General features: G+C 32.0%; 4 protein-coding genes and 2 pseudogenes across 4 annotated transcripts; 2 read left to right on the top strand and 4 right to left on the bottom strand.

The window, feature by feature from the left end:
- Positions 1-10,573: 10,573 nt before the first annotated feature.
- LOC114180736 (uncharacterized) lies at positions 10,574-18,358 on the top strand. Its single transcript, XM_028067033.2, has 4 exons — positions 10,574-10,953; positions 16,827-17,058; positions 17,790-17,914; positions 18,090-18,358. The coding sequence occupies exons 1-4, from the start codon at positions 10,648-10,650 to the stop codon at positions 18,156-18,158; spliced, it is 732 nt and encodes a 243-aa protein (XP_027922834.1). The 5' UTR covers positions 10,574-10,647; the 3' UTR covers positions 18,159-18,358.
- A 2,535-nt stretch (positions 18,359-20,893) lies between these two features.
- On the bottom strand, positions 20,894-22,911 carry LOC146887120 (uncharacterized; annotated as a pseudogene).
- A 272-nt stretch (positions 22,912-23,183) lies between these two features.
- LOC146887121 (uncharacterized) lies at positions 23,184-24,626 on the bottom strand (annotated as a pseudogene).
- A 6,744-nt stretch (positions 24,627-31,370) lies between these two features.
- On the bottom strand, positions 31,371-39,197 carry LOC114181631 (laccase-15-like). Its single transcript, XM_028068136.2, has 6 exons — positions 38,973-39,197; positions 38,592-38,743; positions 38,016-38,260; positions 37,812-37,940; positions 36,315-37,259; positions 31,371-31,645 (listed from the first exon to the last, which is right to left on the bottom strand). The coding sequence occupies exons 1-6, from the start codon at positions 39,066-39,068 to the stop codon at positions 31,518-31,520; spliced, it is 1,695 nt and encodes a 564-aa protein (XP_027923937.1). The 5' UTR covers positions 39,069-39,197; the 3' UTR covers positions 31,371-31,517.
- A 9,116-nt stretch (positions 39,198-48,313) lies between these two features.
- LOC114182497 (uncharacterized) lies at positions 48,314-50,213 on the top strand. The gene has a single exon (XM_085671837.1). It carries the CDS (start codon positions 48,634-48,636, stop codon positions 49,714-49,716), a length of 1,083 nt encoding a protein of 360 aa, XP_085527963.1. The 5' UTR covers positions 48,314-48,633; the 3' UTR covers positions 49,717-50,213.
- Positions 50,214-63,152: 12,939 nt separating this feature from the next.
- LOC114181019 (putative oxidoreductase At4g09670) lies at positions 63,153-64,958 on the bottom strand. The gene is made up of 2 exons (XM_028067333.2): positions 64,374-64,958; positions 63,153-63,972 (listed from the first exon to the last, which is right to left on the bottom strand). The coding sequence occupies exons 1-2, from the start codon at positions 64,836-64,838 to the stop codon at positions 63,352-63,354; spliced, it is 1,086 nt and encodes a 361-aa protein (XP_027923134.1). The 5' UTR covers positions 64,839-64,958; the 3' UTR covers positions 63,153-63,351.
- Between the last annotated feature and the right edge of the window lie 7,131 nt (positions 64,959-72,089).

The raw sequence follows: 72,089 nt of genomic DNA on the forward strand, positions 1-72,089 counted from the left end.
GACTTGTTAGGTTTATAAGGACTTCCTAGTGTAGTCGTGGACGTAGGCATACACATTATACGCCGAACCACGTTAAATTCTCTGTGTCTATTTTTCTCTCCTTTATTCTTTCTTTTATTGCCTTGTTCCTAACAATTGGTATCAGAGCCGATGGTTAATACCGGCTTAGACGAGTGTAGTATATTCCTAGTATCGAAAGTCTTCCTGGCAAGGGTCTCAGGTAAGGGTTCCAGGTAAAGCGTGTCCCGTTAAGAATAACGGCGGTACAAAAAAGGGCAGAAAATGAGTACTCGTGGTTGGGCAGCTTCTGCTGGAGGGGGAGTGTACCAATGTGGTTGAAGGGACTCACCCTTGAGGGGGAGATTGTTAGGAATCCAAGTGTGCGTCTAAGTCCCACATTGACCAGAAATGAGAAAGTAGAGCACCATATAAGGATCAAGACCCATAAACCCATTGCCTTAAGGTTTTGGGTTGAGAGTGGTGTTAGTGTCTTATGTGGTTAGGCTCAGATCTCATTGGTGTTGTTCTCCCCAATGAAACCCCCTCTGTAAAACCTGACAAGTGGTATCAGAGCCGATGGTTAAAACCGGCTCAGACGAGTGCAGTATAGTCCTAGTATCGAAAGTCTTCCTGGCAAGGGTCCTAGGTAAGGGTTCCAGGTAAGCGTGTCCCGTTAAGAATAACAGCGGTACAGAAAAAGGGCAGAAAAGGAGTACTCGTGGTTGGGAATGCTTTCGCTAGAGGGGGAGTGTACCAGTGTACCAATGTGGTTGAAGGGACTCACCCTTGAGGGGCAGGTAAGAATGTCCCGTTAAGAAAACAACGGCGGTACAAAAAAGGGCAGAAAAGGAGTACTCATGGTTGGGAATGCTTCTGCTGGAGGGGGAGTGTACCAATGTGGTTGAAGGGACTCACCCTTGAGGGGGAGATTGTTAGGAATCCAAGTGTGAGTCTAAGTCCCACATTGACCAGAAATGAGAAAGTAGAGCACCATATAAGGATCAAGACCCATAAACCCATTGCCTTAAAGTTTTGGGTTGAGAGTGGTGTCAGTGCCTTATATGGTTGGGCTCAAGTCTCATTGGTGTGTTGTATCTCCCGAGTGATACCCCCTCCTTATAAACCTAACAGGACTCACTCCCTAAAGATATCCAAGAGTTATAAAAGGTAATCCTGGGGCACACCATGATGCCAAACAAGACAAAGTACAAGGTCTAAAGTAACCAGAAACACAACACAAATCAAAATAATACATGGGCCATAGCCCTAGCAAAAGACATAAAAAGAAGAGCCCAAGTCCAGTCGACTAAGCAGCGGAACCATCACCTCCTTGTTGGCCACGGGTGTTCCTCGCATCTGCTCACATCAACAAGTTGATGATCATCGCAAAAGAGAGAACCACACAACAGAACACACAACAAATAACAGAAGGGTAAGCTAGAGCCAAAAGTAGTTTTATCATGCAATCAGATATATCTTCACAGTCAAATATACATACACCATCCAAGCATTTTATGACCTTCCAATCAATACATTAAGACTCGACTCGACTCATCCGAATTACATATAATCTGGTCAGATTCAGCGAATACTTACACTTGTGGTGGATACCTCTGCTCACACCCGAGCTATGTGTTACAAGTGTTGCAATGAATCAATCCCCCACACACAAGGTTAGCCCTTAATGAGTTTCAGGCCTCCTGCTACTCTCACCACAAGAGTTAATCCGCTCTAAGTGAGACTAACTGACTCCTTAGAGTGTCAGGATGCAACCTTACCTTGAATCCTTACCAAATTATATAGATGGGGCACCACCATGAACACCCACTAACAGGGGTCATGAAATTACGTCTCGACCACTGAAGCACGACCCTGAAATCCCACCTAGGGATTTCCAAGGAATTACGTACTGACCATAGACCGAACATATTCAAACAACCAAGTAGTACTTATCATGCATATATATATATATATATATATATATATATATATATATATATATTATGTTAACCTTCATAACCAACATCTTTCATATTCCAGGTCAAACTCATACCAACGCATCATACTCCATCCATGAATATAGGATTTCAACTCATCTCATTACCATGCCACTTTCATAACCAACCATCTCATGTTCATTACATGCCAAGAATTATTCAAGTTCGTCATTCACGACTCATACACCCTTCCACTCATGCATATTCATTCCCCTCATGCCTTTATATAATAAGCCAACTAAACACATGCCAAACACCTAAGAACAGAGAAAATACCAAATCAGAATGCATTCTCGCCCAGCTCTTTGCTCAGGCTGGAGGGTCTCGCTCAAGCGAGAGGGACTCTCACTCAGGCGAGCTCCATTCGCCTAGGCGAGAGCTCAACAATGAGAACAGTAACCTTCTGCGCAGTCTTGCTTAGGCGAGACTCCCTTCGCCTAAGTGAGACATCTGCTCGCTCAAAACAAGGGTTTGGCCGCCTAAGCGACAACTCGCGTGGAAAGTCCTGGGCGAGCCGCTGCTCATCTCGCCTAGGCGAGGCAAGCTCGCTTGGGCGAGATTATCAGTACTCGCCAATGTTCGCGCCTGCATCACACATACACATATACCAAACAGAAGAATCCATATAGTCCAAGCATCCACGACAACACACAAACTCGAGAATCATGAAACCAAAAATGGCACAAGTCACAATCACACCAGACAATGAGGTTCTAGCTTCCCTTACCTGGAAATAAGCTAGCACAAGACTCCTAACCCAAGACTAGTGAGCACAACAGCTCCGAGGTTGGCACAGAGAACTGGGATTCGCGGAACAGAGGTGAAACTGGTTCAATAAGGAAAAACTTCAGTTGAAACTTAGACGACAAGGCTAGAATAGGGGAAGACAATTTGATGAAGGATTGACCCCAACCAAGGATGGATGCACATGCTTAAGAAGACTAAACATGTTTAGAAAGAAAGTTCACTAATCCTTCATCCCTTTCATTTGTGTTCTTTATTTTTGATTCCCAAAGTTAACTTAGTTGAATCAACTTTAGTTGACTTGTTGACCTTTGACTAGGTTTAACTTGTTGACTATAGTTGACTTGACTTAAGCCAACATGCTAATCTATGTTTATTGTCTTTGTAGGTTAATTAGAAGTAAGAAAGCAATGCTAGGTGGCACATGATGATTGGGGAGCATAAAGGATGTGGAGGAGAGAGTAAAGCAAGGGCATAAAGCATAAAGTAAAAGGCATGAAGCAAGTATACCTATGTACCTATGGTCTCCTTTGTTTTTAGCACACTTTGGCCACTTTTTGGAGACATATGAGACACATTCTTAGTCTCCATTTGTGCTAGAACGAAATTAGCCTTGCACACACCATAGTTAGCTCTTTTGTCTCTCATTTTTGTAACCTTATTTGACCTAGTTTCTAGAAGCTAGGGTAAGGTTTTTTGTAGAGACATCCTTAGGTATCTTTTATTTGCTTAGAGGCCCCTAAACTCTTCTATATAAGGGGTGCTCCTAGACATGTAAAAGGGTTGAAGATTTTGAAGTAAAAACACTCTTGTGTCTCAACCATTTGTGAGAGTTTCCTCCCTTGGGAGTGAATACTTTTAAGCCTTATCTTGCATAGCAAGTGGCGACACACATCCACTCATCTTTAAGGTTGTCATGGCTTCTAGCCTAGCCTTGTAGTGTCATGCTTCTCACATTTTTACCATTTCTTTCCTCTCCATTTTATGTTTTCTTCTTCCTTTAATTGTTCTTGGTTTTCTATGGTTTATGTGTTTTCCATTTCTTTTTCATTTTGAATCAATCCATCATCTTCTTCTCTTGAGCTTTGTGAAAGGAACCTTCACATCTAGATAGCATGCTATCTTAATGTCTAGTGGGGATTTCACTTAGCTTTCTTAATCAACTCACACCATATTCAATAATCTTAAAAAGGAACAAGATAATCCTTAAAAAGTAAGTTGGAAGGTTAACTTACTTGAGTCAATGGAGTCCTTATAGCACAACGTAAGAGGGGATGCGAAAACCTTAGTAGAGGTTTGCGGCTGCTCTAAAAGGGGTAGGAGATCTGTTTCTGCCAAGTGAGTGGAATGCAAGCGTTAGGGCAGATTAGGTCAGAATTCGTTTTGGGTCAACCCTTAGGCCCATAGGATTGGAGCAGCCCTTTATAGTTTAGGGTATAATAATAGTAAGAAAAATTTGTGGGCCTTACACACTGACTCTAATACGTGACACATAGTTAACACCGTTAGTAATTTACTAACAGAAATAACCTAATTGCAACGAATTTTCTAAAATAAAAACCTAGTTGAGTCAAATAAAAAGAAGAGGACCTACTTGAAATCTTGTGACCTCCGAAAGGATTTAACCATTAATTGTTTTAGTTTAATACAACATTTAAATATAATTTTTTTATTCATTTTAAATTTAATTTAGTGTTATGTTAAAGTCGCCTATTTACTCTAAATTTAATTTAATGTTATCTCAATCAAAACTTTATTTAAATTTATTTTTTTATTTCAATAAATATTAACATTCAATTAAAGTTGGTTTAGTTCACTCTAAATTTAAAAACTATTTTAATATTATGTTAGAGTCTGTCTAACCAGCATAGAATCATTATATTTTGGCAGCTAATTGTGTCTATATTATTATAATGTCTAATGTATCTCCCTACAATAAAATTAAACATTCTATTTGCTAAGTCTTTTTATGTGCAAGTGAAATGTTTTTAAAAGTAATAGAAAATATTGAGGTATGTTAATGGAGCGTGTTTCACATTCCTAAAAATCAAATTTATACTAGAAATCTTATTTACATTAGAAATTAGGAGTGACAATATAGGATTGATCCGACAAGTTAGTTTGCAAACAAAAAAAAGTAAAATGGATTGAGATATTAAGTTTGTTTGTTAACAAAAATTTGGTCTGCATAACTTGTAAGTTGAGTAAATTGATCCGCGATTCATATAAAAAAGAATTTGTATTTATATATGTTAATTACTTTATTCCTGAATTTTTATATAAATATTTTAAAATTTTTGTATGAGTGAAAAAGATAAATATTATATTTTTTTAATATGTTAAAATTTGAAGAATTCAGTATACATGTATGAATATACAAATATAAACATGATCTGAATTTGTTAGATTTGAAATTTTTTGATTTTTTCAAAATATTTTAATTTATTAGAACATTCAGAATTTTATCATAAAAAATTAAAATAAAAAAATAAACAGACTTGCAAATCCGGAAACAAGAACTTACGCGGGCGACCCGCGTTGCCGCACTTAATAGAAATTTTAATGCAGCGTGTTTCACATCCCTTAGAAGGTTAATCAGGATTGTTAACGTTCTCATGCAAGCATTCATTTGTAAGTCGAGTTGCAATTTGAGTGCGCCAGGATGAAGAAAAAAAAAATGCCTTTCTTACTCAATCTTCCCAGAAAATACATCATCCATTTAGATTAAGTCTAATTATAATTTATTTATTTTGATCAATTTGATTGCTCTATTAATAAATACCAATCAAGTCTCTTAATTTTAAAAATATAATAAATTTTATTATCCTCAAGATTTAGTCAAAGTACTCAATATGATTATTGCTTGAAATTAACACAATCCTGAAAAATCATGTTACGGTAGCTATAAATTGTATTGTGTTATGAATTAATGATTGTCCATTGATTTACTCATATGATTAATTACTCTTTATGTCTTTATGGTAAATATTTGTATTAATTAAGTTGATTTGTTTCCTTTATGGATTACATATTGTATCTATAAATAGGACTTTTCCTATCAATAATAATACACAAATGAGTTGTTCCTTATTCTCTCATTTTCTATTCTATGTTGTTTCTTCTCTGTTATTCGCTTTATTTCATAACACGTTATCAGCACGATGCTTCAACCAATTGAAGACTAGTGGAAGCTTTTTCTCTATAACGACAGTGCTCTACGTGTCTCAATCCAGGCTCTTTCTAATCCTTTCTCAAATTATAATTTTAACTTATATTCTTCCTCTTGCGATAAAAATTGTTTAACTGTATCAATTTTCATCTCCGTCTTATTATTTTTATTTTTATTATGAAGGTGATTATTATGATTATTTTGATGATGATTATTATTATTATTATTATTATTATTATTATTATTATTATTTTATGTGTTAATTCTAAACACGCGAAAAGTTGCAAAATTTGGATTTGTGACCTTTGATACTACAAGGAAGAATTCATAATATTGGATTTTAAATGTTGAAATATATTTAGATGCAATGGATATTGGGATACCATTAAATAAAGAAATAAAGCATCTAAGCAACTAATTTGCTCATAACAAAAATATTGTGAAAAGAGATTTCACAAATATTGTGAATTTATTTCATGCCTATGTATGGCTGGCTGGACAAAACAATAAAGTTTTTGATAAAAAATCATGAGATCCGCCTAATCTGCTCCATTCCCAGAAGTGAATGCAGCAATCAATATTATGAATTTATTTCATGCCTTTGTATGGCTGAACAAAACAATGAGCTTTTGATAAAAAATCATGAAACCTGTCCAAATTGGTTCTGCTCCATTCCCAGAAGTGAATGCATCAATATTTGATTTATATTTTCATGATCGATCATGATCTTGATTTTGGACATGGTTATAAAGAAAATTTCAAAGACACATTTTGTCACCAGAAGTGGCACGATAATGTGAAAAAAGGAAAAGGAAAATGTGAAAATATTGACAAAAAGATGAAGGTATATATTATCATTACGATGGTAAAGGCCATTTGAGTTGTACTTGTTGTACACCAGAGCATCTTACAAATAATGAGAAGAACATAGAAACACACTTTGCTTATGAAGATAGTGATTCTGATTATGGCCATATGGATGCTACTCATCTTGATATTGTTATTTTCTTTGTTAAAGCAAATGAAAGCATTGATCACCTAATTGATTATGAGAGTGTTGAAAAAAAATCTCATATTGATATTTACGTTTATATGAAAAACGAATGTTTTGCACTAGTACCAAAAGATATGTGTCTTACTGATTGTGCAACAACTTATACAATTCTCAAGAGTAATAAATTTTTCTCTTGTTTGATAATGTGAGACATCGATGTTAGTATTATTTATAGTACTACAAATATGTTTGAAGACTCTAGAAGAGCTATTATACTTCTACCAAGAAGTTGAATAGAAACTTATTAAGTTTCAATGATATTTGTCTAAATGGATATTATATTGACACAAACATTGAAAAAGATATGAAATATCTTTATATCTCTATGATTGAGTTGAAAAAGAAAGTGTATTGGAGAAATTATCAACATTCTCTTATAGTTTGTACTACAAGTTTATTAGTACAATTTAAATGCATGTCATGGTAAACCAGAAGTTTACAAATCAAAATGATTGCCTTTGTTTGACATGATCAGTTATTATGATGCGAAAAAAAAGGGTTGAAAAACTCATGTGAACACGTTTGAAGCGTGGTAGACATATTGGTTCCAAAGATAAAAACTCTTGAATGAGAAAGGGGGCTAAGATGCAAAATAACCTAATCGAAAAGGTTGAAATCCCAAAAGATTCATTTGACATAATTAATGGTTCGGTTCCAGAAGAACCTCATGTACCTGAAATGGTTGAAAATGATGAGATCTCAATAAATTATGTCAGGAATCATATAATATGGAACCAAAATAAAGTTAACATTGACGAAACTTTTACTTATAACGTAGCGATGAATGCTATGAATGACAATGAGGATCAATAAGCAATGATCATTGAAGATTATCGGCAAAGAAAAGATTGGCCAAAATGAAAATATGCAAAGAAGCATAAGTATATTTGTTTGCTAAACGAAAGGTTTTTGAACATATAGTTCGCACAACTGAAGTTATGAAACTCGTTTGGTACATATGGATTTTTGCGCAAAAATCAAATTAAAAATGATGAAATTGTTAGATACAAAGCATAATTGGTTGCTCAAGGTTGTTCACAAAACCTTGTATTGATTAGTGAAAAAACATGTTCACTAGTATTGGATGCAACAACATTGCAATATTCAATTATTCTAGTTGCACAACAAGGTTTGCATTTACATCTAATGGATTATGTTACAACCTATTCGTACGGTTCTTTTGAGAATCATATTTATATGAAAATCCCTGAAGGATTTTATTTGCCCAACCAGACAAATTCTAAAGAGGGTTATTCAATAAAATTGAACATGCTCTTTTATTGATTAAAGAGATCAAGACGTGTGTGGCATAACCGTCTTTTTGAATACTTATTAAAAGAAGGATATAAAAATGATCCTATTTGTTCTTGTATTTATATGAAAATATCCAAATAATGAATTTGCCATAATTATTGTTTATGTAGATGACATAAACATCGTTGGAATTCCTAATGAGCTCACAAAGGTAATTGATTACTCAAAGAAATCATTTGAGATGAATGATCTTTGAAGGGCAAAGTCTTATTTGAAATTAGAAATTGAGTATTTAAATAAAGGTGTTTTTATACGTCAAGAAGCTTATATAATTAAGGTGCTTAAAATGTTCTAAATGGACAAGTCATGTCCATTATGCACTCCAATAGTTGTGAGGTCGTTAGATGTTGATAAAGACTCTTTTTAGACCTCAAGAAAATGATGAAGATCTTCTTGGTCTAGAAGCACCATATCTTAGTGTCATAGAAACACTAATGTATCTTGCTAATTATACTCGATCTAATATTGCATTTGCTGTAAATTTATTAAGAAAGATGTAGTTCTTCAACTACAAGAAGAAAATGGTTTGGAGTAAAACATATACTTCGTTACTTTAAGGGTACTACGAATATGAGCTCATTCCATCCAAATGATTCAGATTCAGACCAATGGATTATGGATATGCATGTTATTTTACATATTCTTACAATGTCACAATGGTTGATCAGAAACAAGATGTTTGTTCACATGTGGTAGCACAATGGTTTCATGATGGTATATGAAACAAACCATAGTAGCAATATCGTCTAATCATACAAAATTACGAGAAAAGTTGCGAATATGTTTGGTTAAGGCCTATAATGCAACATGTGCAAGAAACTTGTGACTATTCCAACAAAGATGGAATCAACAACCATATATGAACATAATAGTGTATTGTTCAATTGAAAGGATGATATAGACATCCAAAAATTCATTCATCTGAAAATATGACAAGTCTATTTGGAAAGTTTTTGCCAAGAAGAACTTTTGAGCAAATGACTCACAAATTCGGATTCGGTCTCCTTAATGATGTAAGTTTACATGAGGGGGAGAAATAGAATATGTGATGAACAATATTGTATTAAAGAATACAAAATGTTGTACTCTTTTTCCTTCACTACGTTTTTTTTATCCCAAAGGATTTTTACTAGTAAGGTTTTAACGAGACACATTCTTTATCAATGGATACTCAAGGGGGAGTATTATGAATTAATGATTGTATTAACTAAGTTGATTTGTTTCCTTTATGGATTACATATTATATCTATAAATAGGATTCTTCCTATCAATAATAATACACAGATGAGTTTTCCCTATTCTCTCATTTTCTATTCTTTGTTATTTCTTCTCTATTATCTTCTCTGTTATTCGCTTTTTTTCATAACATATTGTATATAAATTAAGATTTTTAAAATTGGTTTTGACAATAGTATACGTTACGTTTATAAAACTACGTGAATTGATTAAACATTTTACTCAAAGTAAGATCAATTTATTATATTTATTTGTTTAGGTCATGTTAAATAACATTTCTATTTCTCTTAAAATTTTAAAATATACATTATTTTCATTAAGTTTTTAACAAAATAATAGTTATACTTCCTCTAATTTTTAAACTATAATAACCTCCTTATATGGTTTTAACAAAATGATATTTGTTTTCTTTTATTAAGTGTCACTCACTTCTATTATTTATTTAAAATGCAAAGGATACTATTAAATTAAAAACTTAAAATATAAAGAATTAAATATTTCTCATAAATACAAAATTGAATTATTTAATTATGAGAAAATTGCATCCATCCTCTTAAAACTGTTTTAAACAAAATTAATTTATTTTCTAGTTTAAAAATAGACATTTACATGTTTTATATTATTAATGATAAAAAACTTATACCCCATAGTTTATTTATAATTATACTTGTATGTTTGTAGGAACATATTATATTATATTATATCAAAGCTATGTTTAAGTATAACAATATAAGGTAAGAATCTAGTCATGAATTTATAACTATTTATTTTATATTAAAACAACATTTTTCGAAAAAAAATATAGTTTTTATACTTTGGTAAGACAATATACAATCGAGGGAAAATATCTATTTACATATTTCTAATATATAATAATTAAACGTTAAATTTCTTTATAACTTTTTAAACATTGATGTATTGAAAGAGTAATGTTAGGGTATCACTACTAGAAGTACTTTCTACCAATACGCAGCTGACGAATCCAAACGACACGTCGTTTCTCGCAAATATTAAACGACTTCACGTCCCTTTCCACTCGCTTCGGATCTCGACAAAAGAAACAACTAACTATCACGCTTCACACCCTTCACGCCATCAACCTTCACTTTCTTTTTCACGTTCCGCGCGCCACCATGACCAACGCCATTTCCAACCGCTTCTTCACCTCTCTCTCCACTCCCTCAAACCGCCTCCTCGTCCCTCCGCTCTCACATTTTCGCCGCTGCCACCAACCGCATCTCCACCGCAAACCACCGCTGCACCAACGCGCTTCTCGCTCCGTGACGCGCTTTTCCTCCGTCTCCTCCTCCTCCTCCTCTTCTTATTCTGGCAAGCCGGGGTTCGTGGGATGGTATCTGCGCATGCTCGAAACTTACCCTCTCATCACCAAAAGCGTAACCTCGTCGCTTGTGTTCGCCGCGTCTGACATCACTTCTCAGGTACATTGTTTCAGAAACTCTTCTCTTCGTTCTTAATGTATGTGTGAAGTGATGATGAAAGTGAAACTGAATGTAGATGTGAATCTTTTGGAGTTTAATTTTTGAATTAGTTGAACGCCTTTTGATGCTTTTTTTTTTTTATGGTTGCGTTGGATCATATGGTAAGGGTTTGAACAATTTAATAACCAGACTGTTAAAGTAACGAAATAGTTTTTTTCTTAATAATGTGATGATTTAGTCATTAGTTAAAAAATGTTACATTGATAGTCATTTCCTTGATGCAGTTTGGCTTACATTTTCATAGCATGTTAAGTTGGAGTAAAAATCTCTTTCAGATTTTTCGTTATACCTTTAGTATCTCTAGCATGTTTAGTTGGAGAGGTGAGGAGAAAATGAAACGGGAAACAAAATTAGAGTAAAAATAAAATAAAATAAACATTATTGATTAAATATTATATTTGGTGTAATAAGTATTGATATATTTTTGTTTTTAGTATAATAGATTAAGAGAATTATTATTTTAGCATAAAATGTTTAATTTGGGTGAGTTTGTTTTAATTAATTGAACACATATTAAAGAATTCATTGATATTAACATATAGTTACTATTATGAAATTACTAAGAATTTTAAATTTACGTAATATAAATTAAAGTATTTCTTACTAATGATTGCGTATTAACCTTAATTCTTCGTTTTATAAAATATATGTCAATCCTTATAAAACAATTTTAAAAAATTATTTAATTGAAGTGAAATAAAGTAAAAAGAAATGAGTAATATTGAGAAGGGTATTTGGTTAGAAAAAAAAACAAATCTTTTATAAATTTTACTTACTTATATTTGGACTATTTCTTTTATACTTAACATTTTTCAGTTATATAAAACAATTTTGATATTTTATGCAAATTTATTCATTTTTCATACATTGTTTCACAAATCAGAAAAGAAAAAAAAAACTATTACAATGTAACACCCTCATAAAATTGTATAACCTTTCAAAATGTAAATTAAATATATACAAAATTTATATATATTTATAAATTATTAAAAGAAAAAGCGCCACATATAACACTACACTTCCCTTTAGACATTGCTCACGAGTCACGGCGTACCCATATTTGTTCATGTATATGGTAGAGTCCTTACAAGTCACAAAACAAACAACACATGTAAAAGGTAAATTTTTAAAATAAATTTTCCACATAAGAAATTGTTTATAAAAAATGAACTTAAGTATGTTCCACTGGAAACTAATACACAATCCAAATTAATACTTCAATCTATAAGTGAACTTAAGAATAACGGACCATGGTATATTATAACCCAAGTCCACACAATTACACATCTCACACTACGTAAGCATTTTTCCTTTAACTTTTCACCGTCATATATCTTAGTTTTTGTTACTTGGATCATTAGTATGATTCACATAATGATTGTTAATACTTTCACAAACCAAATAGTGGTTTACATGTCTTCTCATATTTGTGACCTAAAATTCATACAATGTTTATCTGTCTCAACAACAAATTTCATCAATATACTTAATTTAAACAACAATCATAACTTAATTAAATATAAAATTTTGATATTTATTTTACATTTCTAATAAACATTCACATACAATCCATTAAAAAGAAAAAAAGTAAGAAAAAAAAATAGCTTGGAAAAAAAATACTTTTTCTTGAGTAAAGTTTCCTTGCTTGAGCAAAATTTAAGACGAATAGGAGATTAAATTGCAATGATATTTTCACTTCAACAAAAATATGGTTATAAGTAATAATGTTTATTTCTCTAATCTATTTTTGCTTGAGAAAATAAATTAACCTTTTCAACGAGCAAAATATAAGAAACTCAACCACATGAAGCAAAAAAAAAAAAACTATTTTCAAAGTTTCATCCTAAACCAGTTTCCGAAATATGACTCTCAAATACATTCACAATGACCAATATATATCAAGATTTGTTTAAAAATCATCTTTCACTCATTTAAATTCAATCTTAATCTTTCCATCTCAAAATATATTTGATTCACATCGAACTCATAAACCAATATATGAGAAAACTATAGGAATTAACTATACTCATCCAAACTATATTTAAAACTCAATTTAATAAAATATATATCTTAACATACATAATCTAGCCATCACATTAGTTTCTCAATAAGAATATTAAATTCAAATTTTAAAATAATCATCTATAAACCCAAAACTCAAATGACAATCAAATTCAAACATAAGTGGGAGCAATGACTGAAGAGAAAGGAAAGGTGAAAATTGAAAAGTTCAATGGTGTAGACTTTGCTTTTGCAAGATGCAAATTGATGATTATTTGTATTAGAAAAAGTTGTATAAACCACTCTCTCAAGAAACAAACCAGAGGACATGAAAGATGAAGATTGTACTCTTCTTGATAGGAAAACCCTCAAATTTATTCCTTTGGCATTATCTCACAATGTTGCCTTCAGTATTGTAAATGAAACAACAACAATAGATCTTATGGTGTCTCTTTCTAAAATGTATGAAAAACCTTTATTCTTAAACAAAGTTCATTTGAGAAGATGATTGTTCAATTTACGGATGACAGAAGATGCATTAGCAGCAGAAGATTTCAATGAACTCAATTATAATAACAACCCAATGAGTTGTGTTGGAATATAATTTTATGAAGAAGTATGAGCATTGATGCTTTTGTCTTCCCTACAAGAAAGTTGGTAAACTTTACCAAAGATTCTAGTGACATAATTCTTGAAGAATTTTCTTCCTTGTTCTTTAAATAACATATCAATGCATCATCTTCTCTTGATGCAAAAGCAAGATTTTCCTCTACCTCCGTATTTTTATTCTTTGGTGCATTATTTCATTGATTTTTGTAGTGTTTAGCCTTTCCACAATTTCAACATTCAATTGTCTTTGATATGGAAGCTACAAGGGATTTTGGACCTAGACTTCATTTCCTTGGATTTACCACGTTCATATCCTTCAGTTAAATTTATATATATTTTTATTTTATATGCACAACTAAAGAGGTTGACGATTAACTTAACTTTCTTTTTCGGATTTCTTCAATGAGATCCAAATAACAAACATCATCAAATTTAAACTTATTACTTCCCGATTGACTACTCACAATTGTGAGAGTAAAATTCCAAATTTCTAGAAGGGAAGACAAAAGTATCAATGTTCATACTTCTTCATCAAATTCTATTCCAACAAAACTCATTGGGTTGTTACTATACTAAGTTCATTAAGATGGTGTCTTGCTGATGCAACCTCTGTCATTCGTAAATTGAACAATTATCTTATCAAATGAATTTTGTTTTAGAATGAAGGCTTTTCATACAAATTAGAAAGAGACACCATAAAATATGTTCTTGTTGTTTCATTTACAATATTGAATGCAACATTGTGAGATAATGCCAAATGAATAAGTTAGGAGGTTTGCCTATCAATAAGATCTTTCATGTCCTCTGGTTTGTTTCCTGAGAAAAGATTGATACAACATTTTCTAATATAAATAATCTTCAATTTGCATCTTCCAAAAGCAAAATCCGCAACATCGAACTTTTCATTTTTCACTTTTCCTTTCTCTTGAACCATTGCTCCTAGTCAATTTTGATTCACTCTAGATCGTTTATAACAATACACAATAGTAACGATTTGGTTTTGATACCGGTTGTTAGAAAATAATGTACATTTTCTATAATCAGATTTATGAGAAACAAAATAAATGTGGAATAATTATACACAAAAATTATAAAACGGATGTTTACAAAACATTCAACTCACAACCCAAATAAAGCAAGAAAAATAATTGTTTTATTCTCTCTTTTTCATTGTTGTTGGAATGAATGATAAATTCTTGCATGATGGTATTTATACAGTGTAATGTATATAATTCTCATATTTTATTTCCTATATTTAGGCATTCATAAAATTTGGTGGCTTTTATCTACTTTGAAAAAAGGAATACACTTCCTACAATATCTTCTTTGCTAACACTCACCTCACTTTTTCTCTCATCTTCACAAACTTCTCTTTATCTCTCTCTAACTTCTTTCTACTCTTATTACCCTATATCTAATCTCTTGTAAAATCTTATTACACCTAGCGGTAGTTAGAGAATTAAAGATCATGTTTTAAGTCATAATAATGTTTTATTTACTCTATATATCTTTTATTGTCTTTCCTTCCTTACCACTTTGTCATCAATCTCGGTTTTGGTTGAGAAAAGTTATTCACTCAATTTGGTTAAGGTCACACCGAAAATTTATTATGTTTAAATACTTTGTTTTAACTCTAGATTTTGAGTGATTTTCTTGACAAAAACATTATTTGGAATAAGAAATTACAAGTAAGGATGATTTGGATGTGAAGGTGACTTGGTCATATGATTTTGGTATTTATGTACAAATGATATTTTGTTTGAAATTGATTGTTATTTGAGTTTTGGAGTAATAGATGATTATTTTAAAATATTTTGAATTGAATATTCTTGTTGATAAATTGATTTGATGGCTAGGTTATGCATGTTAAGATATATAGTTTGTTAAATTGAGTTTTAAATATAGTTTTGATGAGTAGAGTTAGTTCCTATAATTTTCTCATATATATTTTTTGAGTTCAATGTAAATAAATATTAATTGAAATTAAATAACTAAGATCGAATTGAAATGAGTGAAATATTATGTCTGAACAAATCGTAACCTATATTGGTCATTGTGAATGTATTTGAAAGTTGTATTTCATGAAAGTGGTTTAGGATAAAACATTGAAAACAGTTTTTTTTTTCTTGTTTCATGAGGTTGATTTTCTTATACTTTTGCTCAAACGGAAGACTTTTGCTTTAAGTGGTATTTTTTTTTTTCAAACGAAAACAGAACATAGATCAAAACATTAATCTCAACAACCAAATGAATTTACTATAACTCGAGATACTTCTCAGGCACGTCCTCAAATGTGCTATTGAAATATACCAATGTCCTATTGATCTCAACAACCAAATATATACAATGTCATTTATAATCTATTCAAATCCTAGTACATGACCCATCTTCAACGGATAATGTTTGATCCTTTCCTTAACATTGTATTCTAAATGAGATTCGATCTCCTTTAAAAATAATTAGCCTATTTCTATTTGAAAAGATCTACATTTTCTCTTTAACCCTTCTCCCCACTTTACAAACCTTTGTTATCACCAGTTTCCTACCATACGTTATACTTATTATTTGACATCGTTATCTTCTATTTTCATTCTTAAGTTTCTGGGGTGAAGCTTTATCTAATCCACAGTGGCGACAAATGATTATTTGAAATGTGTTTAAAGTTGTAGTACTTGAAATTGGTTCCTCTTTAGGTTGGCAAATTGGTTGGTTACCAAAAGATACACCCAAAATTAGGACTTGGATTATATTGACATTTTCTCTCTTGGTCAAAATAACAACCATTCCACTTCTCTTTTTCATTGCATATATTCATCATCGAACTTTTTCTCAATTTGACACAGAAAAAAAAATGCACTTTTACATGGTGACTCTTAAAATTCTATTTTAGTCTAAACCTAGTTTAAATCTTATTCAAACATTTGACAGACTTATATATGTAGTTCTACTTGTCATTTTTAAATATTGTGGGTGTGTCAATATTCCTCCTCTTCTAGTTAAATATGCTTGGTCAATGTATACGGTGAAGAATGAAGGAAATACTTTCTAAGCGTATTCTTTATAATGAATTTTTATTTCATCAAACTACTTGTCTATTTTTAGTCAAGGTCTAGGACCATGTGACCACATTTCTTTTATTTTTACTTTCTTTATAACTTTTATTGGGTTTTTGTCACTAATATGTTGTTTTACACATTTTTTAGATGATTACACTACCCAGTTTTTGTGCTTCATTTGATCTAATAAGGACACTGCGTCTGGCAATATATGGACTGTTAGTCTTGGGGCCAACACAGCACATGTGGTTTGGTTTTCTGTCTAAAATTTTACCCAAGACAGATTTGGCATCAACCTTGAAGAAAATTTTAATGGGGCAATTTATATTAGGTCCTATCATCAATACTGTCTTCTTCTCCTATAATGGTGCTTTCCAAGGTGAATTTTGTCTTTTTTATTAAGATAAGATGCTTAATTTGAAATATGATTTTTTAACAATTAAATCTTGACAACTCTCTTATAACCTGAGCTGACATTTTTTAAGTGATTTTTTATTTTTTTATTTACTTATTTTTCTATATTTCAAAATCATTTAAAATATGTCAACTCAGATTATAAGAGAAAGTTGTTAAAATTTAACTGTCAATATATCATTCTCTGCTTTATTTATACCCTATACCTTTTCTATTATTTTTGCATAGTTACAAATTCAGGTGTATAGAAAACTTGAAATGTGCCATGACTGACTATTTGATCCTCTCCTGATCTAAAATGTGCATGATTGTTTTGTTTTTATTGTAAGAAGAAGGTTTGACACCATTTAATTATTATTTGATAAGTTTTATAAGAATAAAATGATGTTAATAAAAGTTAAATTTTGCATGTTAAAAAAAATGAAAGAGTAAAGGACATTGAGGAACAATGTTGTTAAAAATATTTTGGTGTCAAAATATGATTGTGCTTGATATTTGACATTGTAACATAAATTACGTTTGTTAAAATCTATGGCCGTATTTGGCATAAGTTAATTTATAGATATTTCCATTTAACTGTCTTGAATTTATTTTCTCTTCTTGTTTTCTTTTGCCTACAAGGGTTTATGAAGTTTTATACAATTATGTTTTAGAAAAGTTGTGGAGTTTCTGAATTTGCCACTTTGCCATGAATAGGTGAAGGTGTAACTCAAATTATTGCGAGGTTGAAGAGAGATCTACTTCCTACATTGTTAAGTGGTGCTCTGTATTGGCCTGCATGTGATTTTGTCACCTTGAGATACCTTCCAGTTCGTTTGCAGGTTTGTCATTATAGAGACAAAATAATTAATAATTTAATTTAAAAATAAAACAATTTATTTAAAATGAATATTTAACTTTTAAATTTAATCTAATGAAACTTTCAAAAAGTTATCATTTATTTGTTTTTTAGTTGTGCTAACTTTTCATTTTGAATCTCCCATGTAACTTGTGCAGCCACTGCTGAATAGCACCTTCACATATGTATGGACAATATTTTTAACATACATGGCAAACCGAGGGTGAGGCATGCCTAGTGCTTGGTTTGTAATACGAACATAAACGATTTTCAAGCAATTTTCCGTTGCTTGCCAAATCTCACCAGATGCAACAATCTTGGTATTCACAACTTTCTAAATTTCATTTCAATTTGCTATTTAATTTTTTTTAATTCTTTATGTATATAAATATCTTCATATATCATTAGTTTTCACATAAATTTGAAGGTGAATGACTTATTTTCTTGGAAGACATGGTATATTTATGCTTTTAAATTATTTTTTATTTGTCTGATGTTGAAGGATTATACTCTGAGTTCGACCCTTTATTTTCTGGTGAAAAATAAATTGAAGAACTAAAAAAAAACTTAAAACAATAAAGGCAATTAGTTAAAAGAGTAAACATAATAAGAGAGGGTATTGTTGATAAAAATAAAGGTCTTGATAATGTTAGAATAAGTTGTTATGATAAAAAAATAAATTGAAGGACTAAAAGAAAAACTTAAAAGTAATTTAAGTATTAGTTAAAAGTGTCAACACAATAATAAAAAAAATAAAAATAAAAATTATATAATATATTAAATATTTATTTTGAAGAAGCAAATTGTTGATCACTCAAAACAAAAGTGATGATACCTGAGGACCTAAAATTTATTTGAAACATTCAAAATAAATCAAATACATTTTTTTACCGTAATAAGCAAAAATTATAAAAATACATATTTTTTTTCAATTTTCTTTTACACATTTCTTTTAGGAAATACTTAAAAATTTTGTTATGAATAATGGTTTGTAAGAATTTGTTACCAATATTTTTTTAAAATATTTTGTACAAAACATTTTTTGCAGAAATTTTTGTAACAAATACTTGCGGATTTATAATGTTGTAAGAAATAATTATTCACAAAGAAATTACCTGTCAATTAAGATTCGTAGGAAAACTGGCAAAAAAAATTCTTTTCTTACAAAATTTTATAATAAATTTACAAAAAAATCTCATAAAATATTAAAAATTCTAATAAAGCTTTTACCTAAATATTAAGACACAAATTTCGTAAAAAGTGAGATGGAAGTTCAAAATTGATTCAAATAAATATGAGTACTTTCTACGCAGAGGAACATGAAAATGTTATGCCCTCTAGTTTTTTTTCTTTTTTGTCATTTTAGTCTTTATAACATAAAACTTTACATTTGTTTCATTTCATTAAGGTTTCCTTGATAAGAGATAATATGACACATGAAACGTATGCACTAGTGCAGGAAGGCCTTTTGGCAGCGGTTATTTCTCATATTCTGCACCGGTTCCCGGACTGAAGCATATTGGGGCGAGGCCAAAGGAGGATAGCCTTTGGCCTCGGTTGTGAACCGAAGCCATAGAGCCCCTCTTCTGCCTCGGTTCCCGCGTACCCGAGGCCATAGAGCACGTCTTCTGCCTCGGTTGTCAAGCCTAACCGAAACCATATGTACTCACGTTTTGAATTTTTTAAAAAATTCGCTCACATTTTGGCCTCGGTTTTAGTATGATCCGAGGCCATATGCTCACCTTTTGGCCTCGGTTTTGGTTTACCCGAGGCCATATGTCACGTTTTGGCTTCGGTTTGGGTAGTATCCGAGGCCATATGTCACCTTTTTGCCTCGGTTCACAGAATCGAGGCCTAATATGGTGTTTTTTTTAATGCAGTTTCTGTTTTGGTGTTATTCCCACATTTAAACCTGCAAATTTTGTTCAGCACCCAGCACAAACCAGAATAGACCAGAACAGAATATTTTATAACACATCCACAATTCAAATTCATTTAAAAGACAATTACAAATCATTTACAATCAAGATACATGTTCTAATCAATAGTATTGTACATTTCAATTATATATTTGGCACATGCTATCCTACCAAACTTGATGGACTTTGCGGGAATTGCTGCAGGACTCTTGAATGTCTACAAAATAATAGATTAAGTTAAGTTAGTATATAAAAAGGAAATATTGCAAAGTATTCGTTTTAATTCAAATATATATTACCGTTTCCCAATTTGTTGTAATACGAGCACGCACAGTGGTTATCATCCATTGCATTATATAGTAACTGCACTCATATGAGCCGGTTTGTCTATTACACTACATTATATCAACAACGTTACAATTAATTAAGGAAGAAAGTCAAGCAAACAATTATAAAGATATGTATAAAAATATCAAACCTGGAGAGAACACCATACAAGACCTTTTGCCTTAGCCGTTGATCTCCCTAACAACATGTTATGTGTAGCAATTGAACTATGATATAGGGAATAAGTTAGGATAGTTTTATATAACATGTCATATTCATAAGATTGATATTGAGGTTCTTACCAATCTATCACTTGTCTAAGATGGTTGGGGGGAGGGCGATGCAAAAAGCAAAACCACACAGTAAGGTTCTCCCTTAGGGAAACTACAAGTAACTGCCAATGACGCTTGATAAGAAAATAAATTCATTGTTATGCATTAAAATGACTGATTATATTCATAAGTTAACAAAAATGACTTACCCAACAACATAAGGGACAAAATAAATTTCTTTTCCACATTGAAAGCATTTGGTCACATATGCTTGGATGTCATCAAACTTGTTGCCTTCATGGGTGAGTTGGGGGTCTATAAACCCATATAGATCATTCAGCCGCATAGTTTCAGTGACACCAGACAGATACCTAAACCAAAAATTGATTTGATATAAGTAAATAGATAAATATATCAAATAACTATATATAATGACTAAAAGACTTACATCATCCATAACTGAATAATGGTAATATTGAGTTCCTCTTGTTCCCGTGCAAGCTCCAAGACATCTTAGGAATGCAAGTAAAGTGGGATGTCAAGATCTCTCCCAAAAATGTTAGCATCCCAAGGAACCTGCATCGGCTTATCAGCTATGATTTCTGCAAGTTGGAGCAATGCACCAAGAGGATCGTCCAAAGAAAGAAGTATCTTCTTTGATTGAGGTTTTTCCTATATTGATGCAATTTCAGTTAAAATGGAATATAATTTAAGTTTGAATATAATAAACATGTAAACTTAAAAATGTAGTATATTTATGGGTTTAAGAGTCTGTACCGGGGGGTCAGTAACAACCAAATCTCTAGGCCAGGCAAGGAAACACTGGAATGCCTGTGCCACAGTATACACCTCATTTGTTAGCACAGGAACTAAAGCAAACGGCATGAGAACCTCCTCTACCGTGACCTTAACCTTATCCTCTGATAACTCCATGCCATGAAGAACTGTGGCTGCCTCAAATACTTTTCCACGAGCCACTAGTGTCTTCTCTGTACCATCCCAAATATATAGCTGACATGGATGAGTGTCATCCATGTCATCCCTGGGTGGAGCTGAACAACTCCCCTTTCCGCTTCTACCTGTTAGAGTCAACGATTTATTAATGTTATTCAATTACTTTATTAAATATCATTTATTTAATTCATAACTTATAGAAAACAAATTTACCCGTGGGAGGCACAAATGGGTCTAGTTCTAGCGGATGATCCACTAGCGAACGAATGCCATAATGCTCAAATTGGCGCATTAGTTCTTCTCTCACCTGCGCCGTGATCATTTGCTTTAGTCTTTGTTCATAATCAGCACCATGACTGCATGAAGACTGACGAGAGGACGAACCAAAAAATTGGTGTATGCCGACTCTTGATCCAGCACCACGCACACATCCAGGGTGCTCAGGTCGTCCAATTGCAGCAGCAAGTATGTCATGACGACCTTCTGGAATGAATCCTCCTTGGGAGGTCTGCTCAACCAATGAATCCTACAATGTAACAAAAAAATTTATAAAAAAAAATACAATATAAAACATGAGCGAGCTATTTAGATAAGAATTGTATCTTACAATTTTCTCAGAGATTTCTCGTGCAGATTCAGAAGTGTAGTTGCCCGATGAGCGTAAACGGGTTAACTTCCACTTCTGATGACGTGATGGTGGTGAAAGAGGCTCAGTATCTTCACCCTCAGAAGGTGGAGGCCTAGATTTTTTCTTTTCTGTAATTATCTTCTCTTCAAGTTTTCTATACCCACCACGAGATAAAAAGTGCGGGTTTTTATTTTGAGCACTTATGCTTTGAGCCTTTTTCCTCTTTACCTGTAACATATAAAACCCACTTTATGAATTAGTTAAAATTTTGCATAATTATCAATTGTGCTATTGATGATTTCAAATAAATATACCTGACATCCCTCAGATGTCCTAAGCTCAAGAAACTGACGCCATGTGTCTTCATCAATTCAAGTGTATTTCAACAATGGATTTTCATTCTTTTTATGTCCAAAGACATACCTAGACGTCAACTTGGTCTTAAAACTACAAAATTTCTCAGCCACCGATGACAAACATTTTTGTTTAAGCGTCGACACATTTGGAATATCAATTGTTAGCTGCAATATAGAAAATGTCATCAACAATATTTATCATATTATCAACAAAATCAAAGTATAACGTTAATAACATTAATATTAGTTACCAATAAATCTTGCCATATCATTTCCCGATCAGCTTCAATGACATGATCAAAAGATGGCGTAAGGATTGATATTCTCTCTCGTGCCAACATTCCTAAATAGCTTTTGAAGACGTCCCCATAACGACCACTAGGCTCACCAGTGTCGACGTTAATATCAACATGTGTTTTCTGACTTTTAGCTCTTCTAATTAAGAGCTCTCTCAACCCAGTGGCTCCTTTGGAGGGTCTCTTAGTAGGTGCTTCATCCTCTAATGAAGTATAATGTTCAGCCATCTATCTGTGAAATGAAAACATAAAAAAACATTAATAAGCAACATATAAAATAATATATAAAACATTATTTAAAAAAACACCTAAATTTTAACAAGAATATGGAATTCATACATACAGTTATTGATTGGTCATATGTATATTCCTTCATCGTGATCTTTTCGAATTGCATGTACATCATCAACTAGATGGATTTCATCAACATTTATCGTTCTTCTAAATGGGTGGGTGACAGCAATATTAAGATCACTCATATTCTCTTCATTAGGATCAATCTATTTTTTTCCATGAAGAGCGACAAACCAATGTTCAGACATAGGATCTTTAACATAGAAAACCTGAGATGCTTGTTGTGCCATGATAAATGGCTCGTCTCGATAACCCACCTTTCGAAAATCCACTAGAGTCATTCCTGATTCATCTATTTTGACACCACTCTTATTGTCAATCCACTTACATTTGAACAGTGGAATAGTAAACATGGTATAATCAACCTCCCATATCTCTTGTATTACACCATAGTATGTCATTGATCCTACTACGGGATTTTGATCTTTAGATGTAGAAAATTGTAGCGACTCAGCTTCAAGACTGACTCCACTATTTTGTACTGTGCTTTTATCATCAAGAGACTTTGTATAGAATGTGCAATTATTGATTTCATAACCTGTACAACAAATGACATCAAATTTCAACCCATTTGCTAACCACATCAAAGTCTCAGAGCATTGCGAATCTTTCAAAACCTCAGATTTAAACCAAGGCATGAATGTTCTATTATGCTCGATCAAATGCCATTTCTCTTATTGTCTTGGATTGTTCTCTTTCACAATGACTTTGTGTGCAGATAAGTAAGGCATTACCTTATTTGTGTTGTTCAATATGTATAGGTGTGCTTGCATCAACTCTTCGCGATTTTTGGTAACCACACTCACACCTCGGATGCTGTTACTTATAGAACACCTGTTCAACCATGATCTGTGAGGAACTCCTATCGGTTTTGCTTTTGCCATGTAATCTGAACAAAACTCGACACTTTTTTCAGCAATATATCTTTCGATCATTGAAGCTTCTGGACGATATTGATTTTTCACATACCCTTTCAAAATCTTCATGTAACGTTCAATGGGATACATCCATCTTAAGTATACTGGTCCACAAAACTTGATTTCTCTCACCACATGAACAAGTAAATGTACCATGATGTCAAAAAATGATGGAGGGAAAAACATCTCTAGCTGACACAAGATGATAACAATTTCGGCTTGAAGTTCATCTAACTTTAAAGGATCAATGACTTTGCTACAAATTGAAGAGAAAAATGCACACAAACGCGTTATAGTTTGTCTAACATTTTTGGGTAAAATTCCACGAATAGCTACAGGTAACAATTGTTGTATTAAGATGTGGCAATCGTGAGACTTTAGGCCAACAAGCTTCAAGTCTTGCATGGACACTAAACTCTGAATATTTGAAGAGTATCCTTGAGGTACCTTGACACTCTTTAAACATAAGCAAAAACTTATCTTCTCTTGTCTGGACATAATGTAACATGCAGGGGGCAAATAAGTGCGCCTACCAACCTCCCTTGGTGCCAAGTCTTCTCGGATCTTCATTTCAACCAAATCCAAACGAGCATTTACTCCATCTTTTGTCTTTCCCTGAATGTTGAGTAGTGTACCAATCAAGTTATCACACACATTCTTCTCTACATGCATGATATATATGCAATGCCTAACTTCTAACTTCGACCAATATGGAAGGTCAAAGAATATTGATTTTTTCTTCCAAGGGCTCGATACAGATGACTTCTTGGACGTTTTACCAACTACATGATGTACTTTATTTACTTCATGAATTTGAATGCCAGTTAATGGAGTTGGTGCTTTGTCATTCTCTTGATGTCCATTGAATGCTTTCTTTAACCTTTGATAAGGATGATTAACTTGTAAAAACCTTCGATGGCGCAGATACACGGTCTTCCTTCCGTTTTTCAATTGATGAGATGTAGTGTTTTCTTCACATATAGGACATGCTTTATGACCCTTGACACTGTACCCTGGCAAATTACCATAAGCTGGAAAGTCATTAATGGTGCAAAATAACATTGCATGCATCATGAAAGTTTCAAAAGCAACAACATCAAATACTTCAACACCATCAATCCACAATAACTTCAAGTCTTCAACTAGAGGATTGAGATATACATCTATGTCATTTTCAGGCTGCTTTGGATCAAATATCATCATAGACAACATCATGTATTTTCTCTTCATGCAGAGTCCAGGAGATAAGTTGTAAATGAATAATATAACAGGCCAACAATTGCGGTTTGTATTTAAATTACCAAATGGATTCATTCCATTGGTAGCTAAGCCAAAACAAATATTTCTACATTCTTCACTAAACTTGGGAAATTCATGATCAATATTTTTCCATTGCATTGAATCAGCTGGATGACGAAGGAGTCCGTCACATCTTCTCTCAGTTGCATGCCATCTAAGGTTTTTAGCGTCTTTAGGATTTGCAAACAAACGCTTAAGTCTGGGCACGATTGGAAGGTACCAGACTACTTTCAAAGCAGATCCTTCCTTCTCTATTTGACCATTATCTTCACTATTTCTTTTCTGCTTGTACCGTGATGACTCACACTTTGGACATTTTTTCAAATCTTCAAATTCTTTTCTGTATAATATGCAATCATTAGGACATGCATATATCCTTTTATACTCCATACCCATCGGACAAAGAATTTTCTTGGCGTCATAGTTTCGAGTGGGTAGAGTATTTCCTTCGGGAAGCATTTCATTCAAGAGCACGAGCAATTATGTGAAGCTTTTATCTGTCCAACCATTGGTCGCTTTCAAATTCATAAGTCTTAAAATCGTAATAATCGCGTGAACTTAGTTGAACCAACATACAACGGAGTTTCCGCATTAGCAGACATCGTCTCATACACATGCGCTTGTGCAAAAGCTTCTACGCCAACATCCCGTATCATGTCCTCCATATTGTCTTTTTCTACGCGCTCTTCAAATTGCTCTTCCCGTCGCTCTTTCATGGAGGAATTAACAAGATATTCAGTCCGAGAAACAGTTGGAATGTGTATTAATTCGTCGTGCCATGTCCATATTTTATAACTTCTAAGGAAACCATCACAAATAAGATGTTCCCTAACTTGAGTTGCATTCAATTTTCTTCCATTCAAACAGTTGACACAAGGACATCTGAACTTCACCTCATCATCACTTCTCCCCTCATAACGTTGCGCAAATTTTATAAATTCCTCTACTCCATTCTCATACTCAGCGCTAATACGTGGTAAATTAATCCAATCTCGATCCATACTGAAATTGCGTGAACAAATTTAGTAATCAAGATGTGACCCTATCCCATTTAAGAAGATTCACTTTCTTTATTTTATTGGTACATATTACTCTTAAAATACATATCTTAAAATTCACGAAATTTTGCCAGCATTTCGCATTGGCCTTCAGGATACACGAAATGAAAGTGATTATAAACCACAATCAAATATGCACCCGAAGATCAATCAAAACCCAATTCACAAATATTCATGAATTTTAAGATATGTATTTTAAAATATATATATATATATATATATATATATATATATGTACTAATAAAATACTAGAAAGTGATTAATCTTCTTAAACTGTCCAATCGGACAATTCAAGATTCAATACCCAGACCTGAGCTTTAACTCACCAGCAGATGCTACCAACTGTGCTGCAGTGCAACTGGTAGCATCTGCTGGTGAGTCAGAGGTGTTAAAGCTCAGGTATGGGGTTCGATCCTCCCTGGGAACAACCCACCTGCTAGTTGGTGCTAGAGGTGATGGGTTGGGGTGTATTGGGCTGCGGACCTAACACAACCGGTTTGAGGGTGGCAGGTGGGATGCTTGGTAAGCCCAAGAGGATCCGGGGGTGTTACACCCTTAAGCTATTGGGCCTAAGGGCTGGCCCAAAGGATAAAGCCACCTAGGTCTGACCTAATTGACTCATTCCCCACTTTCAGATTTTCGCTTCCGCTTTGAGCCGCAGCCGTCTTCTCTACTAGGGTTCAACAGTACCTTCAGCCCACATTCAGCTTGGCCCCGCCCTTAGCTCACGTAAGTGCCCTTTCTAGATTATATGGGTTCCACTGATCTTTCTTCGTATTTTACAGTTAGGGTTTCGTAATAATCCGCCCCTTTGTTCCATTTACCTTCTGTTTTCAGCTCGTTAGTTCGTTCCTAGAGCTGCAGTGCTCGTTGTCGTGCCGTCAAGGCTTCTGTTAACCCCTTTTTCCAGGTACGGAAAGTTAGGATTTCGAGTTTAAGTTGTTTTTGGACTGTTCTTGAGCCTGCTTGATGTTTGTATGGATTAATCATTATTTTGGTACGTGGAATACTTTGTATGATTGGTTGGATTGGAAAACACACCTGCTACAGGTGAGATCAGGGCGAGAACTAGTAATCTCGCACAGGCGAGTCGGACTCGCCTAAGCGAGTCTAACGGAGGCTCGCCCGGACCCTCTACGCGAGTTGTCGCCCAGACGGGTGGTCCTGATTTTTTAGCAAGAGACTGCCTCGCTCAGGCGAGGTGAGCTCGCCTAAGCGACCTGGCACGTTTGTTTCTGCCAGTGTTATCGAGCTCTTGCCTAGGCGAAGGGGAACTCGCTTGAGCGAGAGTCCTTCTCGCCTGAGCGAGACTCCTTGGCCTGAGCGACGAGCTTGGGCGAGGGTACGTGCTGGTTGGGTGTTTACTTTCCTGCTCTTTTATGTTTGGCATGCAATTGATGGGGTTATTGTATAATGGCATGTGGGGTATAATATGAATGTGTGAGAGGGTGTATGAATTATGAATGACAATCTTGAATGAATCCTTGGCATGAAATGAGCATGAAATGGTTGGTTGCGAAAGTGGCATGGTTATGAGATGAATTTGGATTTTAATTCATGGGTGGAACATGATGTGTTGGTATTGGTTTGATCTGGAATATGAAAAAGGTTGGTTGCGAGAGTTGATATACATATATGTATGTATGCGCGGTAATTATCAATTGGTTGCTTGTTTATGTTTAGTAGTAGTCAGTGCATAATTCCTTGAAATCTCTAGGTGATATTCCAGGGTCGTGCTTCAGTGGTCGGGACATAATTCCATGGCCCTAATAGTGGGTGTCCATGGTGGTGCCCCATCTGTATAACTAGGTAAGGATTCAAGGTAAGGTTGCATCCTAACGCTCTAAGGAGTCAGTTAGTCTCACCTAGAGCGGACTGACTCATGTGGTGAGAGTAGCAGGAGGCCTGAAATTCATTAAGGACTAACCTTGTGGTGAGGGAAAATAAGTCATTGTAACACTTTTAAGACATAGCTCGGGGGTGAGCAGCTCGGGGGTGAGCAGAGGTATCCACCACAAGTGCAAGCATCCACTGAATCCGACCAGGTTATACGTATCTGGATGAGTCGAGTCGTGTCTTAGTGTATTGTCTGAGGAGTCATAACATGCTTGATTGAGATGTGTATATGAGATTGTGAAAAATATATCTGATTGTATGGATGAAGTCTTTTGTGCTCTAGCTTACCCTTCTTTTATTGTTGTGTGTTCTGCTGTGTGATACTCTCTCTTGCGATGATCATCAACTTGTTGATGTGAGCAGATGCGAGGAACACCCGCGGGCAATAGGGAGGTGATGGTTCTGCTGCATAATCTGCATGGGCTGGATCTTAGTTTCTTTGGGCTTTCTTTATGGCTTTGTCCCATGTATTGCGATAAGCTTTATTACTCCACCTGTATTTGTTAGACTTTTCAACTGTTTTGTTTTTGGCATCGTAGTGTGCCTAGTTTGTAGGGGTTGGCTTAAGGACCCCAAGACTGCACTGTAGTACTATTTGTGTGTGGCATTTCTTTAATTACGTTTATTAATTAAATGGGACGTTACATGCATTTTTAAGAGAATATTTAAATCTACATTCATTCAAAGGGCTAAGAAAATGCAAATCAATCTTACATGTAGGAGGGTTCCATTGTGGTAAAACATAACAAACTTAACTTGCTCATCCGTGTGAACTCTTCAATATAAAAGAAAATGAAAACGTACAAAGTATATACATATATTAAACATATATGTTTAATATTCACACCATACTAAACAAGTTTTGTTGCTTTGGCAAACTATATGATAACTATGATAATATCAATTATGAATAATAGGTAAAATATATATATATATATATATATATATATATATATATATATATATATATATATATATATAAAGATCGAATTGTATGTTAAAACTTTTCTGAGTTTTCACAAGATCAACTTCCAATTAAGTTAGTGAAATACATTTAAGTGGACTAACTCACTCTCAAAATACTTTTTTAAATATAGTTTAACAATCCATCCTTTAAGGTTAAATGACAATTTAATAATATGTAATATAAGTATTGAGAGTTAAGAAAGATTTAGATTTTGTTAACAAATACTATGTTCAATTTTTGATCAAACTTCACTAGACAACTATCCTTCTAAAATAAAATATGAGTATTCTTTGAAATCGAATATTTTTTATTAAAATCGAATATTATTTAGAAGTCGTCCATTTCTAATTAAACCAACAAAGTATTATTTAAAATACAAGTACTTTTAGTTAAGCCACCAAGTATTATTTTTAAAAAATCATTTCTAACTAAGAATAAGTATTTGTTAGAGAAAATATTAAGTTATTTTGATTAAGTTCTACAATAAAATGTTAAAAATTGATTATGTTTGAGCTTCAAATTGTGACATACACAAAATTTCATGTAATGACGATAGACACAATGTTATAAAACTAATCTATGTTTCTTTTAGAAGACTTTGATTAAAAAAAAAAAAAACTAATTAGTAAATAGAAACAACCAACATATATTCTGGTGAAGAAATTGAATACTCTGTTTTGTTCAGTTTTCTTCTTTTAATTTTCTCAAACAAAAAGATAACAAATGTAGTTTACTAATGATGTTCAGTTTTTAGTAAGGAAAACAGTGACACCAATGAATTATAAATATATATAAAAAAAAATCATTACATTATTTTCAATATAAAATTTAAGTGTGAAAGTCTTCTTTATTGTATACTCTGTTATTTAGGCTCATTTTTATTCGATATAAAATCAATCTCACATGTGAAATCCTAATATACAATTAAGAAAAAATAACAATAAAGATAAGAGACGTCACTAAAATATCAATTGAGTTTCCCAACCTAATTATCAACAAAATCATTAAATTCTTTACACCAATATGATAGTAAAAACCACCTTAAAAACACCAAACAGTTAAAACAGACTTATGTGATGAGTTGATTAAAAAAACAGTAAAACACGACTTGAAAAACAAAATAGAATAACATAACAATAATCACATACCAAACACCTTTTATGTTAAAAACATTCGATTAGTTAACACTCATTATATATTTATCCGGCGGCAGATCTTCGACTAATATCTTGAAAGTATCAAAATTTTGGTTGAATTATTCTTTTGGTTCATTTTTTTGTAAAAAATGTTGGTCTTTTAATTTTTATTAATCTCAATTTGGTCCAATTGTTTTAAAATTGATGCAATTTAGTTATTTTTATTAAATATTTTGAAGTGGAGTAAGGATTTTTTAATCAAGACTGACACTAAAATTATGTCAGTTACATCAATAAAGCAAATCATTTCTATTTACTCACAACTTCAATTTTAAATGAAAAACCTTCATCTGATTCAAAAAATTTAACGAAAAAAAAAAACAAATGGCATCATTTTTTCAAAACCTAGATCAAATTGAGACTAAAAAAAATTGAAAGACTAACTTCATATTCTTTAACAAAAATAGAAACCAAAAGAATAATTTTAAAATTTTTATATAAACTAATAAAAACATTGTATTTATTTTTTTTATGATAATAAAAAATAATAAAATTAGAATTATTGTTATCATTATAATTATAAAATAAATACAAACATTTTTTTATAATTTTACTATAATTAATTTTCATTTATAATGATTAAGTTTCAAATAAAAAAAATTAAATTAAACAAATAATCACTTAAAAAAGATAATGTTAATAAAATTATTATTTTTATTTTAAAAAATATTTGAAAGGTAAATTTGAAAAATGTGAAAAACAAAAGAAAAATAACTTTTTCTTTTTATATAAATATAGATATATAAAAAAATTTAAAATACCAAATATATAAAATATGTTAAAAATATTAATTTTTAAATATATATTTAAAATTATATATTAAATAAATTATATAAATATAAAAATTTTGGAGGCCATGGCCCTATGTCTCTTCAAATGGTCCGCCGCTGTATTTCTCCCTCTCTGTCCTTCTGATTCAACTTTATAATCTATAATATTTACATTTTCTTCACTTTCTTTCTCCCCTAAGTCTCAAAAGAGTAAGAGTTGTTCATGCAACTTTTTCCTTGCAATAAAAACCCAACACATGTAAAAATTTTATTCAACTAAATTTTGAAACACACTAGCCAAATCATGAATTAAAAACAAGCATGCCATCATGTCGCAATGTTTATTACATTTTTTTTTTCCTACAAAGGAATGTTCTTCAACAGGGTGGCATATCTGGAGGTGGAGGTAGTATTGTAGCATCTCCTTCTCCATTGGTCACAATAAGCACAGTTTCCATGCCCCAAGAGAGGTGTCTTTCTAGATGGCAATGCACAAACCACACCCCTGCAATTCAGGTTAAAATCATACATATGATAAAACATCACACCCAAAAAATAATAACTTTTGACCAGAATAAAATTATTAAATAGCAATCAAATTTAAAAACAAAAAATAATTAGTATGATTGAGTTATATACGTAAATAAACTCGAATGTAAGTATTGTTCGAATCCATTTCTATTGAAGAATCATTTTATTGACTTAGTATGGATAATACCTGATTTTTTCAATTAGGTATGGAAATAAGGATGAGTATGTAGATACTTGTCCCGCCCTCATTCTTATACTCGTTCTAGTATTCATATAATTCCGTGTAAATTATTAAAGTACTCAAAGTTTACTAGATAATCTAAGGAATTTATAAATATATATGTCACATTTAAATATTTGTACTCCTCTTTAATATTTTTATTTATTGTTCTTTTTTCACATAAAAGTATTTGACTCTCAATTTCAAATGTTCAGTTGCAAATCTTTTATTTACTAAGTAATATAAAAAAACTTATCTTTTTTGTTCTCTTTGATTCTTAATTTTGATTTCATATGAAGAATTTTTGTTTTACTAAAATTTTTTTGGGTTAAATATGTTTTTTGTCCCTCAAGATTCAGCGAAATTTGGAATTAGTCCCTCATCAAAACTTTTGACCAATTTAGTCCTTCATCTTTAAAAAATGCGTGAATTTAGTCCTTTTTACCAAATTTTGTTAAGTTTATCTGACATTTCAAGCGCATTTCATGATAGTATTTAAATTATTTACACCGTTTGACACATTTTTGCTCCAATGTTAACTCAAATATTATCATAAAATGCGTTTAAAATGTTAAATAAACTTCATAAAATTTGGTAAGAAGGACTAAATTCACGCATTTCTAAAGATGAAGGACTAAATTGGTATAAAGTTTCAAAGAGGGACTAATTCCAAAATTCACTGAAACTTGAGGGACCAAAAACATATTTAACCCAATTTTTTTTATTACCTCCTAACAGTTCGACTATTTTGGTATCTGAAAAGTTTTTCTTAGATTTTTCAATGTAATTTTCATCTTATCACGCCCTTAGTTATTTATTTTCTTTTCTTTGTAAAATTTCATTTAATGTTCTATCAAATTGTTTTTAAGATGCACATTTAATCATTTTTACTTCTTTTTAATATTTTTATTTGTCGTTTATTTTTATCATGTAAAACATTATTTTCTATTACATTTTTATATAATTATTTTCACTTTCTAACTTATTTCATAAGTGTAATTTTATCACCGTAATTGTATAAAGATATTTTATTTACTATAATATAATAATTTAATGTCATTGTCATGAATTTTGTTTATCACCATCCAACATATATTAAAATTCAAAAGATGAAATATCTATCCTAAATTTAAATTATAATTAGTTTAATTTTTGTTCTTTGTACGATTTTCTTCAAGTGATGTACTATTAATTTTATCAATATACTAGCGTACACAAGCATTGCCGCGCCTGTGTGTACACATTTTTTAAATATACATGATATTATATTAGTAGATAATTATAATGAAATGTTATTAAGTTAATATATAAAATAAAGTGAAATATATAAGAAAAGATGAGAGAATAACTGTTGATAAATAGAGAAAAAGAGAAGAAGGAAAGATAGATCATTTTATATAAAAGTTTGTAAAAATAACGGTCAATTTTTAAAAATTTAATAAATAATTATATTTTAAAGGGTAAAATTGGTATTTTGAAATATGGACACAAAAGATGGAATCCTCTTTATATATTGTTATAAATAAAAAAAGATTAATTAGAATTTAAAGAAAGGAAGTACAGAAGATATTTAAAATATATTTAAAATTGGATATTTATTTTTTTATAATTTTTTAAAAATATGTTTTAATTTTATCAACTTTATTTCATTAAAGTCAGCAAACTTAATAAATATTTTCGTGCTCTATAAATTTTATTTGGTACACTAATTTGAAATGTATATAAATGTAATTTAATTCTAAATATTTGATATTAAAAAAATAAAAATATCTCCATGTGATGTTGAATATTTGATAATATAATGTTTCTTTTGCCGTAATTTTTATTCTGTTATAAAAAATAATTAATTGATATTAAAATAGTAAGAAAATGTTTACAAGCATGTAGAGATGACAAATAAACTCAAACCGTGGGTATTGTGGAACTCGTTCCCGTTTTGACTGAAAATCTCCACATTGACTGAGTATGAGTATAGTTATGGAAAATATCTAACTTTTTCAATTGGGTATAGAGATGAGAATACATGTATGCCCCGTTCCCATCCCTATATCCGTCATGATACTCGTTCCCGTCATGTCATTAAATTATTAAAATATTAATTGTCTATTAAATAACCTTATATTCATATATATATATATATATATATATATATATATATATATATTCATATATATATATATATATATATATATATATATGTATATACATACATATATACATATACATATATACATATATATATATATATATGTATATATATGTAGATATGTATATATATATATATATATATGTATATATATACATATATTTATATATATATATATGTATATATATATATATGTATATATACATATATATATATATATATATATATACTTTCTATTTTTTACTTGTTATTTTTTGGTTTGTCGTGAAATTCAATTTTATCTCCAATATATTTCTCATCTCATCCTAACTTTTATATAATTATGTTTAAATGATGTATGTTAATTAAATATGTTTTTTATGTCTCGCATTTGAATATTTTTACTCTTTTTTAATATTTTTATTTTTTGTATATTCTCTTTTCACATGAGAATGTTTAATACTATCAATTTAAGTGTTCCATAGTATAACTCTTTCATTCACTAAGTAATTAAAAAAAATTATCTTATTATTATTAATTTTGGTTTCTTTTGAGGAACTCCTTTATTTCGCTAAAACCATCTTCTTTATATATCATTCATTGACTGATTTGATATTCTAAAAGTTTTCTTAGATTTCTAAAGTGTTTTTTATCTTATCATACCTTTAATTATACATTTGTTTTTCTTTGTGCAATTTCATTCAATGGTCTCTCAAATTGTTTTTAATACACACATTTTAAAAATCTTTGAATCTTTTTATTTGTAATTTATTTTTATAATGTAGAATACTATTTTGATATCTTTATATAAATATTTTTATTTTCTAACTCGTTGTCATGTATGTAATTTTATCACTATAATTTTATAAACAATTTTTATTTACTATAATATAATAATTTAATGTAATTTTTACGAATCTTTTTTATCACCATCCCACATATATTGAAGTTTAAAAGGTGAAAGATCTATGTTAAAATTTTAATATTATTAGTTTAATCTTTATTCTTTATATGATTTTGATCAAGTGATGTAATATAACTTTTATTCGTATATAAAAAAAGAGATTCCGATAAGAATTTAAAAAATTGAAGTAAATAGACATTTAAAATAATTTTTAATTTGAATATTTATTTTCCTTTTATATTTTTTAAAATATTTTTAAATTTTGTCAACTAGGTTTCATTAATGTTTGCAAATTTAGTAAATGTTTTGGTTCTCATGAGATTTTATTTGGTATTCTAATTTAAAATTTATATAATTATAATATAATTTATTTCTAAATATTTGATATTTAAGAAACAACACTCCTTTTAATTTTGAATATTTAATAATATTATGTTTCCTTTATCGTAATTTTTTATTATTTTATAAAAATGTATTTTTTTATTACTTTATAAAAATGTATTTTTTTTTTATTTTATAAAAATTAATTAATTGATATTGAAACAATAAGAAAATTGGTACGAGTACGGGTACAGGTATAAACCTGTTACACGATGGGGATGGGGATGGAGATGAGGATGAGACAAAAATTTGATACTCATTAAGTTTGGATATGTGGATGATGATGAATTTTTTCTATGAAGATGAGTATGGAATAGCAAAACTCATCCCCGTCCCGCCCTGCCCCGCCGCCATCCCTATGAGCATGAATACGAATGTATACATGTTATCTGATGGGGATGAGATACTAATTGGGTATGGAAATGAGATGAGGATGACTTTTTTTCAGATGGATTGAGATAATGAAACTTATCTCCGCATCATGTCATTCCTAGTTACTAAAAATTATTAATATCTAAAATACTTTCTATTATTAATATAAACAATTACAATATATTTATAAATCAAAATTTAAATTGGTCTCTAACGTTATATACCAATTTAAATTCTAATTCAAAACCTAATTATATTTTAAATACCAATAATTTTTTATCTCTGAATTAAGTTATTGTTTAATTATTGGATTGTAATATTAGAGACTTATTTAATTATGATTTTTTATTAATAGTCGGAAATCACAAGTTTTGGTAGGTCTTACTTTATAATTAGGATCTAGTGTCATTAAACACTAAAGTGAGACTTATTGAAAATTGTAATTGTAATTTGTAATAGATTACAATCGATAATGGAGAAATTGGTGTTAGCATTTATTAAGACATTATAGTGTTAATCAATATAATTTTTAAAATAATTATTATAAAAGTTAAAACAAAATTATTATGCATGCTATGAGTGCTTAAAGTATATACATAAAATGCATTTAAGAAAAAGAGCAATTTTCCAATGCAACATACCTGGGTTAAGAGCATAGAATCTTATGGAGGCCCAACCATTGTTAGGCACTAGTACTGTATTGACAAGAGGAGGATCATGGAGATTGTAGTTCAATGGGTCCTTCTCTTTGTCAAAATTCCCAATCCCATATCCAACAGCAAAGAGACTTATTCCATGGACATGAATTGGATGATCTTTCCCAGTAACCAAGTTTGTCCCTTGAAAAACAAGTTCCACTGTTGAACCATATTTAATAACTGCAACCTTGGTTCCTCTCTTTGGTATCTGAAGGACCAGAGGCAAATACTCTGCAGTATAGTCAAATTCCAATGGTGGAAATCTGGGAAACCCCCTATCATACACCCCATTGATGTGATAGTAATAAGCTTCTAGGATGTCAAATCTGGGGGTAACGAAGCTTATGTTGTTCATGCTAGAGGCTAAACGTGTTCCATTTGGTCCTGCACAGGTTTGGTCTTCAAGGCATGGAAGTGTGTTGATTGAAAGGGTGGATAGAATATGAGTGGTGATATCTTTAGGGACTTCAAAAGGGTATGTTTCAGTTAAGCCCTTGAGGCTAACATAGTAGTCCAAAGCTGCTTTTGTGTCATTATAGTAAGGTAAATAAGGTAATGGAGGAGATTTTGTTGGGGCATGATTCTCCATGTAGTGTACTCTTGCTGTTGTTGTGGCATTGTTAAAGGGAACTCCAAATGCACTTGAATATGCCCTTGCAGCCATGTAGTAGTCACTAGGTTTTTGGTTTGCATGCAATAGTGCATCCACTGTTTGCCCTGGAGTTATGACTATGTAGTCTCTTATCAGTGGCTTAGTGTAGCCACTATCAGCACCAACTACTGTGAGATTGTGCTTTGCAACCGAGAAAAAGAGATTCAGATTCATTGCAGCATTGACAATGCGCAGAAAATAAGTCTTGCCATGGTGTACATTTAACTTGAATGTTTCTGAAATTCAATCAAGAAATTGAATGTTTCTGAAATTTAATCAAGAAATATTATAGTAATTGTATTGATTTTCTAATTGAAATGATGAGAAGTCTTACATCGATTAAAAATAAAACCATTTTACAGTATATAATTGGATTTTAAGCTTAACTCAACGTCACAAAACTGACTTATCAAATGATGTTTGAACAATACTATATATTAGTTTTATCTCCGGTGAACGTAATACTTCTACCAAAAACCATGTATATAATTCAATCCACTATTTTGTCATGTACAAGTTACTCCATTTCATTGAATCTGTTCCTCAAATTTATCTAATATCATGACAAATTTGGTTTTGAAATTTGGTCAGTGAAGGCAGAACTAATTTGTTATAATGTCACATTGAGACATTAAATTGCATAAACACAAACTGTCATGGACTACATTAATTCATCAACTTTTGGGACTAAACTGTATATTTAATCCTAGTTTTTTCTTCTTCCTTTTTTTTTTCCTTTAGAGTAAACATATGATTATGTCATTGTAAGATAAAATCTTGATGTCTACCTGACTTTGAGCAAGGAAAAAAGTCACCAGGTTGACCATTTATAGTGATTGCATCAGATGTATTTGGGGTTCCTCCAGAGCTTATAAACTCTTCATAGACATCTTGGACTTGACTCTTCCACCATTCTCCTATGTACACAAAAGTAAACAAGTGAAGACAAATTCTTAAAAGGGTAAAAGGAATACAGTAAAAGATTTTCATACCTAATACTATGGCCACTTCTGCATCAGGTGTGGGAAAAGGGTAGGATTCACCCTCTTTTGGATATATAAAGATAGGTCCATGAACTGTGGCTCTTTCCCAGTCACTATGAGCATGCCACCATAGGGTCCCTTCCTCATAAGAAAAAATCAACTTCTGCCTGAATTTTCCTCCTGGTTTTATGGGACACTGAGTGATGTATTCAGGGCCATCTGACCATGGATTCCTTGGTTGCTTCACTCCATGCCTGCCCTCACATCAATTACAATATTCTCTAAAACTAATCTCTTTCTTATTGTTCCATGGTAAAACATGTTCTAATTCTCCAATTTTCAATCCAAACTAGTCTTAGTTCTTATATTTTAGAAACAATTATCTGGGGTTCTCCTATTCTTTATAATATGTGAATTCATTCATCACTTTAGTATTTTGAGTTTCATAAAAAGGTTCCCATTTATAAAAACCATGAGGATTCAACCAGGACAAATTTTGACAGAAAATGAAGGGACTTATAAAACACATTACTCTCTTTTTCTTTACAAATATCATCAAAGCTTCTATGGTTATGAAATCCATACCAGTGCAAGGTGATGTTGGAATTCCCCTTGTTGTGAACATTCACATATATCGTTTCACCATGGTAGGCTCTAATAGTTGGCCCTGGAAATTCTCCATTCACTGTCAATATGGGTTTCGTGCTGCAGAGTCTTCTATAAAGAGCTTCTTTGACCTGCAACATTTATCAAACTAGTTACATGCATAACAGTGAGCCATGAACTAATATATAAAAGTAGGTAGTGAAGTAACACTGCAAGTACTTCAAGGGAACAGAACACTACTCATGATGATACAATCTCATGAAACAAGAGTTGGAAGACAATCTAACAGAAAATGAAAAAAAAAATGAAGAATTTGGATGATGAAAAGCCAGATAATGGTTTAGGATGTCACAAACTCACAACAAATTGGTATTCAGTCAGTCTTTTGCAGTTGATTCCAACTAAGAAAAAACACAGCAAAGTTTGAAGGAAGATAATTTTCCTGCTAAGCCACATTTTTTCATGAGATGAAATGCTTATTTTGCAGCATTTGTGAGGGAAAATTTATATCAGCATTTGGAATAGAGAGAGAGATTTTAATAGAAAAAATTGTATGTTGAGGAGCCTTAATCAGTGTTATTAAGTATGATATGACTTCATATCTCTAATCTTTATCATTAAATATGATTTGAGTTCACTTGCAATGGCTTACAAAGAGAAGATTTGGTGAAGAGAGTGAAGAGGGATGCTTCAACAAATTATGCTAGTTTTGTGCATATTTGGATCATAGTGCGTTATTGGGTGAAGTTGTTTTCTAAGAAAATTTTGGAAAAATGATTGTAAGATAGGAATATTTAATACTTATCATGCACGCATACGATCAAATACAGTATCCTATACGCATACGTCCTCTGACTACAAACTTTCTCAAATTATATATGCTCTATTTGAAAAAGTACACTACAAGGGAGATATATGCACTATTCTGTTTTTTTTTTTTGTAATGTTTATTTTAGCTACTTCAAATTATTTTTTAATTTCTTGTTTTTGAAAATGTATAGTAAGTGATCATTATCACTACAAAAGATTTGGAATGAGATTATTAGTTTCTTTAAGGAATATATGTACAAATTCTCAGTAATAATTAAAAATGAGGGATAAAAATAATATAAAAAATTGCAAATTAAGTATTTTAAATACCGTATAGCATCATATGAAAAATATATTTGTGAGGTAAAAAAAGGTGCTCTTTTGTAAAAGAAAATTTAAGAAATTACTCTTTCTTATGTTTGAAAAAGTTCAGCTAGAAAACAAAACGAATATAACTCAGAAACTTTAGCAAATTAAGGAAAAAAATGTCATTATAGAAAATAAAGCTCATTATCTATCATTAATTGTTGATTAGTGTATTTTGTCTAATGTTCATCATAATTTCCACTACAAAAGAAGAAACATTTTTAGATGCTATTTCCACTGGATGCAGAATCGTGAAAATAATTACAATTGAATTCAATTAACTTTTCAAGTGACATTTAGACATTTTGATTTCTTTACTCAATCAATTCATACCCTTTTGACATCAAATTTCATCTTTAATCAATAAGTTTTGAACTTTGTTTATATCCCATTTTTGTTACCTTTCAGATAAAACTCAACAGTAACCATGTTCCATGTTTCTATTTTTATTAAAAACTACAAGTCCTAAATGATCATAGCTTCAAAACTTCATCAAATGAGGTAATGCCTGCTTCAATTAATTAGCTGAATACAAACACAGTCAAGTAACACTACATGATATGTCAAAATCAAAGTAGTTGTTGGTATTTATTGACAATTTATGATTTGTCAAAATCAAATTAGTTCAACTAGGGTGGTGGATTTTTCTTATATAAGGCAAAGTTCAACAAATGTGAGGCATTGTAGTTTCATAACCAAATGGAAAAGATCCCACAGTATATTATTACTATGAAAATCAATCTATTGGGAGTCACAAATCCTAAGATTTTTGTTTATAAGAAAATTTACAATTACCCTTATATATATATATATATATATATATATATATATATATATATATATATATATATATATATATATATATATGAGTTAGTGATATATTCAGAAAAAAAATCTCTAGGTTTATTGTTTTCTTTTCATGTTTTAACTTCAAATTCACATCCATTGCAATAGTATCATTACGATCAATTATTACATTTGATGTATTATCTACGTTGAAGTCTAAAACTATAGTTTAAGTGTGAGTCAAAAGTTCTACATTGGATAAAATAGACAAAGTGAAACATTATATAAGAATAAAAACCCATAACACCATTGCCTTAAGATTTTGGGGTAAAAGTGGTGTCAAATGTCTTATATGTATAAGACTAACGTCATATATAGGCCGACCACAATCTCTTAATAACTATAACCATAACCCATATATGAAAAAATATATATAACCCAACAAAAACTCCTATTATAGTTTTGTTTTTAAAAAACAAATTGGATGGTTGAAGAAAAAAAGTGTATTTAAACGACTCTTAGTTTCAACTCTTAAGTCATGAAAGAATATTAGGTGTATCGAAACAAGTCCTCAACCAAGTATTAAAAGAGTTTTCATTCTTATAAAATGGTACCGATCTTTCAACATCAAGTTCATTGAAATATTCTCTGCTTTTGTCACAAATTTGTATTTAAAATATGTTTTAAGAAGACGAGAAAATAAAAATATATTTAAAGTATCATCGGCTTCAACTCAGTATGATTATTGGATATAATAAAACAATTTCTTATTTTATAATTAGTTACTAGTCATGTCAAAGTCATTTGACACGTATGTTAAATAAGTTACTAACGTATTTGACTAAATTTTAAGTGTTTAACAAATGAACTGTTCTATTGACTTGTAACTATAAATTAGTTGCATTAATTATAACTTAGAATTTTTCTTCCCTACCCTTTCTAAAATCGTTTTCATGTTCCCGTATATTCTTTTTCAATTTTGTTTTTCCTATAAATTGTAAAAGTAGACTTTTTACTTCTGCTTCTGTTTACTTTCTGTCCCCTTTTGGGAAATGCTTCTGAAGTTCATTTTTTGACTGTGGTTTCTAATATTACAAAGAGTCGAAAAAACAAACTCTTATCTTTCAAGTTTTCCCCTCTTTCTCTCTTTCTTACAGTTTTATAATTAGAAAGCAAATATAACTCTTCTACAAGTATTCTAAACTTTAGTTTTATTCTAATTAATTATTGAATTTGATATCATTTATAAATATACTATCTTTAAATAGTTTCCTTAAACTAAATTTTATTCTAATTTATCATTTCCATTAAGAAATATTTTATAGTTCAAACGTCATTCATTCATTAATGTTTTTCTTACCCTTTTGTTGCAATTAATTTGGTCATTTATGTGCAATCTTGAAACCACCTTACTCATCATGCAAACACATGACCATTTATTTCAACTACAAAGAAGATGTTGCATTTTAAGAAGACCTAACGTTTGTACTTTGGTCATGCAGTTTGGTGGACACTTTTCCATTGAGAAAATTTCCTTTGCCTTTCTTTGTCATTATATCCACTAAGACGTCCCAATCTTTCCCAAGTTTCTCAATAAAGTAACTATAAGCTTTATGCTAACTTGTCAATTAGTTTCATAAAATTTAAGAAGCTAATAGAATGGGTCACTAAGCTCTAATCAAGGTACGAAAAATAAAGGCTTAAATATATATTTGGTCCCTATTTTTGTTATTTTTATTTAATTTAGTCCTTATTTTTATTTTGTATTCAATTAAATCCTCATTTTCGTCAAATTTTGGTCAATTTGGTTTTTTGACTAACGGTGTTTAAATAGTTAACGTTTTTTAACAGTACATGCCACGTGTCAGCTTTTGATTTTTTTGATTTTTTTTAAATTTTCTTTTAAATTTTAAATTTTTTTTTTTTTTTAATTTCAAAAAAATTGTCCACGTGTCAAGTCATAATTGTGTCACGTGTCAATGCTCGTGCCACTTGTCACTTTGTGGTTGTATTATTTCTTTTTGTTCAATTTAGTCCTGATATTCGTTATTTTTGTTCAATTTAGTCTCTATATTCGTTATTTTTGTTTAAATTAGTCTCATTTTTTGTTAAAATAGAACAATTTAATTTTTAAAATTGACATTATTATTAGTTATTTTTGAAATTTAATTATAAATTGAATATAATTCTTAGATTCAATTGTTAAATAGAATATAATTATTTAAATATTATTAAAATATAATTATTAAAATTTTAAAAATACATATTAACATTTGTAAAATTGATATTTAAATCTAAAATATTTAATATTTTTAGGGTTAATTATGTTTTTGGTCCCTGAATTATTAAGCGATTTTGATTTTAGTCCCTCTTCTAAAATTTGCTCTAAATAATCCTCGTCCTTTCAAAATTCATGGGATTAGTCCTCGATATCTAACACTGTTAATATTTTTTTAAACATGTGACAAATTTTTTAATTAAAAAATAAAATTGATTTTCCAGCTAATCTTCTTCTCCTTTGTTAGGCTAGGTTTCTCTCCCAAATCTCCATTAGAGCTTCTCTCGCTCCTTCCATTCTCAAAATCCAAAGACACAACAAATCTTCATCTTTTTCTTCTCTCTCGCGTGGGATGTAGCTTCCCCTTGTCTCCCCATTCGAGCATGCAAACACCATTGAAGCGCTCGCTGACATTGTTGTCGCACCTTGCATCTATTGATTTTCTTTCGCGCGCGAGAACCCTAATCCAGCCACCACTCCAGAACTACAATTGTTTCGTCCGTTCAAAGCTGTCGCTGGTGACGTCGCTTGGGGTCGAAGTGCTTGCCTGCATCAACCACGTCAGCCATCGCGCGAAACCCTTCTTTTTCTATTCGCTCACACGTGTTCTCCTTCAAGCTTCCATGGCTTCTTCCTTCCGCGGGCCACACGGGATCCACTATTGTTAGCACAACGATGTTCGCAATCGAAGGCACCAATTCCCCATTTAATTGTTTTTGTTTTGTTTTCTGATTAGTTATTCTTCTTGATTTTGGGTTGTTTTTATTGATGATGAAAATGTGAGCTTTGGGTTGTAATTCATGAGTGTGCGTATTTGAGGATGAAGATTCTCTGTGTTGGTTTTGTGAAAATGAAAAAAATGTAGTGTGTTTTTGTGTTTATTGGCATTGATGGAAGAATATGTGGTTGTGTTGGGTGATGGAGACGAAGGGTGAAAGTGGAATGAGATGGAGGTGATGTTTTGGAGGAAGGGGAAGCAACATTGGAGATCCAGGTGGAGCTATCCCACGGAAGGTGAAAAATCAATTTTACTTTTTAATTAAATAATTTGCCACATGTTTAAATAGAATTGATGATACAGAATAATGTTTGCCATGTTAAGAAAGATATTAACAGCGTTAGCTATTGGGGACTAATCCCATGAATTTTGAAAGGATAGGGATTATTTAGAACAAATTTTAGAAGAGGGACTAAAACCAAAATCGCTTAATAATTCAGGGACCAAAAACATAATTAACCCATATTTTTATTGCATTTTTTATATTAAAATCTAAAATATTTTATATTTAAATGTTAATTTTACAAATGTTAGTTTACTTTTCTAAAATATTTTGAATATTTAACACAACCACAAACTGACACGTGACACAATTGTGGCTTGACATGTGGACAATTTTTTTGAAAATAAAAAATTCAAAAAAAAAATAAAAATTCAAAAAAAAACAAAAAAATCAGGAGCTGACACCTGTCATGTATTGTTCAAAAACATTAACTATTTAAATACCGTTAGTGAAAAAGAATTTTTTTTTTAAATAAAAAAATTTAAAAAAAATAAAATTTTCAAAAAAAAAATTAAAAATTAAAAAAAAAATCAGGAGCTGACACGTGGCATGTATTGTTCAAAAATGTTAACTATTTAAATACCGTTAGTGAAAATGACCAAATTGACCAAAATTTGACGAAAATGAGGACTTAATTAAACACAAAACGAAAATAATGACCAAATTGAATAAAAATAATGAAAATAGTACCAAATATATATTTAAGCCAAAAATAAATTTATCTTTTTCTTCCACCATCCCATGATTAATATATGCACAGCATACTAATTGCAAAAAGTCAAAATATCCTCCTTGATATAAAATGGTACTTTTGTAACTATTCTAACCGTACCTACCCGATCTTTATCGGAAAGGCCCAATTTGCAAGGATATAATGATGATATTCATATGATATTATGGTGATCTTGTAATGTATATTTTATGAGATATTTGATATTGATATGTGATATTTACATAATTCAACTATGATTACATCATACAGTGTTTTATTAATAAACAATTTTATTGACTAAAAATTGAAAGTCATTATAATGATCAATTCAGATACCAATTTATAAAATAAAAAATTATTGGTTATTAAAATAGTTAATATTATGAATGAAAAATTATAATTGGTCGATGAATTGGTCACTAATTAATTAGAGACTAATTTAGAAACCAATTCCATTGGTAGCAAAAGCCTTGGTAACTAATATTTAGTGACCAATTTATTTTGGTAGTTAAAACCTTGCTAGCTGAATTTTAGAAACCAATTTAGAGACCAACTATAATTTTTTATTTATAATAGTGACTATTTTAGTAACCACTAATTTTTTATTTTGTAGATTGGTATCTAAATTGGTCACTATAGTGACTAACAACTTTTGTCAATAAAATTGATTGTTTTGAAATTCACTAAAATCAGATGTGCAAGTGCACGAAGAAAGCTATCTACATGTAAAAGAATTCCTTTGATAAATTGTTAGCATAAAGTTCTTCATTCTGATCGTTGGGATCATCAATCAAATATTTAAGGTTAGAGAAATCGGTCTCGTATTATTGCTCTATTTTGGGTTTCTTTTTCTTTATTTTTCATATTTGAGAGCATTATTGCTTTGGTGTATTGACTGGTTAGAGGTGTAAGACCCGAGAAAATTAAATAGTTAATTAAATAATTATTTAATAATTGCGGGTAATAGAAGCATTTAAAGTATTTAATGCGGATTGCTATGATATGGAAAAGTACTAACTTAAATGGTTGAGAGTATTCTGATTGTGTGAAAGGACTTTGGTTCAAGTCATATGTATGCCAAATATATGTTATTTAATTTATGAATTTTTATGTTATATATTTGAATGTGAAACGTGAGTGAACAATGAGTTTTGGCATATTTGCACAAATTGCAGAGGAGAATTGGAGTGAGGGCTCTGGGATTAGAGCTAGGCTTATTTGATTATGTTTTATTTTATAATTATGGATTCTTGAAAATTGTAAAGTATTTATGACTACTTTCTTACAACTTTTGGCGCGTATTTTAATTATATTAAAATATTCTCGCGTTTGAAAATAATATTATCATGACGTTTTACTTTCTTTTATTATTTATTTATTTATTTATTTAAGTAATATTCCTTAGGAATGTTACAATAGGCACTTGATTTTGCTTTTGATTTTACTTTCTTGTACTCATATTTGATCTTAGTGTAGCTTAATTTATTAGCTTGTGGCCATGGATTTTTACTTCTCACATTTAAAACATTAATATTAATTTTCTATTGTGATTATTGTTGTCATTTTATTTTGTTGTTACTCCTCATATATTATTATAAATTTGAGAAAATTATTTATATAGCATACTTTGGTATTTTTGTTGTTATTATTGTTTTTCCCATCAATTATTTTGTAGTAACTTGTGGTCCTTTCAATATCATTGTAGTCATAAGTGATTTGTAATAAAAACTCTTAGCATTAGTTCAGTATTGAGTCCATACTCTCCATTACCTTTTATATATAATTGTTTTAAAAAAATAATTCAAAGAAATGATATCAAATATATGTTTTATGTAATAGTGGTTTTTATTAGTGTTGTTGACTCATCACTCTTGCCTATATAGATCAAAGAGAGGATTTGTGGTTGTGGTTATTAAAGATTTCTTTGAATTTGAGGATGAATCGGAGAGAATGGATTTGAGTGAATTTGGAAATGAAAGTGAGGTTATTTAGATTAAGAGAAAGATGATATAACTTAAAGGGGATTTATGATAAAAGTTTGTGTATGATGAGAGGAATTAAATAGATTAAAAAAGATATTTTAATGAAAAATTAAATAATTACTATTGTACCCTTATAGAAAAATGGTATATAAAGTAAGTTTAATCACAAAGAAGGTTCTCGTTTTCGTTAAAAAATCTTAATTGGGTCATCAACTTCTAAGTTGTCCCCATGGGTACTATTTTTTTAAAAAATGTTTTAATTTGGTCCTTTCCATTAAGATATCATTGACGACGTTAACTACGTACCATGTGTCAGTTTTTTTTTTCTTTTTTTTTAATTTTTAATTTTTTTTTTAAAAAAGAAACTACCATGTGTCAAATTATGGTTTTGCCACATGTCAATTGTTTATGTGAAAAATCTTGATTAGGTCCATGTATTTGTTATTTTATCTCAATTTAGTCATAATTTCTTTTTAAACTGAAGTAATTTCATTCTTTCCAAATTGAGACCAAGTTTAACTTTTATATTAATATTGTAATTATATTTTTATTATAATAGATATTTTTAACTAAATTAAGTTTATTTAAATTTAAATTTTGCGTTGGATTTTGTAACTTATATAAAACTATTTTAAAATTTTACATTTGAATTTATAAAGTTGTTTAGAAATTATTAAAACAATTTTTTAAATAAATTTCAATGCAAAATTTAAATTTAAATAAACTTAATTTGGTTAAAAATATCTATTATAATAAAAATATCATTATAATATTGATATAAAAGTTTTGAAAGGGACGAAATTACTCCAGTTTACAGATAGATTAAGACTAAATTGAGACAAAATAACAAATACAGGGACTAAATCGAGATTTTTCACATGATTGACATGTGACAGAATCATAATTTGACACATGACAATTTTTTCTTTTTAAAAAAAAAATTACAAGTTAACAGGTAGCAAAACTCTACTGAACCATTTCTTCTCTTTTGTCATCTTCTACAAATCATTTTTAATTTCTTTAAAATTCGGCCATATCCAATTGAAAACTACTGCTTTTTCTTCCTCATGTGGAATGGCTTGCAAAGTGAGATAAGAATGGAATCTCTCAAAAAAAAAAATTGAGAGAACACGTCTTGCACAGCGTAAAAGTAAACTTCTCTTTTTAGGGCAAATTTTAATTTCTTCTTTTCCCTTTCATTAGTATTTCCATTTCTTTGCAAATCAGTGAATCCAAATCGGTGACTCACTCGTCTTTCCCTCTTCAACAACGGTAAAGCTGCTGAAACAAACACAGCGCAAAGGTGTGAAGATTAACCCTATTCCTCTCAACAACTTCACCACTCAGGTTCCTTCTCCTTCTTTTTGCTCTATTTAGTTATAGTATCAAATGAATTCTGTGAATATTGGAACTGTATATTATAATTGATAAATGCTAATTATAGTCCAACTTATCTTAAAACTGTGTTGCTATATTGATTCCTGCAATACATGTTGACATTTTTAATAAATAATTATAATTTTTTTTCATTTTTGTAGATTAATATATAAATTGTTTTATGCCAATTTAAAAATATTTAATAAGCTCATCACGTGTCTTCCTAGCTTACACGGTCACGATTATTCTGTTTTGTTTTGTACTCTAGCTATATATTCCTTAGCTTCCTTTTTCTGAATGTAATAAACGCTTCTGAACATATACTCTTTCACATATACACGTTTCTTTTCTCTTTCCTCTGTATGGATCATGAAATCCTATGATGGTATCAGAGAGCCATTCACAGAGCTCTGATGCGCCTTGTAGTGATCTTTCTTTTTAGCCTATCTTTCTTGATCTTGCTTTCTTTGTTATTTTTTTTTTCATGGCTTCCACCACATCAAGTCAACTTCTTGCATCAAGTCAATCTCTTGCATCAAGTCAATCTCTTGCATAAAGTCAACTTCTTGAAAACAACACGAACAACTACCTCTATCTCCATCCAAATGAAAATCCGGCTATTTCTCTCGTCTCTCTTGTTCTTGATGCCATGAATTACCATTCTTGGAGCCGCTCCGTTGTCACTGCGCTTTCTGCAAAGAACAAAGTCGAATTTGTTCTTAGTTTTGCACCTCAACCTGCCACAACACATGCTTCATATCCAGCGTGGTTCCGTTGCAATAGCATGGTGGTATCATGGCTCGTCCATTCCATTTCACCCTCCATTCGTGAGAGCATTATATGGATGGACAAGGCTTTCGATATTTGGAATGATCTTAAAAATCGCTTTGCACAAGGAGATCTTGCTCGAATATCAAATTTGCAAATGGACGCAACAAATTTGTCTCAAGGGGATCTTTTTGTTACTGATTTTTTCACCAAACTCCGCGTTCTTTGGGACGAAATTGATAGTTTTCGGCCAGACCCGACCTGCACTTGCAAACCACAATGCTCTTGCACTGTTTCATCCCTTCTTTCCCAAAGAAAACACGAAGATCGCGCCATGCAACTCCTACGAGGTTTGAACGACAATTTTTCAAATATAAAGTCTCATGTTCTTTTGCTTGATCCCATTCCTCCCATATCCAAGATTTTCTCCCTGGTCGTCCAACAAGAACGTCAGTTTATGGGTGGTCACGTAGCTGCTCAAATTCGTGGTAATTCTGTTCCCACTCCTTCATCTTCCTCTGACAATTCTCATACTCCTATCGCATGCACACATTGCCACCGTCCCGGTCACACCGAAAATACCTGCTTCCGCAAACATGGCTTTCCCAATCAAGATCCTCGGTCTGTCAAACCAAACAATAACAACAGTCGCAAAGTTTGCACTCATTGCAATTGTAATGGTCATACTATTGACGTATGTTACAAGAAACATGGTTATCCTCCTGGCCATCATCTTTACAGCACCAAGCCTAGCCAGATCAATAATGCTGCCACACAAAGTGATACCAATTTGGATTCCCATCCCTCTCCTACAGAGACCATTACTCTCACACCTCAACAATATCAAATCCTTGCAGATTTATTCAAACAATCTAACGTGAAATCTCCCAACGTGCAGATCAATCAAGTTGGATCTTTCTCCACCAACCCTTCTCCTCCAGGTAATATCGTTTCTACTATTTAAGTGCATCCGAATCATCTTTGGCTTCTAGATTCAGGTGCAACAGACCATATTTGCACTTCTTTACATATTTTTTCCTCCTATCACAAGATTACTCCTATTCCTATTCATTTACCTAATGGTCAAACCATCCATGCCCATTATACTGGAACTATTACTTTCAATCACTAATTTTATCTTAACAACGTTTTATATGTTCCTGAATTTTCTTTTAACCTCATATTTGTCTCTCAACTTATCAAAAATCTTCGATGTACACTAACTTTTTCTACATCTGGATGCATTATACAGGGCAATCACAATCACGAGAAGATTGGTTTGATTAAGCAACACACTGGATTATACATTTTTTATGCCTCTGCTTGTTCCTCTATTAATTCTCGTAGTCATGTTACTTGTAATATTCAAACTCATAATTTGTGGCATGCTCGCCTTGGTCATCTTTCTGTTGATAGGTTACATATCTTACAATCCAAACATGCATATATTAATGATGATATTGTGACTGCTTGCGATGCTTGCCATCGTGCAAAACAAAAAAAAGCTTCCTTATGCTCTTAGTACTTCACATGCTCAATGTTCTTTTGATCTGTTGCATATTGATATTTGGGGCCCTAGTACAACCTCTATGAATGGTTTTAAGTATTTTTTGACTATCGTTGACGATTTCTCCCGTTATACATGGCTTATACCTATGACCGATAAAGCCTCCGTTAAGACTTACATTACTCACTTTTTTATAAATATTGAAAATCAGTTTGATAAAAGAGTTAAAAATATCAGAACCGATAATGGAGTGGAATTTATCATGCATGATCTTTTTTCAAGCAAAGGCATTAATCATCAAACTACATGTGTAGAAACACCCAACAGAACGAAGTTGTTGAACGTAAACACCAACATATATTGAATATAACTCGTGCTTTGCTTTTTCATTCACATCTTCCTACTCCTTTTTGGTGTTATGCAGCTCAACACGCTGTCTTCCTCATAAACCGCATGCCCACGCCAGTATTACAAAACGACACCCCCTATGAACGACTTCATGGTAATTCTTGTGACTTGTCTATGCTACGTATTTTTGGATGCCTATGTTATGCCAACACCATCGTCGCACAACGAAAGAAGTTTGATAACCGTGTTGTTCCTGGTATTTTCCTTGGCTTTAAGCCTCATATAAAAGGTTACCTCTTTCTACATCTCAAAAACCATCGCATTGATATATCTCGTAATGTGATTTTCCATGAGCATATTTTCCCATACCATAACATTCAGAAAACTGATAACTCTTTATCCCTCCCTATTCCATCTCATTATAATCATAATTATGATGTCACTTTCACACCTTTACACACTTCTCCAACTTCCATCTTACCCAATACTAATAATCCTACCACTAACACTAATGGCATACCTGTCACTGATGCCCACCCCACTATTCCCACTAATCCTAATCGTCCTGATGATCCTATTAATAGAGTTTCTGATACCTTAAGACGTTATTCTCGTCCACGCAAACCACCTACTTATTTAATTGATTTTCAGACTAATAATATTGTTCGTTATCCCATCACCAACTATTTAAATTATGATCGTCTTTCTGATCATTTCAAGCATACTATTTTTTCTATTTCTTCTAATGTTGAACCATAGTCATATTCAGAAGCCTCCAAACACTCTCAGTGGGTTGCTGCCATGCGTGATGAACTTGACGCTCTTACCACTAACAACACTTGGGTTTTAACAACTCTCCCCCCAAACAAAACTGCCATTGGTTGTCATTGGATCTTCAAAATAAAATATAAATCTGATGGTTTTGTTGATCGATATAAGGCACGACTTGTCGCCAAAGGATATAATCAACTTCAAGGTCTAGACTTTCTTGACACCTTTGCTCCAATTGCAAAGCTTACAACCGTTCGTCTTCTTCTTGCCATCGCTGCCTCTCAACATTGGTTACTTAAACAGTTAGATGTCAACAATGCATTCTTGCATGGTGACCTTTAGGAAGACGTCTACATGAAGATTCCGCTTGGCCTTAACACAACTTCCACCAATCAAGTTTGTAAATTGCAACGATCATTATATGGTCTCAAGCAAGCGGGTCGTCAGTGGTATGCAAAGTTACATCAGTTTTTACTTTCCCATAACTACAAATGTTGTCCTTCTGACCATTCTCTTTTCCTACAACACAATGATAACAAAATCACGGCGCTCCTCGTCTACGTCGACGACATTATTCTCACTGGAAATAATAACGAGGAAATTCAACGTATAACTAACCTTCTTCATTCTACTTTTCGAATAAAGAACCTTGGTGACTTAACCTATTTCCTTGGTCTCGAGGTTGCTCACAATTCAAAAGGCATTCATCTCAGTCAACGAAAGTATGTCCTTGACTTACTTGCTGAAACTGGCTTCCTCGATAGTTCACCTGTGCCCACACCAATGGTTCCCATATACTCTTCTTCCGCTATTGCTCAACCGCTTAATGATGCTGCTACGACCTCTTATCGTCGTCTTATTGGGAAACTCATTTATCTCACCACCACTCGTCCGGATATCACCTTCGCCGTCAACCATCTCAGTCAGTTTCTTTCTGCACCCAACTCTGCTCACCAACAAGCTGCTACTCGTGTTCTCAGATACCTTAAAGGTACTCCTGGTTCTGGCATTCTTCTCCATCGCAATTCAACTCTTCAGCTTAAAGCCTTTTGTGACTCTGATTGGGCCACATGCCCTGATACACGCCGCTCTATTACTGGGTTTTCCATTTATCTCGGACAGTCACTCATATCATGGCGATCTAAGAAACAACAGACTGTTTCTCATAGCTCTTCCGAAGCAGAATATCGATCTCTCGCTAGCACAGTTTGTGAACTCCAGTGGTTAACCTTCTTGCTTTATGAATTTCAGATTCCCTTCATCTCTCCTGCTATTGTCTACTGTGATAACCAGTCTGCAATACAGATAGCCTCTAATCCCGTTTTTCATGAACGCACTAAACATATCGAGATTGATTGTCATCTTGTTCGTGAAAAAGTCGCTGTTGGTTTGATCAAATTACTTCCCATTTCCTCTTCCTTGCAGATTGCTGATATCTTAACTAAACCTCTACCTCCTCCCTCTTTCCAAACCCTTTGTTCCAAGCTGGGATTACGAAATATTTACTCCCAGCTTGACGGGGGCTAATAAGCTCATCACGTGTCTTCCTAGCTTACACGGTCACGGTTATTCTGTTTTGTTTTGTACTCTAGCTATATATTCCTTAACTTCCTTTTTCTGATGCTTCTGAACATATACTCTTTCACGTATACACGTTTCTTTTCTCTTTCCTCTGTATGGATCATGAAATCCTATGAATATTTGTTATATCATTATGTTTAAAAATTCATTAATAATATGTCTTTAAAATTACTAATCACCACGAACTACTCTTCATTTTTTTTTAAATATTAAAATTTAATATTCCAGTCAGTTTGTTAGAACAATGTTAAAATAATTAAAACTAGTGAATATAAATTGGATTGTTTATATTTGACAAAACTAACCCAAAAAATGTTTCTAAAGTTTAAAAATTAAAGATGATTTTATTATTAAATTTAGATTATCAAAATTCAAAGTTAGTAATTATATTAATGTAGAGACCAAATTCATAATTTTTATTTACGAAAGGAGTAATAGTGTAAGATTAAGCCGGTGGTTATCCAATTTATTTATATTAATTAATATTATAGTCAATATATATCAACTTTCATGTTACAGAGTTTTAACCAAATGGAAGGAGAATGGGAGAGAGAATTGACTGAGATGCTTCAAGATATGAAAGTTCCATCCATGGAAGAACTCCAAATGCAATGCATTTATAGGGTACCACAAACTATTCGTGAAGATAATCCCAAAGCTTACACACCTCAAATTCTTTCAATTGGCCCTTATCATCACAACAGTTTTAAGACAATGGAAAACCTCAAACTGATATATCTCAAAGAATTTCTAAATAGATGTCAATTATCAGTGGAATATTTCGTCCAGTTACTCAAAAGTTCGGAAGAAAGAATTCGAAGTTATTACGCAGCACCCATTAATGGTGATGATTTTAGTTGATGCTTGCTTCATAATTGAGTTTTTTCTAAGATTCAATTATGACGGTCCTTTCTTGCTAGAACCATGGATGGAAGAGTATATTTCCGTTGACTTGATACTAATGGAAAATCAACTTCCATTTTTTGTTCTTGAACAACTTTACAGCGTCACTGGTATGGATCGACAATTGCCCTCCTTTCTTGAGATTTGTTTCTTCTATTTTAGAAACTATGGTTTAGGAGTAGTGGGATCACCAGTAATAGAGAATCCAAAACACATAACTGATTGCTTAAGATCTTCTATAATATCATCATCAATGGTTGGTCTTCAAAAATTAGTATACTGTTGTGAAATGAGTTATAATTAATAAAATTAGTTAGTTAATTGTGCAGGTAAATAAGGAGATGGATCGTTACAAGAAACAAGACGTTGATGATTGTATCTGATTTTGTCTAAGTTGTATTTGTAAGAGAACCTTGTAAGGTGATTTACTTTGCTGTTTCTTTTCTTTCATCAAAATCATTCATTTCTTCTACTGTCTTTAACTTTTAACTACCTTTTATTCACTAAGGAACTTTGATGGAGGAACTGGGCCATGTAATGGGTTTGGGTTGATTCATCAAACTTTAATACAGCACTTAGGTAATTAGTAAATATTTTTAATCTTAAAAAAAAATCCTTGACTTTTATCATAACTTAATATAATATTATTATTTTCACCATACCATTTGAGAGATGAGATAAGAATAAAAAAATGTGAGAGAAGAGATAAGAATAACAAAATGTATGTATTAAAGATATTTGTGAAGTGGTAAAGTAAATATTCATTTATCGGAGATGATTGGTAGATACGTTTATAGGTGGAGTTTTCATTGGAGATGAGTTTAATTCGAATGTATAGGGGTGGAAGACTTTTCATGTCAACTGTATGCTTTTCTCTTCAAAGATGAAAATGAAAATAGGTTAGATATGAACCTACTATCTCACCTATTTATTAAAAGAACGAGTTTAAAATTCAAAGAAAAAAAAACTGTTAACTAAAGTTTAAACTTTAAATTTAAAAACATATACTTATATATTCAATACAATAATATTTGGTATTAGCTATCATTATATAGCATCTGTTGGATACATTATTAAAAGTAAATAAGATTAGTGTTGACTTAGTGAATACTGATTTTATTTATTTTTAATATTTATATTTATTTACGTTATATTTGATTAAGTCAACAATAAATTATATATTATGAATCTATGATGTTGGTGGAATGAATACGAATCTTAGATTAATTATGATCTAAAGATTCAAATTTTAAATCACCTTCTAGAATAAGAGTTACCTTTTTTTGTCATTGATATATATGGTCCTCGAATGAAATAAGAGTTTTTTTTGAACACTTAAGATAGTGTATTCCAAACCAAGATTGCTCAACTCCTTAAGTCTATATTCATCTTTCCTTGTGATTGTGGTTTTGAAGTCATCACATACATGTTGACGCTCCAATGCAACCAATTCTTTACCAACAAGTATATTAGTTAGTTTGTAGTACAATAAAGTGTTGTATTCACAAGAATTTGATAGAATACACAAAGTCTAACTAATTTGGATTCAATAAGAGAGTGATTGACATGAAAAGCATGAGAATAAGTTTATGGTAAGAAGATAAAGCTGATTTAATAATATCAAAGGTGGATTAGCATAGATTCATTAAGAGATTGTTTTTAAGATAATGAAGACGTATTGAAGCTAGATTTCACCACTTTTCCCCTCTCTTGTATAAGTTCAATTCGTACTTACAAAGATACAATCATCCATGTCTTGGTAGTTCTCTCTAAGTGTAACTCTAAGTTCATTCCTAGCACTTAGAGCCTATGATCATCAAACTTCATTCTGACTCCTCAAAGACTACTTGAATGACTCATTTGTATTACGGTGAGGACTTTATAACCAGCTAGAACCTTAGATCAATTCCTAGCATCCAAAAGCAAGAGGAAAGTTAGTTGGACCAACCTTGAAACTAGTTCCCACTCAATCCCAAGCCAGTGAAATAAGATGAGTGATGTAAGATCCGCTAATTTTAAATAAGTAAATAAATAATAATTTAATTAAATGCGAGTAGTGGAAGCCTTTATGACAATTAGTGCTAATCATCATGATGTGAAAAAGTACTAGCTCAATTGGTTGAGAGTACTTGGCTCTTGTGAGAAGACTTGTTCAAGTCTTATATGTGTCAAATTGTGTATTATTTAATTTTATTATTTTCGGATGATGTGTTTGGAGCGTGATGAGTAAGTAGATAGTTTTAGATGCATAAATATTGGCATGAAATATGACATGGTTGAGTTGGTTGTGCACTTGAATTTCAATTGTGTAGTAGTGGGTTCAAACCTTCGCTTGAACAAAATAACTTTCTTTTTATTAAAACTATATTTTTGGTAAGAATGTGAAGAGGCCTAGAAAACCTAGGAGGCAGCCAAGGTGGGCTTGAAAGTTAATTAAAGCAAATTTTAATGTTAATTTCGTTTTTGAACCATAAACCCTCATTAAGGGTTTGAGTAATTGGCCAACTGTGTAAGAGAGAGTTTCTGAGCATAAAAGAGACCCTAAAGATAGTGGGTGAAGCTGATTGGGTGGAGACAAGGGCTTGGAATCAAATTGGAATTCATAGAGGGACCTTGAAAGAGTAATTGCACGAGAAAATTCAGGTTAGGGGAGTTCCTATTAATTGTTTTAATTTTTAATTGTCTGTACTCGTGATGTGCCCAAAATTTGAGAATGTCATTGTTCATTTTTATCTGCGTTTCATTCGGGTTTCTAGAATTTTCTAGAAAACCGACTGGCGGTCACATGAGACCCGCCAGGCGACACATACTGCAGAACCCAAATTTCTAGGTTTCCTGATGATCCGCTTGTGGTGGGAACTGAATTTCCTAGTTTGCTACCTTTGATGTTTTGTGTTGATTTGTGTAGCCCGGATGATTCCTGGTTGAATAGTTGAGTGTATTTTGAGGTGTTTGGATATTTATAATTACATTATTATGAACATGATATGAATTGCATGTAGTTTTGGGGATTTAGGGTTTATATTGGGGTTGGAAGCAATTAAGCATGAATTTTGTGTATGATCAGCGTATTGTTTCATGTAATTGGTGTTATTATAAGTAGAGTATATATTTTGTCATATGCGAGTTGTGAAATTTTATCAGCATGGAAAAGGGGTGCTGTGATTGGGATGTCTGGGAATTAGAGTTGACTTGAAGTAAATCTGGGCAGAACCCCAATTATCAAGCACCGCCTGGCGCTTGGGCTACCGCCAGGCGGCACCTCAGTTCGGGCTGATTATTTTGAGCTTTGTTGTGATTATGTGCATTGGGTATTAAAGTGGATAAATTGTGTGTATGAGGGGAATTAGTAGGGTAGTGGGGTGTAAGGAACTTCAAACATGGAATATTAAATGAAAATGTATGAGAAGGTAATAATTGAGATATATGTGTTAAGTTAAATAAAATTTACATGTTGATATGAACTGAAGTTATTAGAAAACTGTAATTATGAGCACCATGTATGGTTAAGTTAAATGATTGAGAAATGTTAATGGATAATATGATGAGTGAGTAGTAGAAAATGTCATAATTGTGAAAAGGTGGATTCGAAATGGTGAAACTGTGAATATTTGGTAATGTAATTCTGTCTGAAGCATGATTGAATAAAGTTCATGTGCAATACTGTCCAAATTGTGGTGGCATGAGTTATATGAATATTAGACTACAAGATTATAAGACTTGGAGTATATTGAGTGTATGCGGCAGGTTTAAGGTAGTAAATGAAGAGTATGTGTGCATGACAATAATCTAATTGGTATGATTTAGGTGTGTATTTGTGATTTGGGCATGACTTATTTGTAGATCTTGAGTTTTGGTGATAATATTGTGTCTTAAATACTATGATTGATATGAGAATGATACATTGTATGTTTGGGGTCTATTAAAACCTGATGAAAATGCCAAAAACCAGTAGCATTGCGCTACTGGTATGGCGCCTGGCGGTGCAGGACGAGCCGCCAGGCGATGGGTACCTAAAATAGTGGCAGTGGCCACTAGATGCGCATGGCACCTGACGACGGGGGTGTGAGATGCCCGCCAGGCGATCTGCAACCAGATTCTGCCTAGCGGCGTGGGATGCGCGCCAGGCGATTTTGGTGTAGAGTTGGTGCGCGAGGAAGGATTTCTACACAGCTTTAGGTGATGTTTATGATGCGGTGCTTTGGCTGGGGGCCCAATTATGAGTGCATCTTGTTTTGGGGTAACATGTAGCCACTCTAGGTTGTAGTCTGGTGGTTTAGGAAGTGTAGTGGAATGTGCGAGATCGTGGCTCGTATGACGAGGTTTCGGATGATTGCCCCTCTTCAGTGCATCTGATAGAGTTTTGGTAGTCTGAGAATAACTACGGACTTATGTTTGTTTTGGGGAACTCCACTTGGTGTCGCAGTGAGAGGTCGTGGCAAAGTTATTCCCACGTGTAGACTATCAGGTGGTGGCCTGTAGTCGGAGGGGCCTGTGGACTATCACCGACCTCACCTAAAGGGTATAGAAATGATAGACGTCTAATGGAATTATTGAAGGTTGAGGAGCTAAGAAACAGGGAAATGCTAACACATGTTATAATTTTTGGAGATGTTATATTATTGTCATATTTTGGTTGATTTATTTAAAGAGCTCACCCTATCTCTGTGTGTTTGGCAATGTCATGTAACTTGTTACATGGGAGCAAATGTTGATGCAGGTGAGCATGCAGATGCGTAGAGACGGAGTGGGGATCACTATGGGACTGTTTACTAAGTTATATTATGGATTTTCTTTTGTAGCATTTTTTTTGGATGGTTTAGTTTTGTAATAACTAAACACTACGGTTTTAATTACTATTGAAGTGACGTTTGAAGTTTTAATTTTCCCGCATTTTGGGAAATTGATGAGAATAAATGAGGTTGTTTAATTAAATTTATTTTGTTTTATTTTTTTATAAGTAATTTCCGGCTAGGACGTTACAAGTGATAAACTCATCCATCAATAAACACAAACTAATTCCCAAACATGTAATAAAAACATACTTTGATAGATAAAGAAATACCAATACAAGAGAGTTCTAAAAAGTTACATCTTGGCTTCAACACTTAGAAGAATTTAGCTCCTCATGATTGATGGAAACATTATAATACAATGAAGAGTCATCATCCTTCTACCCTCTGATATTGTTCCTAAATTACAAATCAAAGTGTTTATAGAAGCTCTCAAAAGAACCCCTATCCAATCTCCTAAAATAAGGGGTGCAACTATGCTTTTATAACTTTCTAGGACAGTGCTCAGTCGTGCCCATTGTAGCTCAAGCTCCAGAGGTTTCCTTCTTAGTTGGATTTGCTTTGATGGCTCAAGCCTCCTATTTTAGTGCTTTAGCTCAAGAGATAACTTCAAAGGAAGGAAATCTTCATGGCTTAGCCTAGGTTTAGTGCTTAAGGTTTCCCTTTTCGGTAGGTTTTCTTGTATGGCTCAAGCCTCAATCTACTACTTAGCCACACATGTGTTAGTTTTGCTCAAAATTGTTCGAATTTTTGTCATTTTCTTTATTTTTCCACTTGGACTCTCTGATTGCACTAGAATATGCAAAACAAGCTATATTGGGGTGAATTTCATATAGGTAAGACAAAATCAAGACAAAATAAGAGCCAAATTCATCTCAAAATTAACTAAATTTGGACACTTATCAATACGTTGTGATTGGTGGTGCACACGACAAGTGTAACCTTCTTTACTAGCCTCACTTTTGTTAGAGGAATGTCTATGTCCTTGATTTGAAGTTGCTCATTGATGTTGTGGAGGCCTTCAATAAGGGTCTCTAAGAAGGTCTTGGGTTGACCATAACTTCTTGAGCACTTATTGTTAGAGATCACACATTAACTAGAGATAATGGAAATTTAAAGTATATAAATGGGTGCAAACCTCACCTTACAAGTCAGTTTTGTGAAGTTGAGTTAGGCTTAAAGTCTCGATGTAGGTTCGTTTTAACTTTGTGAAATATGGTGTTGTGATTCTTAAGAAAATTTGGAGAAGATTACCATTGGACATTATGATAGCAAATTATCTAAATGTGAAGGTTTACTTGTAGAGTTTCAATAGAAAGAGATTAGTGATTTGAACATGAAAACAAAAAAAGTTGAACAAAATATAGCATAAAAATCGAATTGAAATGATGGAAAACAAGAAGAAAATGGAATCAAAGGAAGATAATAATGGATCAAAGTAGCACGCCATTTGTAAGGGAGGCCATATGGTATCCAACCCTTTAGATAAGTGTATGGGCCGCCACTGACACATGATAATTTTACTTGACATTACTAGGATCACGTGACACAATATTAACTTAACACATAAATCATTCTCTTAAATTAAAAAAAAATAAATAAAAACTAATAAACAAATTTTAAAAATTACGGAATAACACGTAACATACACTCAACTCACATATGTTAATCTTTTAAATGTCATAGATCAAATTTAACAAAATCAATAAAAATTAAAACTTAATTAAAAAAAACTAAGGCCATATTAAAAGAACGAAAAGAAAATAGAAACCAAAGAATTAAACCTGTAAATCACTTATCCTATGTACAATTACGTTATGTTATATTACATATTTTTTAAATATGCGTGATATTATATTCATAGGTGATGATAATGTAATGTTTTTAAGTTAATATATTAGAAAAGATGAGAGAATAAATGTTGATAAATAGAGAAGAAAAGAGAACAAGCAGAGATAGACCATATTTTAAAAAAAACTTGTTAAAGTAACAATCAATTTTAAAAAATGTAATAAATAGTTATATTTTAAAGAGTAAAATTAGTATTTTGAAATGTAAACTGTAAGGCCCAAGTAATTCTACCCTAATGTTTAAGGGTTGGTCTTAAATCCGTTGGGCCTAAAGGCTGACCCATAGAGTGCTAAGGCCCCTAAAGCTGCTAGGGTCTCCCATTTAGCCCTCACTTTTGCAAACAGCCTTTCTTATACGCTTCCTCTTCCTTTCAAAACGCTCTGCTAGGATTTGGCCCCAACTCTTGGTCAAGTAAGCTCAAGCACTTTTCCGCTCCACGTAAGTTGTTTCAACCCATACGCTTTGTTTTTTCCAGTTGAGCTTTGTGTTTCCAACTAGGGATAACCATAGTAATTTGTTCTTGCTCCGCTGTCTTTTCAGGTCACTAAATTGCCTTAGGATTCGTGGTACTCCTCCGCTTGTACTCAAGATTTCCCTTAGTAGCTCTTTTCAGGTAAGAGAAGTTAAGGTTTTGAGTTTAAATGATTTTTGGCCTGTTTTTGAGTCTGCTTGGTGGTTGTATGGACTGTTTATTATTGTGAACATGTCAAACGCTTTGTATTGGTGTTTGGGTGCGAATATGTGGTTGTTACATGGAGAACAGTGGCGAGATCTGTTGCTCTCGCCCAAGTGAGACTGACTCGCCCAGGCGAGGAGGGCTCGCCTAAGCGAGTGTGCGAAAAACCTCTCAAGGCCTTTGTCGCGATCTTGCCTAAGCGATAGTCTACAGCTTGAGCGAGGGGACTCCTCTCGCCTGAGCGAGGACTTCTAGCTTGAGCGAGATCCACTACAGGCCACGATGTTTTCTTCACTTGGTTGTTATGGATTGTTTGATTGATTGATTTACTCTATTTAAAGTATGAGGCTTGTGAAATACATAGAATATCTGTGGTTATGAATTGGATTGATGTGTGGGTGTGATCTTGGTATGTAAAACAAATGAGATGGTTGGTAATTAAAGTGGCATGGTATTGGTATGAGATACAATTCTATATTCATGGATTAAGAATGACGAGTTGGTATGGATTTAACCTGGAATGTGAATAAGGTTGGTTATAAAGGTTGGCATGAGGTTTATATGCATGATAAGTATTACTTAGTTGGTGAAATATGTTTGCTATGTAGTTAGGACGTAATTCCATAGGCCTCTAGCTGAGATTTTATGGTGGTACCTCAATTGGTCGGGACGTAATTCCATGGCCCCTGTTAGTGGGAGCTTATGGTGGTGCCCCATCTATATAATTTAGTAAGAATTCAAGGTAAGGTTGCATCCTGACACTCTAAGGAGTCAATTAGTCTCACAAAGGAGTCAATTAGTCTCACATAGAGCAGACTGACTCTTGTGGTGAGAGTAGTAGGAGGCTCGAAACCCATTAAGGGCTAACCTTGTGTGTGGGGGTTGAGACATTGTAACACTTAGCTCGGGGGTTAGCAGCTCGGTAGAGTAGGGAAATCCACCACAAGTGCAAGCATCCGTTGAATCCGACTAAATTATATGTATCTGGATGAGTCGTGTCTGAGTCCTAGTGTTTTGTGTGCAAGTCATAACATGATTGGATGACGTATGTATATTTGACTGTGAAAGTGTATATGATTTGTACGATAAATCCTTTTTTGCTCTAGCTCACCCTTTTGTCTGTTGTATGTTCTATTATGTGGTTTTCTCTTTTTGTGATGATCATCAACTTGTTGATGTGAGCAGATGTGAGAATTTCCCATGATCATGAAGGTGATGGAGGTTCCATTGCATAGTCTACTTGTATTGGATTTTTGTTTATTTGAGTTTTTCTCTAGGGCTATGGCCCATGTAGCATCTTACTTCTGGGTTATATTTTGAATTACTATTGACCCTTTTCTTTACCTGTCTTTTGGTATCGTGGTGTGGCCTAGTTCAATTATGTTTTCGTTGGATAACTGTAAGGAGTAACGACTTTACTCCAGGATCTTGTTTCTATTATTATTTTGTGTGATGTTTCATTTAATTATATTATAAATAAAACGTTACATAAACACAAAAGAGAAAATCTTCTTTATATATTGTTATAAATTTCAAGGGATAGATATGTAATTTTATATATTTAATGTGCCTTTCTTTTTTGTTGAAGGAGAATGAAAAAGCACGACTATTTTTATTATTTTGGAGTCAATTTTAAATTAAATTTGTAAAAATGGTTTAGTTTGAAAATTATTTGACAAAATTGAATCAAGTTGTTGGGGTGAAAAGACAATATTAAGAATGAAGTCATCCTCCACTCAATCAATTTCTTATTTTTTTTTTAAAAAAATTAAATTAAGTTATAAGAGATCAGTTTCTATTGATATAAAAATTAAACTCGTTCTCGTACGTAACGAATTCACTTGACCTCATTTTACAAAACAAAACAAAAAATTCAACAAATCATTTTTCCAAATTAAAATTAAAATCCACCCCAAAATAAAAAAGCCAAAAAGCACGTGTGGGTACCGTCCCTATCTCACCTAAATCAATTAGGGAAAAAATACAACACTTGCATTCATCAATCTTCCTTCCGAGAGTCTGCGGTGCATCTTTATTAACAAACACAACGTGAATGACACTAAAACTGACTAAGTCTACAAACCAGGTCAACAATGAACTGATAAAATTACACAAACAGAAATTGTTTCTGTGATGCACCGCAAGAACACAGACCTCGGTTCATACACATCACTCCTGAATCTGAACAGGCTCAAAACCCTTATCAATGGAAGCCTTCACAGCATCTATTACCAGTTGAGTTTTCCTACTAATTGTTGGCCACTTCTTCTCGGGTTTCGCGTTCTTGAATTTGATATCTGCCACCAAACGGGCAAACTCATTCACCATAAGAGCCTCCTGAGGTATCTCAGTTTTTATTACATGCTCGCTTGGCTTGTTAACCCACTTTGTAACACCTTCATCAAAACCTGATTCTGTAGCTGCAAAAAATGATGCTTCCTTCTCCTCATAAGGGATAATGAAATCATGAACATGTAGTGCTCCTTTTGTCCCAAAAGCAGTTATATCCATTGTCATGTTGGCTAAGAAGGAGCAATAAAAGGTTGCTACTTTTCCATCTTCCCAGTACAAAGTAGCCCCACATGCCAATAGCACCCCAAATTGGTTACGCACAGGGCTGCGCAAGGCGATTACAGTTTTTGGTAGTTCATAGTTCGCAACCCACAGTATTGCCCTAAGACAGTACCAACCTTCATCGCCAAGAGCACCAAGAGCATCAAGGTCTGGCTTCACACGAATGTCATTCTCAAGGAAATCCGCACTAGCAGTAAATGTAAAATTGCTGCGAATCTGGGAAAGTAAAAAAGGAAACTATGTGTGTCACTGTAAGGAATGTCTTTTACTTAGATTGTCATTGGTCACATTATTTAGAGTTCCTTATTTAGAGATTAGAATCACCTTCACAAAATTTGCGAAAAAAATCTAGAGAAAGAAAGAAAGAAACTTTAGAAATAGAGATGTTGAACAATGTAAAACGATTAATACAGAACCAGAGTACCGAAGCATATCAGATGTAGATGAAAAGGTAAAACAGAGAAGGTTTTAAATATGCAACCAAATCTTACCCTTGTTAAGGCCTAAGAGATGTCTAATAAAGATTATCCTGTAATGGGAATTTGAGACGTGTTTAATGAGAAAAGCTGAAAAATTAGGCAAAGAAAAAGCAAATTGAAGATAAAACAGGTTCATACCGATTTGAGCTGGCCAAAACGGTTTACATCGGAGAGAAACTCCTTCATCTTCGAGGTGCGGGGATGGTGCATCCACATGGTACAGTCCATGAGCTGCACCCCATTGGATTCGCACGCTGCGATGATCTCATCAAACTCACCAACGTTAAGAGCAACTGGCTTCTCAAGCATCACGTGCTTCTTCTTGCTGGCGGCGAGCACGGCCCAGCGCAAGTGCAGGCTGGTGGGGAGCGGCACATAGACGACGTCGACGTCGGGGTCGTCCAGGACGGCCTCGTAGGAGCCGTACACCTTGGCGACGGCGGGGAAGTCGTTGGCGGCGGCGAAGGCGCGGGCCTTGTCGAGGGAGCGGCTCCCGATGGCGTGAAGGACGGCATTGGGCGCGAGTGCGACGGCGCGGGAGACTTTACGCGCAATTTCGGCGCAGCCGATGAAACCAAAACGGATTTTGGTGGTTTCCGCCATTTGAAGATTTGAAATGGGGAGACGAGATGATTTTGAAGCTACGCAGTGATGTCTGTGACAATAGCACCCTGTGGGTGGATAAGGGTTGATTGCAATGTAACAAACTATACACACTTCGAGAATAGTCCCAGATAGATAGAAAAATAATTGATATACAAATATACAAGTTACATGATGTAATAAATAAATAAATAAAATAAGTGATAAAATTACAGATAAAATAAAATATAAATATAGTACATAACTTCATGGTAAAAAGTCTGACATGACATCTGTGATGTCTCACACCACTTTCCAACTTTCCGAGAGCTTCTCTCTTAGTTAAATGTCACTAGGTCTGTAAGTATCAGTTAAACTCAAGTTAATAATCACAGACATTGTTAGTTCAACGTCAACAATCACATTCAAACAAAAATATTTTAATGTGGTAACTTATCAAGGCAACTTAATGCACTTCTTGAAAGTTCACTAAAATTTGAAGCATAAATGAATAACACAACATAAAAGCTAACATTCAATCATCAACCCAAATAAAGCAAATATTCTACAATATTACAATGTTCAATGTGCATTATAAACATGTGACAAAACAAAAAGTTAGGTACCGTCAAAAGCAATGAAAATAAACATGTGACTAAAAACATATTTAAAATATTTAAAAGGTTAAATATGATTTTAGTTTTTTAAATTTAAGTAAATTTTGAAATTAGTCATCTTCAAAATTTTATACTAATTTAGTCATTTATTTTTAAAAAATGTGTGAATTTAGTCTTTATTATCCAATTTTGTTAAGTTTATTTGACATTTTAAACGCATTTTATGATAATATTTGAGTTAATATTGAAGCTAAAGTGTGTCAAACGGTATAAACAATTCAAATACTATCATGAAATGCACTTGAGACGTCAAATAAACTTAACAAAATTTGGTTAAAATGACTAAATTCACACATTTTTAAAGATGAATGACTAAATTGGTCAAGAAATTTGAAAAGGGACTAATTCCAAATTTTACTGAAATTTAAAGAACCAAAAACATATTTAACCCATATTTCAAACTTCTTAGAATCACATAGTGGTTTATGTTGGAGCTGGAACGCTTGACACTCGCAGCTTCACTACACTTATACTTTGTTTGAATTTGGAAAATTAGATTTGTGGGTGAAAATGAAAAATTTAGATTAAGGAAAAGATAATACTCTTAAAAAACCTAATTTTCATTAGCAGAAGAGCAAATGTCAAGCAAAAGTGGTGAATGTTTGTGCACATGGAGAGACGAAATGGAGAAAGTAAGACGAGTAAGAGACAAAAGAGGCTAATTATGAAAGCACAAGGTTTTTTTTATACACAAAAGAGGGAAAGAGACAAAGAATACAAACATGCCTAAGAAAACATTAACAAAATGTTTTAGAAAGATTGGACCCAGCAACAAGGCCCAATTCCTCAAAGCGCCGATTAAGGCTCAATTCATCATGAGTGCTAATTGGGAAAAGGGGGCTTCTCTCTACACTTCCAAAGAATTCTACTACACCTCTAAAAATTTTAAATTTCCTATAGTACCCCTCTGAACCCTTTGACTATTCAGCAGTAAAAGTTAAAAAACTATTCTCTCTGCATCTACTGTGAAATCACAGATTCATTCATATTTCGAAACCTGGTAAGATCTTTAACCGGCTTTCGAAACCCGGTAAACAGTGTCAAATGGATTTGAAGTCCGGTTAAGTGATTTAACGAAATTCAAAATTCGTTTTCTTTATATACTAGCATTCGAAGCCTGGTTATGGAATTGTCTATCGGCAATCGAAGTCCAGTTAAGCCTTTAACGAAATTCTAAATTAATTTTTTTTTTAAACCGACATTCATAGTACGGTTGGTGATTTTAATTTTCTTTTTTTTATTTAATTTTTTTATAAGATTTAATTTCAATTGTTTTATAATTTATGTGTTATGAATTATTTAATTTTAGATTATTTATATTTTATATAACATTAAATAAAATTTTATTAATTTAATTTTTGTAGTTATTTTTACTTTGTTAATTTTTAATTAATAATAATTTTTTGTTTAAAATATTTGTCTTTATAATATCTAGATTAATTTTATTTAATTATTTTCAAGTTATTTTTACTTATTTATTATTTGTTAGCTTTTAATGTTTTTATTTATTTATTTGATTTTATTTATAAGATTTAATTTCAATTTATTTATATTTATGTATTAATTATTTAATTTTAGATTGTTTACATTATATATAACTACATTAAATAAAATTATATACCGACAATGGAAGTCTGGTTAGTAAACTATTTTTTATTTAAAGTTTATATTTATATACCGGCATTCAAATTCCGTTAGTTTAGTTTTATTTATTTGTTTATTAAAGACTTGACAAAATATTTAATTTTTAAAAGTTTGGAAAAATAATATATATATATATATATATATATATATATATATATATATATATAAATTAAATAAATATATAATGAATCATCTATCAATATCTTGAAACACAAATCAACCATTCATAACCATATGCATTCAGTCTATACAAAATGCATTTAGTATATACAAAGCTTAATGTATAAAATGTGTTGATATATACAAAGTTGAACTATAAGATGCATTCATCTAATCAACATTTAAGTATTTCAGAAGCATGGATAATGAACATGAAACAATAACTTACATACCTTAAGAAGATAAAACTTAAACAAATGAAAAATGGAACAACGTTTCGATAAACCTGAATGATGCAACCAAACAACAAAAGTGCAAAATTTCAAAACACAGTTGAGAGCGAAAGCCGTAGAGGTTAGGGGTGGCAAAGGGGTCAGCCCGGCCCGTTTTGGCCCGGCCCGTATGTGGCCCGTCAAAAAACGGGTCAGGACGGGCTGGCCCGTCAAACACAAACGGGCCAATAGTCACAACCCGTCCCGTATAGGACGGGCTAACGGGCCGGGCCGGGCTGGCCCGTCTAGTTTTTTTAATTTATTTTTTATTATTTTTTGTTTTTTTTAATTATTTTTCAAAATTTTTAATTTGTTTTATTTTTTAAATTTGTTTATATATACATATAAATTATTATTAAAGTCATATTTAATCAAATAAAATATTATTTTAACTTTTAATTGATTAGTTAATGTTTTTAATTAGATAAGTTAAAATAATTAATAAATTTACATATTAAATTATTCAATTATAACTAATAATTCAAACTTAATTTGTAGGTGTTAATGATTTCAATTACAATACTATTATATATTTATACATTTAAAATATATAATCTAAAAAATTAATCTTTTTAATTATTTTTATTTATTTTTTTTTAAAACGGGCCAACGGACCAGGACGGGCTGGCCCGTACTTTGACCCGTCAAGTTGACGGGCTGGACGGGACGGGCCAGTACGGGTTGAAATCTTCAACCCAGCCCGTTCCTTTTAGCACGGGCTGACGGGCTGACCCGTTGGGTCCAGCCCGTTTTGCCATCCCTAGTAGAGGTTCTGCAAATAGCAAATCATGAAAGTGACTTCTCGAGGGGTGCAGCATAAAAACCAAATACAACTCTCAGCTCACCTAACATAGTAATTATTGTAATTACTTTTACCTACTTAAGTCAGAGGTATGTCAAAGGGGTAAAATGGACTGCACAATTAATCTTTAGGGGTGTAGTAGAAGTATTTGGAGGTGTAAAAGACCCCTTGGGCATATTGATTGCGGTGATGATTTTTTTAGCTACTAGCACGGTTCCTTCTTTATTAACCCACATAGCATATTGTTCATAAAATTACAAGGATAGCATGATTTTTTATGTAGGTGAGAATTCGATCCCAAAGACCCGAATTCTAGCCTACAAATTGCCAACTATTTTTTAAAATACTAGTCAAAATTCGGTCCCCAGGACCCGAATTCTGAATTGGTTTCTTTTTGTTTTTTTTTTAATTTTTGAATTATGGTTTTTGAAAAAAATTTAAAAAATAGTTTTAGGTGTTTTTTTTTTCTTCTTTTGAAAAAAATGGTTGGAATTATATTTCAAAAAATTGAAACTTTTTAGGTGTAATTTGGAAATATAAAAGTGAAAACAATTAATGTATAATATTTGAGGTGGTGTTGTACTATTTATTCTTTTTATGTTTATTGAATATTTAAAATTAAAAAATTTGGTGGAAGTACGAATTTATTTTTTATTTATATTTTTTTACTTTGATTTCTTTATAAGAATTTTATTGATAAAATATTTATTTTTTCATACAAATAAATAATATAAAATTTATTGTTAGAATTTATAGTAGGTATTAAGTTTAAATATAAAGTTAGAATTTATTTTTTTGAAATATCCTAATAAATAAATGACTAAAAATTTGGTTGAAATTAATTATTTTTCTTGTTTTCTTGTAACTTGAAATTTTGTTTTTGTAATATATGTGTATTTTAATTGAAATATATAAAGTATAAATCAACAAAAAATATAATTATTTAATGAAAGACATTACAAGTACCATAATTGACATATATAAAAATAAAATTTATTTCTTTGTTGCTTGGATGAACAATTCAATATATTGCCAAAGTGTTAGGATGGCCACAGACAGGTCCAAACGTTGAACTTCTTTCCACCGCTTGATCATTTGTGCAACATCAGTATCTATTTTGATTTGAGTCGTGTCATGGATAAGTTTGTTGTTGACTATCTTCATGGGACGAAGGTAGATAATATGAGTCATTACGAAACGGGTCCCACAATGTGTTTTCTACATTATTTTTTGTAGAAGGTCACCAAAGGTGAAATTGTGGGGGATTGACATTGTAACGGTAGTGTTGGATCTAAAGTATAGCCCATAACCATATGGGCTATCTGTGATGCTTGCCCGTCTTAGAGGTCCTCCATAATATAAATTTGTTGGTGAACGCAGAATAGGGTTTAGGATTGTGGAAGAGGATGAGGGAGTTGGTTGTAGAAGAGTAAGTATTTCTTCAGCAGACCTTGTAAACGTAACAAACAATTCAATTATTGTGTTAATGTGTATATGAGACTTATGAATGATTTCGGCAACGTCATCATCTGTTGAGATTTGAATAACATCATACATAATGGCTCCATCTTCTTTCAATGTGGGTCTTCTGATGTACAACTTATTAATGGACGTCATGCTTGGAACCCCTACAGTTGAGCATACTTTCCGGGTCAAAATGTTGAATGTGCAATTCTCTAGTATGCGAAAGATTTTTGGACTTTCACATTGGAATTTCACACCATCTTCACATTGCATCATTTGGCCATTGGAAAACAAGGCTACAAGATAGGAATTTGAATAGTTCTCTTGGGTGTTGATGCCAAAGTGTTCCATGTCAAACAATTGGATGTGTTGATATTTTGATAGTGGTTTGAGTTGGTAGGTTTGTTATGCAATAGCAGAGTACACTAAGTTGTTTTTGGAGTTTATGTATTTATAAGGCAAGTAGTTGTGGGTCTTGCTATGAATTCAAATAAGGTTTACATGACATGGTATCCCAATAAAGTGCACACATCTTATCATAGTGTTAGGTTGCATGTGATACCATTAATGAATACATTGTGTACTACCATGTGTTGAAATATCCGTCAGCTTTTCAAGTGGTCAAATTATGTATCTTTATTCGCATACTATCCCAATAGCATTGACAAGTCTTGTCCTAATTTTAGGTGCCTTTGAGGGCATTGTTTTTTTTTCACAGTACAACCCCATCTAATGCAGCATATGTCAACTTTGACACTATATAAGCCTATGTATTTAAAATAGGGTTAAATATGTTTTTGGTCTCTCAAGTTTCAGTGAATTTTGGAATTAGTCCCTCTTTGAAATTTTATACCAATTTAGTCCTTCATCTTTAGAAATGCGTGGATTTAGTCCTTCTTACCAAATTTTATGAAGTTTATTTGACATTTTAAACGCATTTTATGATAATATTTAAGTTAACATTGGAGCAAAAATGTGTCAAACGGTGTAAATAATTCAAATACTATCATGAAATGCGCTTGAAACATCAGATACACTTAACAAAATTTGGTAAAAAGGACTAAATTCACGCATTTTTAAAGATGAAGGACTAAATTGGTCAAAAGTTTTGATGAGGGACTAATTCCAAATTTCGTTGAATCTTGAGGGACCAAAAACATATTTAACCCTTTAAAATATCAGTTTGCTTTTACAATTGTGGAATTAAATATATAATAAAGAATAAAAATATTTATTAAGATATATTTTATTTTCCTTTTTATTGTCTTTTGGAGTTTTCTTTACTCTCACGTGTTTTTTTTAAAGAAAAAAAAAGTTGATTTCTTCGTTTCATTTGTTCTTTTCCATTATTGAAGAAAAAAAGGTAATTCCCTTGTCTTACTTGATCATGAAATATTTGTTTAATAATTACCATATTTTTTAATAGTTAATTACTATGTGTTGTTTCATACCGACTTTGAATTGTTACTTGATTATCATAGATTTTTTGTTAGGAACTCTTAATTTTTGATTAAATTGTGATAACTTATTTTTTTATTTTAAACTTTTTTAGGAACTCTCAATTTTTGATTAGATTGTGATAAATATTTATGAAAAATAAAATAATAGATTCATTTTTGAAAGTGATAAAAGGGAAACTATTTGTGTAGATGAAAAGTGTAACATCCCGTCAGGATATTACTAGTTTTTTTAAAAAAAGAATAAAGAAAATAATAACTCACTGTAATTAATAATTCCTCATTTCCCAAAAATGCGAGAAATTTAAAATTTTTATTAACGTGTAATAAAAACAGGAGTCTATAATTTGTAAAGCTGAAATAATATTCAAATCTCTCCCAAAAGGTTACATAATTATTTCAAAACCAAAATAATAAAAACATAGATATAAAAATCCCATGCTATCACTTGCTCCGAGTCTAAGCATCACAGGCACCACCGGCATCAACATCCTCTGCTCACGTGTACCGCGTACACAATCACCGCCAAACACAAGCAGATAGGGTGAGCTTAATGAAATCAACAGTTAATACACATATAAACAACCATATATATATATATATATATATATATATATATATATATATATATATATATATATATATATATATATATATAATGCAAAGACCCAAAATACAGTCTCTTTCTTTATTCTCTAACACCTAGCACAACTAGAGATGGCAAATAAACCCGTGTCTGTGGGTATCACCCGAACCCGTCCCCGTTTTGACGGGGAATCCCCGCTTTGACTGGGTAT

The sequence above is a fragment of the Vigna unguiculata genome, chromosome 4 (assembly GCF_037176805.1).
Source record: "Vigna unguiculata cultivar grain cowpea cultivar isolate G323 ecotype 2 chromosome 4, ASM3717680v1, whole genome shotgun sequence".
NCBI classification, from domain to species: domain Eukaryota; kingdom Viridiplantae; phylum Streptophyta; class Magnoliopsida; order Fabales; family Fabaceae; genus Vigna; species Vigna unguiculata.

Bases quoted from the DNA above. Each gene is read 5' to 3' on its own strand.
- LOC114180736 (XM_028067033.2), top strand. From the start codon at position 10,648: ATGACCAACGCCATTTCCAACCGCTTCTTCACCTCTCTCTCCACTCCC. The intron at 10,954-16,826 runs GTACATTGTTTC...CACATTTTTTAG, and splicing joins CGTCTGACATCACTTCTCAG to ATGATTACACTACCCAGTTT. The intron at 17,915-18,089 runs GTTTGTCATTAT...TAACTTGTGCAG, and splicing joins ACCTTCCAGTTCGTTTGCAG to CCACTGCTGAATAGCACCTT.
- LOC114181631 (XM_028068136.2), bottom strand. From the start codon at position 39,068: ATGTGGCTTAGCAGGAAAATTATCTTCCTTCAAACTTTGCTGTGTTTT. The intron at 38,261-38,591 runs GTATGGATTTCA...ATGTGAGGGCAG, and splicing joins TCCAACATCACCTTGCACTG to GCATGGAGTGAAGCAACCAA. The intron at 37,260-37,811 runs GTAGACATCAAG...ATTGAATTTCAG, and splicing joins TTTTCCTTGCTCAAAGTCAG to AAACATTCAAGTTAAATGTA.
- LOC114182497 (XM_085671837.1), top strand. From the start codon at position 48,634: ATGAATTACCATTCTTGGAGCCGCTCCGTTGTCACTGCGCTTTCTGCA.
- LOC114181019 (XM_028067333.2), bottom strand. From the start codon at position 64,838: ATGGCGGAAACCACCAAAATCCGTTTTGGTTTCATCGGCTGCGCCGAA. The intron at 63,973-64,373 runs GTATGAACCTGT...TTACTTTCCCAG, and splicing joins GTTTTGGCCAGCTCAAATCG to ATTCGCAGCAATTTTACATT.